General features: G+C 37.7%; 2 protein-coding genes across 2 annotated transcripts; one reads left to right on the top strand and one right to left on the bottom strand.

Annotated features, from left to right (window-relative positions):
• Positions 1-35,440: 35,440 nt before the first annotated feature.
• Positions 35,441-36,709, bottom strand: LOC110931156. The gene has a single exon (XM_022174563.1). The coding sequence runs from the start codon at positions 36,707-36,709 to the stop codon at positions 35,441-35,443; it is 1,269 nt and encodes a 422-aa protein (XP_022030255.1).
• A 17,779-nt stretch (positions 36,710-54,488) lies between these two features.
• Positions 54,489-56,977, top strand: LOC110877629 (2-oxoglutarate-dependent dioxygenase DAO). Its single transcript, XM_022125789.2, has 3 exons — positions 54,489-54,833; positions 55,053-55,374; positions 56,463-56,977. The coding sequence occupies exons 1-3, from the start codon at positions 54,511-54,513 to the stop codon at positions 56,715-56,717; spliced, it is 900 nt and encodes a 299-aa protein (XP_021981481.1). The 5' UTR covers positions 54,489-54,510; the 3' UTR covers positions 56,718-56,977.
• Positions 56,978-72,089: the final 15,112 nt, after the last annotated feature.

Genomic DNA, 72,089 nt, shown 5'->3' with positions numbered 1-72,089 from the left:
TACACTGATTTCCTAAGTCAATATGCCTTAAAGAGGTTGTGGTATCAGTAGGATACCTTCCGTAATGCCCGTAACGAGTTTAAGTTCATATTATGCCCCGTAGGGGTATTTTGGTCTTTTTAAAGATTATAAAAGAGGTTTTAGAGTTCTACAGGAAATCTGAGTTTCCCGAACAGTTTATAAAGTCTAAAATACTTTATTTATTAATTAAAATCAGTAGCAACTGGAATCTGGTCAAAAGACCTTGTAGAACTCAAGTTATGGCCGAAAAGGGCATATTCGGTATTTACCGAATCGTTGCCATAACCGCAGGTTATGAGCAGGTTAAAAATAATTAAAAATCTTTAAAAACCCCAAAATATTATTTTACAACAGTGAGTAAAAGGTTTGGTGTCAAAATCCGGGTTTAGATAGGCGTTATGCTAATTGCGCTATTTAATTACTAAAGTTTCGCAATTTGCGCTATTTAGCATAACTCATATTCTGGACCTCGGATTGACGTGAAATTTTAGGGACATGCTTAGAAATCAGTAACCAAGGTTATGATCCTTCCACATGTCTGAAATTCTCGTTTTAAATTAAAAAGGGCGTTACGGTCAACTTTTAAGCATTTAACGGAAATGTGTAAAGGACTTGGACAAACAATGAACCGGTCACAGAGGCTTATACCATCATGTAACCTGGTCCTAAGAGAGTCCTAAGGCATATCTAAATCAAACTTTAACGGGTCAGAACTGAAGTCAATGCAAAAGTCAAACTTTTGCGACTTTCGGCTCCGATCCGGGTCAAAACAATAAATGGTCGGATCAAACAAGCTTAGACTAGTTTATATACTTATTATCATGTTTTATGAGTGTTCAAATAGGTTACATATCATCTACATTACAGATTATGCAAGAAATCGCAAAATGACATTTCTGTTGACTCTTTCTAAGCACGTTTGACTCGACATTTGAACTAGTTAGAGTGGGAATTAGAGGGTGCCCTTTTAGGGGTTTAATGCGCACATGATTACCATCATATAACTATCTTTGATTTGACAAACCACTGGACCATTCGTGATTTATCGCAAAGTCAATCGTTAATTACGACGGATTGACTTTTAGGCTAAACTAAGCAAAAACTAAGCCATAAAAGGGTTGGCATACTTACAGAAGCTTGGTGCACGATTTAGAATGTTAGAAGAGTGCTTGAGAGCTCCAGGAATGATCAGAAGGTAAGTTTTGAGGTGTGTTTCACTTATGCACAATGCATTGGCTTTTGTAGTGAAAAATGAGGCTTAGGATCATCACAACTCATCCTACAAAGCATCATGGATGTCCAGCAGGTGGCCCTGGGTGCTAGGGGGCAAGTAGAGGGCGCCCATGCTTCATTTATTGCCTTTTTGATCGTTCACAACCTCAAACAATTCATCTGTCCAAAGTTTCTGCATCTGGGTGGTTCACGCGGCCCGCATGAGAGATCAGGCAGCTTGTACGCAGGCCGCCTGGATCTTCATGTCAGAACGCGTATATGCAGGAGGCTCGCGGCCCGCATCAACTTACCCAAATCCTTAACGCGGCCCGCATTAGGTCTGTTTTCAAAGATTTTTAAATCTTTTGTAATGATTAACCGAATCTTTCGTAATCATTAACCTGACCTTTCGGGTTCGAAGGGGTAACTTGCGATTTGGCCCTCGGTTAATTACAATTAAGGGCCTCGTGCCATTTACCCACACTGTTAAGTCCCCGGTTAGTTTAATTACTATCCGGAAAGCCTTAACTTTCATTGTTGACGCTTTTAACCCCTCTCATACGAATTTGATCATAACTTTCTCGTTTTAAAACGGAACTTCGCGAAATTTATATAGTATATTCTAGTGAGCGTATTTTACTGTTACAAAGCCTCGGGTTCGTCAAAGGGTCACTCAGAGGTATAATTAAACATGTTGACACAGTTAACCCCTACAGCTTGTAATTTCTCACTTTCTTCCGCGTTTCGCTCCGTACGATCCATGATTTATTCGTTTGAAGGTACGAGCATCGCTTAGGGTTACTATACAGTATATTTACCCTTTGTTGACATTTATAACCCTCGAATTTACATACTTTCAAGGTTTGTCAACTTTAGTCCTTTATTTAATATTTAATGCCACGTGTAAACTCATGACACGTGTTAACACATTATTGGACACAAAATTTCGAGGTGTTAAAGTGAACCGCGTGAACTTATCTGAACCATTGATTTCATATCCATTACATAAGGGTAAGATTGTAACTTCATTTAAATATGGAATTTTAATTATTATCTTATTTATTTCAAAATCAAGAACAATTCATCATCAGTTACAATGAATTCGCTTCTTCATCAGTTATGCTAGTATCTTATTTAATTATTATCTTATTTATTTCAAAATCAAGAACAAATCATCATCAGTTACAATGAATTCGACAACCATGACCACTATAGAATCATAATTTTTTTTATTTATCAAAGATAATCTTAACATATCTTATATTTATCAAAATTATATTTCATAATCTTTTCAACAAACATCCATATCTTCATCATTTTTATCCACAATTCACGTTCATATGGATCCATATCTTGCCGAACATCAACTTTTGGAAAACCTGTAAATCTCGCTGGACTGCAACTTTCAAAAACCTGAAGTTCTCGCCGGACATTGATTTCTGGTGAGTATGTCGTCTGTATCTTTGCCCCTAATCGCAGGACATCAACAGTCATCTTTATTGTTTCCGTCGACGTCATTCGCTGGAAATCGAAACTTAAGCCTGAATAAATTTCCTGCGAATATGAATTCTATTAATTAAATAGTTATTCATTTTGTTAGTATGTTCCAATTACATCTTGAATATTGACTGAGAACATGATTGTTTGTGTATGCAAATTAATTGATGTCTTTTGAGTACATTGAAACATATTTGACCATTATGCGTATGATGAAGGAAGCGAAACCGGTAATGATGGCGAAGGAAACGAAACCGGTACTGATGATGGCGAGGATAACGATAGTGACGGCTAGAATTTTTCTTGAAATTACAAACATTTTGAAACCAATTTGTTGAACACTTTTTTTTTGTTATGTGATTTTTATTTTAGAGTTTGATAATTGTTTTTGTGATTGTTTGATGCCTAATAGTTATTGAGTTTGTTTGATGCATAATACAACCTGTAATCACGAACACTTATATTTTTTTTCTTTAACGGTATGGCATGTATTATATTGATGGAAAAAAAGCTTCCCAAAGACATAGGCAACATTCCTGTTTATGGGAAAAATCTACATACGAAAACCGTACACTTGTGTACTTATCTGCTATTACCGTTGTACACAGGTGTACTTGGATGTTTACACCATAAGTAAACATGTGTACCTACTTTATTATGTATTAACTCTGCTCATTTTTTATATTGTGAAACGTTTAATTAAATGTATTACACAACACAGACATTACGTACATTATAAACCTGTCAAGTAGTTTGACAAACCAAAAAACCATGCTAATACACAAAAAACTTTTATTCCACTGTTTCAAAAAGTAACAAAATACCAAACCATCAAATGCTTCTAGTATGGCAATCACCATGTTTGTTGTTATTAACTACATTCCAAAAAATTCTAACCATAAAACGTTAACTATTGTCAAGCAATATAGACGTACTAAAAAACACCTATTCCATTCGCCTTTTCATGTTCGGCTGCTTCAACCAATACGCGCTTACGGTGCTTGTTGGCCTCTGAAGTAACTAGCTTTATTGCGTACTTTTTCCTCAAACGTGTCAACATCGACTTCTTCTCCTTATGGGTTAGTGGGAAGCCACTATCCCACTTATCGGCAGTTACCCCGAACCACGTCTCTATATGCCTCATGACAAACACTCCGCAATCCATGGTGTTGTTCATTGTCTTCCATTCAAACTCTAACCTTACCACGTCCACAATCTCAATTTCTGCACTCTTATGATGATTCACCATCTTCAAATACTTACAGAAAATGTCTTTCTGAAACAAAAACATCATGTAATAACCAGTTACCATGTGTTCACTAACAACTGAACTAGTTTATGTATTTAAATGATACATACCACTTTGTAAGGCGTAGTCTTTCGGAAGAAGTTGTCGTCGTTGATCAGGTGAATGGGGCTTTCGCGTGCCTCCATGTTGTCAATTACCGTTCCTCAAAGTTTAGCATTGACGCAAAGCAATTTATTACTCCATCATTGATCCACCTACTTGGTAGTAAATCTATCATTTGAAAATGGTACAACCCAATGCCGCTTTCAGTTTCAAATACCAATTTTCTGCAAAAGAAGACAATATGATTAATAACGTGTTCAGTTATTCGTATGACAATCATATTAGTACACCTGTGTAACAAACCACATACACATGAGTACACAGGTTTAATCTTGCAAAACAACTACCGAGTACACATGATATTTGAATGTAACACCTTGAAAATTTGTGTCCAATAAAGTATAAACACGTGTCATAAGCTCTGAACGTGAGAAAGAATACTTTGGAGGGACTAAAGTTGACAAACGGGGAAACTATGTGAATATAAGGGTCCAAAGTGTCAACAACGGATAAATATATTCTAAAATAGCCCTACATAATGTTTATACCTTCCAACGAATAAATCATGGATCATACGAAGCTAAACATGAAGGAAAGTGAGGAATTACAAACTACAGGGGCTAAAAGTGTCAACATGTGCAAAGTATACCTCTGAGTGACCTTTTGGCAGACCCGAAGCTTTGTAACGGTAAAATATACTCACTAGAATATGTGGTTAAAATTTCATAAAGTTTCGTTATCGTATGAGAAAGTTATGATCAAATTCGTGTTCGAGGGGTTAAAAGCGTCAACATTGAATTCTATGGCCTTATGAGTGGTTACAAGGTTGGTCAAGAACTTAACCAAGTTAGTAAAAGTCCCAAGGCCCTTAAAAATAAGGTTAAGAGGTCAAAAGTGCAAAAACAAAGCTTAAAACCACGTTACAAAGGACCAGGGACCAAAAGTGCAAAATTTGAAACTTGTTTGGCAGGTTATACAGGTCAGGCGGCCCGCGTTAGAATCCCTGGTAACCTCAGGCGGGCCGCATCAGACTCCCAGCATCAGATTTCGTGGACAGCTGCCATTTCAGGCCTGTTAACCGACTTTAAATGCTTGTTTTCTTATACCAGAGCCTCTCCAATGGTTTTTCATGCATAGGGGGGCACTTGTCTTGATCTGGAAACACTTGTAGACCTCTTTGGCATGATCTTGTTGATCAAAGTTCACTATATAAGAACAAGAGGTTGTAACCATTTTAGGCATTCATTTGCAAAAGTTCACAAGTGCACTCCTGGAGCTCTCTGGACAGCAAGCACTCTTCCTTAGGCTCTCTAATCTCAATTAGGACTCTTGTAAGTGTCCTTAACCCTTCCTAATTCGTTTTAGCTTAGTTAATTAGCTAAAAGTCAAACCGTCGTAATTAAGGTTTGACTTCGTGATTAATTAAAATGTGCTCTGTCAAATCACGAATTAAAAGTACCTTTAAGTAGGTAATTATGTGGGTAACAAACCCTTAAAAGGGTATTTCCAGATTCCCACTCTAACTATGTTAATTGTCGAGTCAAAGCTTGTTATAAAAAGTCAACAGAAACGTTATTTGCGAATTAATACATAATTAGCAATGTAGGATACATGCAACCTGTTATTAATCATTAAAATAACTTGGTAATTAATGTAAGAACATGTTCCAACATGTTCAACTCGACAATTTCCAGTTTAGGCTCGGTTTGGAACCGAAAGTCGCAAAGTTTGACTATTGCTTTGACTATCAGTTCTGACCCGTTTAAGCCAAGTTTAGGATTGCCTTAGGGCTTCTTTTGGACCTATTTGCATGTTAGTATAACTCTCTGAGATTATACTACTTGGTTCATTAGATATCCTATTCACATGCATGTTTCCGTTAATCGCTTATATGTTGACCATTATGCCCATTTGACCTTAAAATGTGATTTTTGAAAATGTAAAAAGGTAGGCACCTTAGCTCCTGATTTATAAACTTGCACCCAAAATTTGAAGTCAGATTGAGGTCTAGATTAAGAGTTATGCTCAATAGCGTAATTAAGAGCTTCTTTACTAATTAAGTGGCGTAAATTACGTATAGCCTATCAAAACCCAATTTTTTATACCAAACTTTTTACCCACTGTTATAAAATAATATTTTGGGATTTTTGGTGATTTTTATTTATTTTTAGGCTGAGCATAACTTAGTGTTCTAAGATTAATTCGGTTTACGCCGGTTTTGCCCTTTTTAGCCATAAAACGAGTTTTACAAATCCTTTTGACCCCAAACCAATTTCTACTGATTTGTTATGATAAATAAATTATTTTGAGCCTTCTGGAGTATTAAAAATATCAGCTTTTTACAGAAAACCCAGAAATGGCTCCAAATCGCCTTTTTAAGCATTTTTAACGCATAGGTGTGCTCTAGAACCTTATTAAGCTTAAGGGATTGAACCTACTGATGTAATCAGTGAATTTTTATATTTTAAACAGTAGGCAAATGTTTTGAACTCAGAATTCTAGAATTGACCTTTTAGGCACATGTGAAATTACCAAATTGCCCCTACGGTGCATAGTAAGGTTAAAGATAATAAATTTCACATAAATTTGATACCCTACTGTTATAACTTAGTAAATTAAGCATATTTACTAATTTATTCAGACCTGTAACTCAGGTTATCATTTTAACCCTTTTACACCGTATAAAATGACCAAAACACTCTTATAAAGCATAGTTTTGGTTTAAAATCATTTTGGGGCATAATGGAAGGTATCATTCTGATATCACAACATATTTTAAACATATTGACTTCAGAAACTTGTATTTGACTCTTATGGTTACTCGTTACGCACTATACGCGTTCGGATCGACTTATGTGACTAGTTTGGCCATTTTAGCCGAAACGGGTCAAACCATATCTTTTCGGTCTCAAAATCCAGAATGTGATTATATTACCCATATTAAACAAGTATGCAAGCTTGTTGGGTCAAAACCACATTCTAAAACGGTCATCGCCTTATTGTGCGTTTAAAACCGTAATCTTCCTTTATAACTAACCGGTCTAAGCTTAAGACCCGTTAAAATTCTAATAGGTTATTAAAACCTTAATTTCCAGATCTAGGAGCCCAGTAAAAGCTATGTGCATTCGATGTTTTTGAATTATACTTTGCGCAGGTAAATACATTTAACTTATTTTCCCTATACGGGCTTGGGGTACGGTATATAAAATACCGCTTGGTCGGGTAATTGACCTTAACCGGTCTGTGGTTATGTGCAGTCAAGTGACCCGTTTAAAAATGCTGTTTTGTTTGTTTAATGCCTTTGGGAGTTTAATGACCATGTCCCGGATATCCTTGGCATCATTCAAAGAATGGCCACGACCTTAGCACTCGGGTGTAGGCGTACACCCGTAGTGCAGTACAACATGTATAATCGTCGGTACGAGAGAAGTCTCGCGGCGGAATTATATTAAGTGGTGTGTCTATTAATCTTTAACCCGGCACGACCCAGGCTACCGAACGCAGAATAAACATATAATTCTTTTACAAGATTATTAAGCAAAATAATTATCCCAAGTTATAAAAAGTTTTATGCCACGGGCATTTAAATCAATTTTAAACATTTTCAAAATGAGTCAGTTAAATTGTATTTACCAGTGTAAACTGACATATTTTCCAAAAAGACTAAGTGCAGGTACTACGCGTAATACGCTGGTCACTCCTTAAGCATCCATAGAAGTCTCGCAAGCTTAGGATGCATGAAGTCTGTTGAAATGAAGTTTCCTTTTTATTGATTCTGCCTGTGGATTCTATTTCGACATTTTGTGATACTCGAATATTACAATAATTTAAGTTGAAATAAATCTAACTTTTCTTCCGCTGTGCATTATAATTTGTGTTGTTTGACTATGATGATATCAACTACGTCCCGATAATCCCCCACCGGGCCCACTGGTGACACGTGGAAATTAGGGGTGTGACATTGAACCTAACCCCAACGCTTACATTTGTGTAAATTATATACGATGTTGACTTTTCTGAAAGTCATAGAAATGCACCAGGTCACAGACATTTATAGCAATTCAATGTACACATGTGTATTTCTTGTGTGTATTTTTAAGTACACATGTGTATAACGAACATCTACATCCTACACATTCATATAAATACACAATTTTTGGCAACCAGTACACATGTGAACTATGAAATCTTACTACTACATAACTCAACAAACAGACAAGCCTAAAATCACTTAAAAACATGGCCCAAACCCCTATTTATGATTAACAAAACTTTTTACCCAACAAAACAAACAAACAAAACAGAAATCACAATATAACCACTATGTACACCGGTGTACATCACGAAGTAAACAACATACACATGTGTACTAATCGTTTATACATACAGATGAACTCACCGGACCCTGAACAAACCAACATAGCTACAATCTTTTAGAAAACAGAACAACATCAAAACAGTCAAAGACCTATTTCGAATGAACAGATTCAAAGATTCATGCCCTAATTCCAATTAACATAATGAATGTAATCTTACTCAGAATAAATAACTCCTACTAACACTAATACCAATGTACACAAGATTTGTAACTAAACAAGTGTCATAACAAAACATTCAGGCCCTAATTCTGATTGGTGTTCTTAGTTGATTAATAAAAGGAACGGAACATGCAACTACTTTTTGAAGCAATTAAAGATTAGGATTTTCAATGTGTACCTTTGATTGTTGAAGAAGAACCTTTTTTTCGGGCGATTGATCAACTTCCGGCGCCGATTACACTTTTCCCTTGTTGTTGCCGTAGAGTATAAAAAGAGAGAGAGAGAGAGAGAGAGAGAGGATGTTTGATTATAATGGGGGGTTATATGATATTATATCAATAACTAAATAATAGAAAATCACGGGATTTGATATTCAATTAGTTAAATATCTTGCAACTGTATATTAAATGAGTAAATAATCTAATTACAAATTTACCCTTTTGCTTTTAATAAAAAAATAAAAAGTAACCTATTAATTACAATTATGCCACTAACTAAAATTATCAAGATCATATTAATCAACGGTCCAGATATGTTCACGCAGTTCACGCCTGGGAAGTTGTTCACGCTGGAATCTCACCCATATATATATATATATATATATATATATATATATATATATATATATATATATATATATATAGGGGAGGGTTATCTTGAGAACACTAAATATTACGAGAACCGTGAGAACGAATGGAAAAACCAATCAAAATCATTTTTTTTAATACAAACCTTATTGTAATTAAGATTCAAAATCAAAAAAAAAAGAATTTACAACATCAAATAATTCATTTATCCTCTCAAAATTACGCTTATCAGATTTTTTACACATGTGTAAATATAACAAATTTACACATGTGTAAGTATAACAAATTTACACATGCGTAAATGGCAAACTTACACATGTGTAAGTTTTCTTTATTCACGAATTCACGTAAATTTAAAGGTGTAAATTAAATATCTAACATTATATTCGAATAATAATGATAAGTGTAACAAATAAAAATTTGAATTTGAATTGTTTTTGACCAATTTCTCGTGGTTTTTTCATTTGTTTTCATGGTTCTCACAATATTTAGCGTTCTAATTTAAACCTTCCTCTATACACACACACACACACACACACACACATATACATATATATATATATGGGAGGGTTCAAATGAGAACGCTAAATATCGCGGGAACCGTGAGAACGAATAAAAAAATCGCAAGAACTTTGTCAAAAACAGTTCAAATTCAAAATTTCTTTTTACACTTATCATTATTATTCGAATACAATGTTATAAATTTCATTTATACGTTTAAATTTACGTGAATTCGTAAATAAAGAAAATTTACACATGTGTAAGTTTGCCATTTACACATGTGTAAATCTATTATATTTACACATGTGTAAAAAATCTAAAAAGAGTGATTTTAAAAGGAGAAATGAATTATTTGATGTTGTAAATTCTTTTTTTGATGTTGTATCTTAATTACAATGAGGTTTGTATTAAAAAAAATTGGTTTTGATTGGTTTTTTCACTCGTTCTCACGGTTCTCGCAATATTTAGCGTTCTCAAGATAACCCTCCCCTATATATATATATATATATATATAGTGTGAGGTTCATTGGAGAACACTAAAAAAGTGGGGAACCGACTCAAACGAACTCCGATTAGACCCATTCCAGCGGTGTTGGAACCGGCTCGTCGAACCCTAACTAGGGTCTCTTAACCCTAAAGCCTAAATCATAACCCCTAAACCCTAAATATATTAGGGTTTGGCTTTTAGGGTTTAGCTTTTTGGTTTAGTTTTAGGGTTTTGGGTTTAGCTTTAGGGTTTACGGGTTAGCTTTAGGGTTTAGCTTTAGGTTTAGCCTTTAGGGTTTAGCTTTTAGGGTTTATAGTTTAGATTTTACGGTTTAGCTTAGGTTTTAGCCTTATTTTTTAGCTTTATGGTTTAGAGTTTAGGAGTTAGGATTTAGGGTTTAGGGTTAAGAGATCTTAGTTAGGGTTCGACGAGCCGGTTCCAATGCCGCTGGAATGAGTCCAATCGGAGTTTGTTTGAGTCGGTTCCCCGCTGTTCCCCACTTTTTTAGTATTCCCCAATGAACCTTCCCCTATATATATATATATATATATATATATATATATATATATATATATATCACCAACCTACATTTTCTATTTCATTTCCCTCTTAAAAAGGTCACAGACCTAATCAGCAAAATCTCATCTTCATCGTTCATACCCTACCATTTTATCTTCCAGAAAATCCCTAGAAATGTAAAACCAAAATGTGCATCATAATTTCTTAGCAAACTTACAATGGAAGACGCAAATCTACATCCTAATCCTCTCAGCAATTCCACACTCAAAGACAAAAATCTGGATCACAATCATCTCTCCTCTCAAATGTATCGATTCATAGATCTAAAAAAATCACACACAAAAATCAACTCTTTCTCCTCTTGTTCCAAATCTGTATCGATTCATGGAACATGTTCGTTGTGAAGGGGAAATAAGGCTTCCTTATAAGGGGCTGGATACCTTCACCATTATGACGTGTTTTTAAAACCGTGAGGGGCAGATGCTGAGAGCGTGCTGGCTACCAAAGCGGACAATATCATGGTGCGGTTACGCTGGCTGTTACAGATGGTATCAGAGCCAGGGACTGGACTGGTGTGCCAACGAGGACGCTGGGCCATATAAGGTGGGTGGACTGTGATATCCCACATCGGTTGTGAAGGGGAACTAAGGCTTTCTTATAAGGGGCTGGATACCTTCACCATTATGACGCGTTTTTAAAACCGTGAGGGGCAGACACTGAGAGCGTGCTGGCTGCCAAAGCGGACAACATCATGGTGCGGTTATGCTGGGCTGTTACATGTATGGTGAAGGCAGTCGACGATCCGATACGGTGGCTAGGGTTTTCTAAGGATGAAGGTATGGTCAAAATCGGTCCAAATCCATGTTCGTTTCAAAACCCAGATTCCAGATCCATGTTCGTTCCAAGAACAGAGATACTTGGTGAGACTTTAAATCTGATTCGGGTTTGGGCATTGAATTTATTATCAAGTTTTTAAATTTATTTTCATCACACCCTGATCCGCAGCGGAATGGTATGGGGCATGATTGATTGTCCAAAGCTTATAACAACTATTATAAAGTTATAATATTTAAAACATCATATTAATTTTATCACACATAAACATAGAATCCAAATATCTATACAATAATCCAAATCCATAAAACATAATGAAAGCCTAGTTTAATTACTAAGGCAACCCTAAGTGTCTTCATCTCGAGTTCGGCTCTCATTTGTATACCTATATCACGCGTAAAATAATAGAGTTTTGGGTCAACAAAAATGTTGGTGAATACTTGGTTTTTTATTAAAAAAAAATTTGTATTATTATTTTTAAAACATTATTTATTAACATGCAATACCCAAATGTGAAACTGCATCTTACAATATAACAAGAAACACCACATCACCTCATATTCCATAAGCAACGCAACATATCAATAATAGTAACAATAGACACATTGAGATTCAAGCGCCAAGGGTGAGTCTACGAAACAATGATGGCGATACCGAGTTCAACCCATGGCTGTGGGGAACCGGTCAGCCAGTGGATCCACAATAGAAACCTATGACACAAAACGAGTAACACATAGTTGCACGTATAGAGAAACAATAGGATATAGCAACATGTAACACATAGTAACACATCAATTTGCATGTTAATGATTTAAGTAATATAATAGAAATCAGACGCGAGATACACCCCAAAAGAGTTAATGGCAAAAAGGGGATAAAGAAATCAAATCTACTCAGGGTTTTTGTTCCTATTTAAACTTGCTAAAATACCGCACGACTTGGTAACAAAATCCTATTGTCAATTTAATTAAAATGCAAGCCAAAGACTTAAAGCCCCAATTCTTAAAATCTATGAACCCTAGAAATGGGAATTTAAAATTCGTACAGATTAAGCCCTCTATCATAGAATTTGATAGAGGGGTTTTGTAGAGCTCGAAAATCCAAAGAGGTTAGGCTTTTGAATTACCCGAATTGGTGCCCGATTGAAGGAGATATCGTTCTTAGAAGTTTGGAGCCCTAGCTTGTCACACCCCCAAATTACCACCTAGGGAGTGTCCCTGTTAGGCGTGTGACGACTAGCAATGAGCCACCAATTACATTGAATCACAAGTTTGAAATAAAGTTACATCATTTAATAATACTGAAATCTCAACATAAGTTGTTCAAAAACCATAAGTTCAGCGGAAACGTTAATGTATCATACTGTAAATACTATCCAAACAACCACAGTAAATAAATGTCTGATAACTAAGTTCATTAATGTAACCATGACCACTCTCGCCCTCCAGCCAACAAGTTCCTGTGTTCCCAGTACCTAAGGTCCTGCGAGCATGTAACACACGTATCAGACAAAGCTGGCGAGTTCACAGTTTTTAGAAAACGTTTGTTACCCGTTGTATGTAAAACAGTTCAATAACCAATGCAAGTAATATTGTTAATATCTCATTTCCGAACAATGACGGCTCCTGAAGTACACGACTGCCCTTCCCACGTACTCCTATCTAGTACTGGGCCAGACTGGGTCATTAGTTCACCTCCGTCCTCTACAGGCACGGGGTGAGGGTGCCAAACCTAAGTAGCGCTACTAACTAATACCCGATGAGGGACTTACAAAAGATGATAGGTGAGAATATTAACCAATATACTCGTTTTTACCCAAAGACTCATCCCCCCCCATGGGATACCCACTGACTGTCCCCAACCACTGGGACGCATGCTCGAATGTAGTGAACTCACCTTGGTTTGCTCGGTAGAATTATTTACTCGTTTAACAACAGTGATTTACCAAGCCCTATGATAGTTACAAATAACAGTCAGTTTGCATATCAGCACAACACGTATCATTTCACATTTAATCATCAACTAGTGTACACGAATACAATGTTAACACCTCAATATCTTTCGGTTCACACTTTCATTCGACACCTCAGTTATGTTTCGACACTATCTTTCGTTTCGTATTTATCCTTCGACACATTAGTTATCAATCGGTTAACGGTTATGTTTCGACACACAGTTATATTTCGATTCACAGTCATCCTTCGATCTATTACCTATCTTTCGACATACTTATCTTTCGATCTAACAGTTATGTTTCGAACCAAATGCTATGTTTCGAACCAAATGTCATGTTTCGAACCAAATACCATCTTTCGACTATGCCAGTTATCCTTCGACTACCACAGTTATCTTTCGGTTCCCAGAATCCTAACATACGACTTAACTGCTATCATTTGGTTACAATTCAGCAATTATTATTCGATCCATCAGTTACGAAACGGAACCCTAATGGTCATCAAGCAGTACAGTAAACATGTATCAAGATCTAATCAGTTTGACCCAGCAGTTTAGATTGTGTCGTCTAACAACAATTTTATCAAAACCAATATCCATGCTAACTAGTCACCATGATTTAACACATAATGTCTAACGATCTAATTCTCACACAACGTTCATCATATCAGAATTATTCACTAATAGTTATCGGCACAAGACATGTGGGTTCACCATCACTGTTACGATAAACGATAATCGAAATTGCAAATCAAATATAATATCACATGCATAATCGGCCGTGACCTAATCGCATACGTATTCAATCCATGAACGAGGTTGTTACTACGTTAAATCAAACAAGCAATCATAAGCGTTTCTAATTCACTAAACGAACAAGAATCTTACTAACCGAAAGACAGGATCAACAGTTTGATGCTTCAAAAGAGAAAACTTGTTCTTCTGCCGTCACACAATGAGAGGGTCTAGGGTTTGTAACTGTTCGTATCACACACGTATGTTCTAAATATAACCTTAAACTCGTGGGCCGAAGGACTGGGCCGAAAGACTGGGCCGTAAGACCCGGATCCCAGTCGAAGGATCCTATCCTTGGTCGAAAGATAGGGTCTTCGGTCGAAAGTTATGTCTTATGTTTCGTGATCCTTCGAAGGTTGGATCTTTCGGTCGAAGGATCTTTGGTTGAAAGATGTCTTAGTATAAATCGAGTATTTCAATACGTTACTCATTAACAAGTTTGCAACATATTCCCACCAGCACAATGATCTTACAAGATTCCAAGGATATGTAAATACGACAAAGGAGTTCGGGAAATAGGATAATACTAACCTCAAGAATTCGGGTTGTCACATCATCCCCAACTTGAAGGAAATTTCGTCCCGAAATTTAGCAAGTAGGTACGAGAGAGTGGAGTGACAATTCAAGATTGTTGCGGATTTTCCTCAGGTGTTACATCATCCCCAACTTGAAGGGGAATCTCGTCCCGAGATTCACTAGTTTTGCTTGACTCTGCCTTGTCCTTGGGAAAGAGGTGAGGGTACTTTAGTTTCATCTGATCCTCGCGTTCCCACGTGAACTCCGGTCCACGCCTTGAATTCCAACGGACCCTAACAATCGGAATTCGACTGTGTTTACGGACCTTGACCTCCCGATCCATGATTTCAATAGGCTCTTCAACAAACTGCAGCTTGTCATCCAACTTGAGCTCTTGAAATGGCACAACTAGTGTCTCATCAACCAGACACTTCTTTAGTTGAGAAACGTGAAACACATCGTGAACATTACCTAATTCCGCAGGTAACTCGAGTCTGTAAGCGACTTTACCGATCCGCTCAAGAATTTTGAATGGCCCAATGTAACGTGGATTAAGCTGGCCACGCTTCCCAAAGCGTACAACGCCCTTCCACGGTGAAACTTTCAACATAACCCGATCATTAACTTCGAACTCCAAGGGCTTTCTACGCTTGTTAGCATAACTTTTCTGGCGATCACGCGCTGCTGCCATACGATCCCTTATCCGAGCTATATTTTGTGAAGTTTCAAGAATGAGTTCAGGACCTGTGAGTTGACTGTCACCTACTTCTGCCCAACAGAGAGGAGAACGACATTTCCGCCCATACAATGCTTCGAACGGAGCTGCCTGAATACTTGTGTGGTAGCTGTTGTTGTAGGAGAACTCTATTAACGGCAAGTGCCTTTCCCATCCCTTCCCAAAATCGATCACACATGCCCGCAGCATGTCTTCAAGCGTCTGAATAGTGCGCTCACTCTGACCATCCGTCTGGGGGTGGTAAGCGGTGCTCATATCCAGTTTCGAACCGAACAGTTTGTGCATAGACTGCCATAATTCAGAAGTAAAACGCGGGTCTCGATCTGAGATGAAGAAGTTGGCACTCCGTGCCGAGCAACTACCTCCTTAAGATACACCGCTGCAAGCTGCGAAAACTTATCTGTTTCCTTGATTGCTAGAAAATGTGCCGATTTCGTGAGTCGATCAACAATCACCCATATAGTATCGTTTCCAGCCTGAGTCCTTGGTAATCCAGTAACGAAATCCATAGCGATCTGTTCCCACTTCCATTTGGGTATTTCTGGCTGCTGCAGTAGACCCGAAGGCTTCTGATGTTCCGCTTTAACTCTTGCACAAGTTAAGCATTTGCTCACGTACGTGGCGATGAGGGCTTTCATATTCGGCCACCAATACATAACCTTAAGATCGTGATACATCTTGTCCGATCCCGGGTGAATAGAATATCGTGACTTGTGTGCTTCATCCATCACAAGTTCTCTAAGATCACCAAACAGAGGAACCCATACTCTTCCCATGATGTAGTAGATGCCATCAGATCTCTGTTCAAGCTGCTTTTCCATACCGCGTAAACCCTCAGCTTTAATGTTCTCTTCCTTCAATGCCTCAGTCTGGGCTGTACGAATCTTATCAGGAAGGCTGGAATGGATAGTGAGCTGTAATGCGCGAACGCGTTTAGGCTTCGTTTCTTTGCGGCTAAGTGCGTCCGCCACGACGTTAGCTTTACCTGGGTGGTATTTGATGGCACACTCGTAATCATTGAACAACTCCACCCAACGACGCTGACGCATATTCAATTCTTTTTGGTCAAAGATATGCTGAAGGCTCTTGTGGTCGGTATAGATAGTGCATTTCGTACCGTATAAATAGTGCCTCCAAATCTTCAGCGCAAACACCACTGCTCCTAACTCCAAGTCATGTGTTGTATAGTTCTTCTCGTGAACCTTCAACTGTCGAGAAGCGTAAGCTATCACCTTCTCGCGTTGCATCAACACGCAACCGAGACCCTGAATCGAAGCATCACAATAAACTACAAAATCCTCAGTGCCATCCGGTAGAGATAGGATTGGTGCGCTGCATAACCTTTGTTTCAAAAGCTGGAAAGCATCCTCCTGCTTCGTCCCCCAAGAGTAAACTACCTTCTTCTGTGTTAACGAGGTGAGTGGCTGTGCAATCTTTGAGAAGTTCTGAATGAAACGACGATAATACCCTGCTAGACCGAGAAATTGCCGCACCTCCGAAGGGTTCTTTGGTGCCGTCCAATTTCTAATGGCGTCAATCTTGGCAGGATCCACATGTATGCCCACCTCATTGACTATATGCCCCAGAAAATGTACCTCCCGTATCCAAAAATCACACTTAGAAAATTTTGCGTACAACTGCTCCCTCCTCAGGAGTTCTAGGATAAGGCGTAGATGCCGTTCATGATCCTCCTTGTTCTTGGAGTAAATTAGAATGTCGTCGATAAAAACGATAACGAAGTCATCAAGGTATGGCTTGCACACGCGGTTCATGAGGTCCATGAAGACCGCTGGCGCGTTGGTTAACCCGAATGGCATAACCAAGAACTCATAGTGACCGTATCGCGTCCGAAACGCGGTTTTGGGAACGTCTTCCTCTCGGACTCGCACTTGATGATAACCAGACCTTAAGTCGATCTTAGAGTAAAAGCTCGACCCCTGTAACTGGTCAAACAGGTCGTCAATACGAGGCAAAGGATAACGGTTTTTGATCGTCATCTTGTTGAGCTCGCGATAATCTATACACATTCGTAAGGACCCATCCTTCTTCTTCACAAATAGGACTGGAGCTCCCCAGGGGGAAGAGCTAGGTCGGATGAAACCCCTATCCAACAGCTCTTGGAGTTGGTTTGATAATTCCTGCAGTTCCCCTGGCGCAAGACGATAAGGAGCACGAGCAACTGGGGCTGCCGCTGGGGCGAGGTCAATCTGGAATTCCACCTGACGATGTGGAGGTAAACCAGGGAGTTCCTCAGGAAATACGTCAGGATAGTCACGAACAACTGGAAGATCCTCAATCTTCCTTTCGTTAGACGGCGAATCAGTGACAAGAGCCAGTATAGCAGGATAGCCTTTACGCAAATACTTCTGAGCCTTCATTGCCGAAACAATACTAACTGGGGTCCCGCTGCGATGACCCTGAACTGATAGAAATTCCCCACTAGGAAGGGGAACACGTATGATCTTCTCCTTACAGAGAATCTCCGCTTGATACTTGGACAACCAGTCCATACCAACGATCACGTCGAAGCTTCCAAGAGTAATAGGAATTAAGTCAATGTCGAAGACTTGACCCAGAAGATCGATTTTACACCCAAATAGAACATGTGTAGCTTCGATTGTTTTACCATTTGCGATTTCTACTATGTGTTTCATTACGAGAAGTGTAGGACTTAACCCTAACTGAGAACTAAACTCTAAAGACACGTAACTCCAGTCGGCGCCAGAATCAAATAAAATAGAAGCAATAACACCGTTCACTGAAAACGTACCAGTAACTACGTTGCCGTCGTTCCGCGCTTCCCCAGCTCCCAGCACAAACCCGCGCCCACGCGCAACATTACCCCCGTTATTCCCCGCATTGTTGTTCCCGTTACTACCCCCTGTGTTCTGCTTCAGCTGAGGGCAGTCTCGCTTGAAGTGCCCCTCGGCTCCACACTGATAACACCCTCTCTGAGTACCCTGATTTTGTTGAGATTGTTGCCTACCCAACTGCTGTGATGGCTGCTGCTGAGCTGAAAAAGTGGCCCTACAATCCCTAGCCATATGCCCTGGTCGATTACATCGATGACAAACCCGAGCACACTGTCCCTTGTGATGATAGTTACACTTGCTGCACAAGGGTAGCTTCCCCGCATATGATCCCTGCCCTGATTTGTTACTCGAGTTCTGATTCACTGATGCTGTCTGACTGAAACTGCGGGTGCTGCCAGTATCCGTCTTCTTCTGAGGCTGTGCAGAGTTGGACCCCTTGTCCGTATCGTTCCACTTACGTTTGCTATCAGCAGCAGATGCAGTGGAAGTAGTGGCAGCTGTGGTAGTGCTAGAAATACGAGGTGGCAATGAGTCGCTCTCCACCTCCTGGTCAACGATCTTATGTGCCAATCTAACAATCTGAGTTAGGTTATTGAGGTTCGCTGCTGTAACTAAACCCTTCACCCGTGGAGGTAACCCCTTAATAAACAACTCGATTCTTCGGGACATGGGTCGGGACAAATTCGGACACAAATCAGCTAACTCATACGACCGCTTCACATACGCCTCAATTTCAGACCCCACCATTTTTAGATCATAGTACTCATTCTCTAACTTCTGTATTTCGTCTCGAGGGCAGTATTCCTCTCTCATCAGTTCTTTAAAATCATCCCACGTAGTGGCGTTCGCCGCCTCAATACCTAGCAGTTGGACCTGGGCATTCCACCAGGTCAAGGCACCATCCTCAAGCGTGCCTGCTGCAAACTTTACTCTATCCCCAACTGGGCAGTTACATATCGCAAACACTGACTCCGCCTTTTCGAACCAGCGTATAAGTCCTACAGCCCCTTCAGTGCCACTGAAGGTCTGTGGCTTGCAATCCATGAAAGTTTTAAAAGTGCAGACCGGTGGGTGAGGCTGGTTTTGTGGCGCCGGCTGACCTATTAACGAGAGAAAATAAACCAACAAGTAAGACTCAAGTTCACGATTCAAAGGAAGGAATGTCTGGTACATGTCATACCAGCCTGATAAGCTGCCAAGGCTGCAGCCACCTGGGCGTTGAGTAATTCCTCTAGCTCAGCTTGGGTCATATGGATCTCGCCACGTCCACCACCGCGGCCTCCACCACGTCCACCACGTCCACCACGACGACCTCCACCACGTCCGTTCATGATTCTATAAGTATGGGAAGAAGTAACAAATTAACAGACCATTTCAAGCGGATGTCAAGTATTGCTATAGTATTCACAGTTTTCGAGGCTCTAATACAACATTGACTAACAACGCGGGATTCCTTTTTCACACTAGTCGAGATTTACTGGGACTCACATGCACCTCACGTTGTTATTATGTGTGCACCCATAATAATAACCTGATTTGCATGCTTATCTCAGTTCCTCCCTACTCATGTTAAAAGGTTTCCCCAAATTCATGCAGTACGACCGACGACATCACAACATAGAGCATGTATGTTCAAGTAGGGTCCTACTCTTAAAACACGTAGCATAAACAGATAGCATAGTAATTCGTATTGTAATATCAAGTGTGCGTTCGGGTGTGATACTAATCATGAGCATGTGCTAACTATGCTATGCAATAGTAAACAAGAGACGAACCTTGCTGCCTGGAGCTGAGTGTCATGGTCCATGTCGTATCAGTATGTCGTATCAGTTCAGTTATAGTCTCGTTTCATAAAACATTTTTAAAACCAATTCACTATAACCAGTGGCTCTGATACCAAACTGTCACACCCCCAAATTACCACCTAGGGAGTGTCCCTGTTAGGCGTGTGACGACTAGCAATGAGCCACCAATTACATTGAATCACAAGTTTGAAATAAAGTTCCATCATTTAATAATACTGAAATCTCAACATAAGTTGTTCAAAAACCATAAGTTCAGCGGAAACGTTAATGTATCATACTGTAAATACTATCCAAACAACCACAGTAAATAAATGTCTGATAACTAAGTTCATTAATGTAACCATGACCACTCTCGCCCTCCAGCCAGCAAGTTCCTGTGTTCCCAGTACCTAAGGTCCTGCGAGCATGTAACACACGTATCAGACAAAGCTGGCGAGTTCACAGTTTTTAGAAAACGTTTGTTACCCGTTGTATGTAAAACAGTTCAATAACCAATGCAAGTAATATTGTTAATATCTCATTTCCGAACAATGACGGCTCCTGAAGTACACGACTGCCCTTCCCACGTACTCCTATCTAGTACTGGGCCAGACTGGGTCATTAGTTCACCTCCGTCCTCTACAGGCACGGGGTGAGGGTGCCAAACCTAAGTAGCGCTACTAACTAATACCCGATGAGGGACTTACAAAAGATGATAGGTGAGAATATTAACCAATATACTCGTTTTTACCCAAAGACTCATCCCCCCCCCCCCATGGGATACCCACTGACTGTCCCCAACCACTGGGACGCATGCTCGAATGTAGTGAACTCACCTTGGTTTGCTCGGTAGAATTATTTACTCGTTTAACAACAGTGATTTACCAAGCCCTATGATAGTTACAAATAACAGTCAGTTTGCATATCAGCACAACACGTATCATTTCACATTTAATCATCAACTAGTGTACACGAATACAATGTTAACACCTCAATATCTTTCGGTTCACACTTTCATTCGACACCTCAGTTATGTTTCGACACTATCTTTCGTTTCGTATTTATCCTTCGACACATTAGTTATCAATCGGTTAACGGTTATGTTTCGACACACAGTTATATTTCGATTCACAGTCATCCTTCGACCTATTACCTATCTTTCGACATACTTATCTTTCGATCTAACAGTTATGTTTCGAACCAAATGCTATGTTTCGAACCAAATGTCATGTTTCGAACCAAATACCATCTTTCGACTATGCCAGTTATCCTTCGACTACCACAGTTATCTTTCGGTTCCCAGAATCCTAACATACGACTTAACTGCTATCATTTGGTTACAATTCAGCAATTATTATTCGATCCATCAGTTACGAAACGGAACCCTAATGGTCATCAAGCAGTACAGTAAACATGTATCAAGATCTAATCAGTTTGACCCAGCAGTTTAGATTGTGCCGTCTAACAACAATTTTATCAAAACCAATATCCATGCTAACTAGTCACCATGATTTAACACATAATGTCTAACGATCTAATTCTCACACAACGTTCATCATATCAGAATTATTCACTAATAGTTATCGGCACAAGACATGTGGGTTCACCATCACTGTTACGATAAACGATAATCGAAATTGCAAATCAAATATAATATCACATGCATAATCGGTCGTGACCTAATCGCATACGTATTCAATCCATGAACGAGGTTGTTACTACGTTAAATCAAACAAGCAATCATAAGCGTTTCTAATTCACTAAACGAACAAGAATCTTACTAACCGAAAGACAGGATCAACAGTTTGATGCTTCTAAAGAGAAAACTTGTTCTTCTGCCGTCACACAATGAGAGGGTCTAGGGTTTGTAACTGTTCGTATCACACACGTATGTTCTAAATATAACCTTAAACTCGTGGGCCGAAGGACTGGGCCGAAAGACTGGGCCGTAAGACCCGGATCCCAGTCGAAGGATCCTATCCTTGGTCGAAAGATAGGGTCTTCGGTCGAAAGTTATGTCTTATGTTTCGTGATCCTTCGAAGGTTGGATCTTTCGGTCGAAGGATCTTTGGTTGAAAGATGTCTTAGTATAAATCGAGTATTTCAATACGTTACTCATTAACAAGTTTGCAACATATTCCCACCAGCACAATGATCTTACAAGATTCCAAGGATATGTAAATACGACAAAGGAGTTCGGGAAATAGGATAATACTAACCTCAAGAATTCGGGTTGTCACATAGCTTGTGTTCTAGATAAAATTTTTGAATTATAAAACGATTTGCAAGTTCTTGAGAGTTGTTAAAGTTGTGAAATGGTCCTGGTGCATGAATGGAACCAAGTTTTAAGTTTAAGAGGATCAAATGAATGGTGGATCGATTGAGTTTTTGTAACTCTTTAACGGAGTAATAGGTTTTAATTAAAAGACTTAATTCGGGTGATAAAGATCGATTGGAAGGTTGTATTTATGATTGTAACAACCCGCACTTTCGTGCGTTGTTACTAGTCGCTATACTCGTTACGCCTAGCTCCAGAGATTCAGATCATAATGTAACAATATCAGGTACATCGGTATATCGAAGTATAATCGAATAATTACGCATATTCTATCGCTATTACAATCTATTTTTCGTAAATAATAACACTCACGATGATGTTGAGTGAGGACCTATTCTGCCCTCCTCGATAGCCGTGAGGTTTCGAAACGTAAACAATCAACGCTAACAAGGACTTTCGGGTGAGTACCATGCCTCCAGCCATCGTGACGATGATGGCAATACGAGCAAGCAGTGCCCCGATAATCCTTGTGGCACATCACATCGAAGAACGCACTCGAAGGCACGCGTAACTCGATCATCGCACCAAATATTGAATATATAGATACGTATATATGACCCTTTTATGATTAATTATAATAAATAAATGAATAATGATCTAAATATATGGAAATGTGGACCAAAACTATCGCAACGCACCAAAAACGAGGATCGGGAAGCCTCCGGACGGATGGGCCAGCTGATCGGATAGGCCGGCCGAACGGCTGGGCCAGCCGATCGGACAGGCCGGCCGAACGGCTGGGCCAGCTGATCGGATAGGCCGGCCGAACGGCTGGGCCGACCGATCGAACGGGTCGTCCGATCCAGGCCAACTTGCCCTCCTTTCCTTCCTCCTTGCCTATAAATACCCCTCATTCACCTCCAACACACTAGTAATCACTGTTGCTGCTCGACCAGAAATTCCAACCCCTTTATCTCTCGATTTCTCATGATTCTTGTAGGTTTTCAACTCAAATCTTGTACTTCCTTGATTTTTATGCATTCCCCCACCTTCCTATCTTTCAAATTTCAACTTTTAACCGTGAGATCACAGATTTGGGGTGTTCTAGAGTGATTTCATCATGAAGTTCTTATGAACTTCAAGTGTTGGCCTCATTCCACCAAGAACAACTCAGATCCAAAGGATTTCCACAAGGATAAACAACATTTTCACAACGGATCTACGCATAATCATGGGTAAAAGGATTGAAGGATGGTTTTCCAACTTTCTTTCAACTCTTTTACTCTCAAAGTATTCAAAAACGGTGGAATCGGAGCTTATACCGACCTTCTACTCATTTTTAGTGTCGAGTTGGTCAAAGATCTAATTTCTAACGATGAAACAACCAATTTCGGGTTAAACAAGGAAAAACCGCCAAGAACGGCCAAATTCTGATGGAACGGGGCGATTCCCGGCCGATAGAACAAGTCGGTTTTGATGGAATTTCAGTTGTTCAACGCGTCACATCAACGTCCTGACCAAAACCGCCAAAAAACATGCAAAAATTGTCGAAAACAGCTGGACGGGCCAGCCGATCGAACAGCCCAACCGATCGGACATGCTAGCCGATCGGATAGGCTGGCCGATCGGACGGCCCAACCGATCAGACATGCTAGCCGATCGGACAGCCCATCTGAACGGGCCAGCCTTTGATCCGATTTTCGTTTAATTCCGCGTATTCCGTTATCATTTACCGTGCCATCAAACACTTATGTGATCAGTCTATAATCAGGGCATTCTCGGACATAATCCCGTCAATCCAAACCAAATACGCACGGTGAGTATACTTGACCCCCTTTTTATCGAATTTTTGGGTGTAACATACGTTCCTTATAAATCGAACTCATCAACGAATCATTTAATCAATCAATTTATCACTTGCGAATAACTGTTTGCATAGATATACGTGAAGCTAGTTACATATGTGCTAGGACTTATACTCGTGACGTCCCACCACGACTAGTATAGTACTATTGCGCCCGACGGGGTCTAGTTATGCCATCGAAGAATCGAGCATCGAGGACTTAGCTGGTAGTATCAGTTTTGTGAGTATATATGTCGTGTATTACGTTTATGCATGTGGAAATTCGCAGCACTTTTAATCTATTATACTATTACATATCAAACCTGTATACTCGCCAATACTTTTGTATTGACAATATTTTAATATATGTTGCAGGTTTAGTGGAAATCTTCATCAAATCAAGCTAGGAAGTCTAGAAACTCACCTAAAATCTAGGTTGTTGGATTTGAATTGTTCGAGAGGACAAGAAATCTGTGATGACTTATGTGATTGTATTATTTGTTAGTATGGGATAACGAATGTAATAAATATTATCGCAATATAGTTGTTATGGATCCTCTTGAGCAATCTGATTCGCCTAGTGTCGCGCTTCGATGATTCTGCCATCGGTTGGGGTGTGACAGATTGGCATCAGAGCCATAACTATAGGGAATTGGGCAAGACTCGACCTAGTCCGTGTCGATGTCTTAGAAATTGGCCTAGTCTATAGTCTAAGCATCCATAGGCTGACTCGTACGAACCCGGTAGGGTTTGTATTGCGCCTACCTGATACTTTCGATCGAAATTTCTAAATCTACAACTTTGTGTGAACCCTGCGCACTACAGCTTCACACGAAGAAGCCTTTCCTAAGGCTGAAATACTACTTAGCCTTTCCTAAGGCTGACACAATACACATGTTTTCAAAAATACTCGCATCTCACAACCGAGTGATCCAGTCGAGATCAGGTGTGAAAACCAATAACTCTCGATAGGATTGCCCACTCAGCGCATTTTCCAGCACGAGGATCTTTCGTCGAGTTAGGAGTGACATCCATACCTCGACAAAAGCCTCCATTTCGACATTCTAGTGGAGCTCTCGGATTCATTCGATGAGCACAACCACAATTGGGAACGAAACTGTTAAGTCAGGGGTGAAACCCGTACCTTAATGAACCGTTCCACTCTCTAAAATGGTTTTGAAAAAGCTCTCACCAAGGACTCGACCACCACAATGACTAGAGCCACGCGAGGATTAAGAGGACGAATGCCATGAGCTGCATCCCAGTGGAAGCATAAGTCTCCAAAGTCAACGCGCGTGCACGAACTTGTTGGGTGTGATTGGGTTACCTTGGGTAGTCGACGCCTAAAACACCCGAGGCACTCCGAGTACCTTGCAAAGCCTACGACTCGCCGGTTTTACGTTATATATGCTTATTACCCGATTGTCAATTTTCGCTCCCTGCTTTACAAAACACACAACTCCACAACCATCACAATCCAAAACAGAGACCGAATGTTCGCAACAAAACTAATGTCTAATTGCCAGCTTTCCCCTCGCATTCTCTCTCTCTCTCTCTCTCAACGCGTCCTCACGCATTCTAAACCATATCATATGTGTGTAAGTGTAAACTACAACTATCTATATCTAAGTACAACCAAATCATTGCGTGAGAATCTAGGAAGTTTCGTGTCTCCTATGTGGCTCCTATGTGAATCTATTTATATTCATGGTTGTAAAACAAGGTCTCCAAGGCCGAGTACTCCCCGAGTAGTCGCTACAAGGTAGGCTGCCGAGGCGACTTTCTTCAACTCCGACTAATTACTTGGAATCGATCAAATGCGGTCAACATCGGCCAAATTCGGATCTAGTAGGTCAACTCGGGCCGAGTTTGACTTAAAATAAAATAAAACATAATTTCTATGCCTATCATATTAAAGAATGAATATCAATTTCATGTATTTTGTTATAAATATTAGTAAATTTGTTTCATTTGACACATATTTAATTTTTGAAAACTAATTTCTTTATAATTTGGTATGTCCGAGTACTCCCCGTGTACTCTCCGCCTAGGGCGAGTACTCTCAACTCCCCGGTCGACCGACTAGGGAGCGCCTAGCGACTTTTGCAACCATGTTTATATTGCACGTTACAAGTTTCGATCGCGCTCAAGCGCATCGTAAACTCAAAATCATTATGATCGAATCTCATTCCCAAATCTCTCTCTGTATAGATGCCTTCCAACAACTCCACCTCGAGACGAACAGCTAGGAGGAGAGCCAATCGAAGCACCGATAAGAGGATTGCCTCGCTTGTGACCAAGGAAGTGGTCAAGCTCATTCCTCAAATTGTCGCTCAAGTGCACTCTCTCAGCAACTCTCGAGCCTCAAAGGACTCTAAGACGGAAGCGCCGAAATCTGCTTTTCTTTACAAGCACTTTAAAGCCTGTGATCCAATGGAATTCACGGGTGAAGGAGGTGTTCCCCAACTACTCCAGTGGTTCGATTCTATCGAAGTTACCCTTCGTCAAAGTGGGTGTCCCGATAGTTTCCGTACTACTTGCGCTACCGGAGTATTTCAATCGCGAGCACTCGACTGGTGGACCGCCGAACGCAAAAAACGGGGGATCTCCGCAGCTTACGCCCTCTCTTGGGACGAGCTGAAGGAACTCATGAAGGAAGAGTATTGTCCTCCTCACGAAGTCCAGAAGCTAGAAAATGAATTTTAGGAAATCAAGCAAACCGCAGGTGACAATGCCGGCTATACCGCAAGGTTCAAGCAGCTTAGTACGATCTGCCCAAGTCAAGTCAACACTTCAGAAAAAGCCATTCCAAAGTACATCCGCGGCTTGCCTGAGTGTGTGGGTGATTTTGTCGAAGCTGCAAGACCTGCTACCATCGAAGAAGCCTACCGTTTAGCCGCAGAGATCAACAGCAAACGAGTCCTGGACGGATTTTTCTCTAAGAAGCATGTCAAACAAGCTCATCAAGCAACCATCATCAACTCTTCTGACGATTCTTCTAGCAAATCTACCGATGAGCCTTCCGAAGACTCCCCAGACGACGTCTCCGGCGAATCATCAGACGAATCCGCCGACGACACTGTATCACCTTAGGAAGCACAACCTAGTCGCAAACGAAAGACCGTGAGCCCAGACTCTTCAACAACTGGACTGTCGCAACCCGAACCCCTTTGAGCAGTCCCAGTTCAACTGAAGCGCGCCTACAACAGAGCTCATCCCCTGTGTTTCACGTGCACGTATCATCACCCGCCAGAAGCAAATTGTCGCTATTATGGTCATCATACACAGCACTGCTGCGCAGGACCGCAGCTTTAAGGAATTTCAGCAACGACCGCAGTCTCCACAGAAGGCCTCCACAGCAACGTTATTTTGCTTCTAATATTGTTGTAATAATACGACTTATCGCCGCCAATTTCTTTTAAGTGTGAAACTTGTTTCGCCTATCGTCGCAGGCAGATTCTATTTCTCTTATACTCGCGCACCATCTAAACGCTAGCACTATGTACTATACAATGTATTTTTCCCTTACAACACTCTTAGAACGAGGTACGATAGACGTGCAAGGAACAACTAATCGCGGGTGCACACGGGATTATATTGGTCAGTGCACGGAGATCGTAGTGAAATTCTAAAGGTGCCATAATGTTTAAAAGCATGGTCAAGCGTGGTGGATACGCCGCTGGTACTTCCTATATATAAGCGTCTTGGCCATGTCAACAAAGCATGACACCAAATCACGGGACATAAGTAGTAGGGGTAACGCAAGGTGTGCTTTACCATACTACCGAAGCTTCGTGAAGAAAGTGCCATGTAGAGTTGGACGTTATTAGACCTATTATATTATTATGGTTATTTTCGACACAATACATATCGATCGCAAGGCGTGACAAAACTAAATCGCATCACTGCGAGACTTCTCGTAAGTCTACGAACGCAACGCAATTGCCACATCGATGGACTTAGGTAAGTTCACCCCAAAGAGTAATTGGGGCAACGCAAGACTGGTCGTAAGTCTATAACGCAACTCAAACGCAGTTTTGCTAGATCTATCTCGAAATCTAAATCACTCGTTATGTGGCTCCAAATCGCAATAGCATTTTGTGTTTATCTCGCAATCTCTACCGCCGGTTACCGACCATTGTGTTAACCTCTACCGCTTGGTCTGGATCGCTTATCGTGGATCGCTAGACAAGTATCGAAAATCACTCGCCGCTTTTCGCTTTAACGCATTTCGCGCCTATCTTATCACCTCGATACTCCTATCGCGTGACACTATCGCTTACCAATGTACATGTTTTCTGTGTTAAGTTAGCACGCACGACCTCGCTTCACGAGACAAAACTAATAGGGCTGAAACATGGTGATGTTTTAACCATATTAGCAGACTTTCGTGGAAAAAGGCCATGCGGGTTAATATTAGTTAATGGTTGTGGTGTATTCAACTCAATCGAATCGCATATCGCTTGCAACGCAACAATTGTCGCTTATCAATTATTAGGGTCAAATTGCTTATCGCTACTCAGATCATCGATTATCGCTTGGGAATCATCACAGTTGTGTAGTATAAGCGTACATGACATCACTCCATGAGACAAAACTAATATGGGAAACGTGGTGTTTGCCATCTTAACAACTCTCGTGGAAACATGCCATGTGGGTTTATGTGGAAGCAAATCGAAATCGCATTATTCGCAGTCAAAATCGTGTCATTTGCCATCGCTTATCAAACGTCGTCTATCCCAACGCGCCATATCAATGTTTCGTGTCATCGAACTACTCGCACTCGCTATCGACGTTTTGTTTGCATCTGACTCGCTTCTATTTGCGGCTCGGTCTAGCATCCTATCGCTTGGACCGAGGGAACGAAATTCTATCTGTGTCTTATCGGCACGCGTGACACCGCCTCACGAAACAGAGGTAATATAGGCAAAACATGGTGGATACGCCGCTGGTACTTCCTATATATAAGTGTTTTAATCATAATTAACAAACTTTCGTGGGAAAGTGCCACGTGGGGCTCGATGTAAATTATTTTTCCGTACTGTTAAAGAAAACCAATTTTTATAAAATTTTATTAAAACCGTTGGACAAGTGAAATTTCCTTACAACATGGAGGAAACATTGAATCAGTTTAGCTCCGTGCCCAATGGAAGTTTCATAAGTCCAGTTTTTTCTTAAGACTTTTGCAACGACAAAAAGAAATCTTCCCGAGAACGATGGTTCGACAATCGAGTTTCAGCTCGGACCCACATTGTAGGAAAGTTTTCTTAAAACTTATTTTGCTGCCGAATTCTTTTAAAATGTATAACCCAAAATCTTTTATTAAACTACCAAAAAGAAAACCCTTCCCAGAGCACTGGTATGGACACCGATGTAGTTGGCGCCATGAGGAGATTTTTCTTAAATATCTTCGAAGATTAATCGATTATCTGTAAGTTTAAATGTTATGGAATCGTGTCTGAGTGCGTTATCGCTTTTGGTTGTTCGAATTGTATCTTCGAAGATTAATCGATTATCTGTAAGTTTAACCGCTACTCTCATCCGCATCAACTCTTACGACCCTACTAATGGATTAATTTCGGGACGAAATTTCCTAAAGCAGGGGAGACTGTAACAACCCGCACTTTCGTGCGTTGTTACTAGTCGCTATACTCGTTACGCCTAGCACCAGAGATTCGGATCACAATGTAACAATATCAGGTACATCGCTATATCGAAGTATAATCGAATAATTACGCATATTCTATCGCTATTACAAGCTATTTTTCGTAAATAATAAACCTCACGATGATGTTGAGTGAGGACCTATTCTGCCCTCCTCGATAGCCGTGAGGTGTCAAAACGTAAACAATCAACGCTAACAAGGACTTTCGGGTGAGTACCATGCCTCCAACCATCGTGACGATGATGGCAATACGAGCAAGTAATGCCCCGATAATCCTTGTGGCACATCACATCGAAGAACGCACTCGAAGGCACGCGTAACTCGATCATCGCACCAAATATTGAATATATAGATATGTATATATGACCCTTTTATGATTAATTATAATAAATAAATGAATAATGATCTAAATATCTGGAAATGTGGACCAAAACTATCGCAACGTACCAAAAACGAGGATCGGGAAGCCTCCGGACGGATGGGCCAGCCGAACGGCTGGGCCAGCCGATCGGACAGGCCGGCCGAACGGCTGGGCCAGCCGATCGGACAGGCCGGCCGAACGGCTAGGCCGACCGATCGGACAAGCCGTCCGATCCGGACAGGCGGGCCGATCGAACGGGCCGTCCGATCCAGGCCAACTTGCCCTCCTTTCCTTCCTCCTTGCCTATAAATACCCCTCATTCACTTCCAACACACTAGTAATCCCTGTTGCTGCTCGACCAGAAGTTCCAACCCCTTTATCTCTCGATTTCTCGCGATTCTTGTAAGTTTTCAACTCAAATCTTGTACTTCCTTGATCTTTATGCATTCCCCCACCTTCCTATCTTTCAATTTTTAACCGTGAGATCAACGGATTTGGGGTGTTCTAGAGTGATGTCATCATGAAGTTCTTATGAACTTCAAGTGTTAGCCTCATTCCACCAAGAACAACTCAGATCCAAAGGATTTCCACAAGGATAAACAACATTTTCACAATGGATCTACGCATAATCATGGGTAAAAGGATTGAAGGATGGTTTTCCAACTTCCTTTCAACTCTTTTACTCTCAAAGTATTTAAAAACGATGGAATCGGAGCTTATACCAACCTTCTACTCATTTTTAGTGTCGAGTTGGTCAAAGATCTGATTTCTAACGATGAAACAACCAATTTCGGGTTAAACAAGGAAAAACCGCCAAGAACGGCCCAATTCTGATGGAACGGGGTGATTCCTGGCCGCTAGAACAAGTCGGTTTTGATGGAATTTCAGTTGTTCAACGCGTCACATTAACGTCCTGAGCAAAACCGCCGAAAAAACATGCAAAAATTGTCGAAAACAGCTGGACGGGCCAGCCGATCGAACAGCCCAACCGATCGGACAGGCTAGCCGATCGGACAGGCTGGCCGATCGGACGGCCCAACCGATCGGACAGGCTAGCCGATCGGACAGCCCATCCGAACGGGCCAGCCTTTGATCCGATTTTCGTTTAATTCCGCGTATTCCGTCGTCATTTACCGCGCCATCAAACACTTATGTGATCAGTCTATAATCCGGGCATTCTCGGACATAATCCCATCAATCCAAACCAAATACGCACGGTGAGTATACTTGACCCCCTTTTTATCGAATTTTTGGGTGTAACATACGCTCCTTATAAATCGAACTCATCAACGAATCATTTAATCAATCAATTTATCACTTGCGAATAACTGTTTGCATAGATATACGTGATGCTAGTTACATATGTGATAGGACTTATACTCGTGACGTCCCACCACGACTAGTATAGTACTATTGCGCCCGACGGGGTCTAGTTATGCCATCGAAGAATCGAGCATCGAGGACTTAGCTGGTAGTATCAGTTTTGTGAGTATATATGTCGTGTATTACGTTTATGCATGTGGAAATTCGCAGCACTTTTAATCTATTATACTATTACATATCAAACCTGTATACTCGCCAATACTTTTGTATTGACAATATTTTAACGTATGTTGCAGGTTTAGTTGAAATCTTCATCAAATCAAGCTAGGAAGTCTAGAAACTCACCTAAAATCTAGGTTGTCGGATTTGAATTGTTCGAGAGGACAAGAAATCTGTGATGACTTATGTGATTGTATTATTTGTTAGTATGGGATAACGAATGTAATAAATATTATCGCAATATAGTTGTTATGGATCCTCTTGAGCAATCTGATTCGCCTAGTGTCGCGCCTCGATGATTCCGCCATCGGTTGGGGTGTGACAATGATTCTCCATATTCCCGAACCTTATAGCACCAAAGGGAAACTGAACCAACTCGAAATCCATTCGAAATTGCTGAATTGGATGCGTGGATCTCGGGTGGTCGCGCAAGGAGGAAATCCATCCGAAATTTCCCCTTTATATTTTTTTGTTATTATAACACAACTATTATGTATATAAATCAAATACCCTCCTCTCTAGTCATAACATGGCTTTAACCCAGCCGGTCTTTGATTAACTTGTTTTGATATCCTAATTAACCTAAATAATTGATACCGTTCACATTTTAACGAGATTAACAGTATTTAATCTATATATTAATATTTTTAATTCTTTTAATTTAATTATTTATTTCAATTTATAATTATACCCTTATACAATTAGCACTATATATTAATATTTTTAATTCTTGTAATTTAATTGTTTATTTCAATTTATAATTATACCCTTATACAATTAGCAACTTGGGTTATATCTCATTTGTTTAAAAGTGATGTGTGTAAAATGCAACATATAAAATACATTAATTGAGGCATAAAACTAACCCTTTTTTAGTACTAATGTTGGAAAAAATGCGCTTTTGTCTTACTTTTGTATTTTCAGGATTAAATGAGCATAAATGAACAAAAGGAAAAAAAATATGCAGCAAAATCTAACCTAAATACAAGAAAAGGAATAAATGTGGCATGCCCGACCCCTCGACAGCATTTTCCCAAGCAAAAACAAAGAAACAGAAGGCTGACCACGGCCCCGTGCCCAGCAGACACGGGGGAGTGGCCAAGTGTCTGCAGAAAAGAGAAAGTTGTAGAAGCTTCTATTCCCAGCACAGGGGCGTGCCCAGCTCCACACGGGCCGTGGTCAATGCTAAGATACGCAAAATCTTGCAAATCTTGATAGTACAGATATGCTTCTGCACACGGGGCTGTGCCCAGCGGACACGGGGGCGTGTGGAGCTAATGCAGACAAATTGCAATTAATGAAGAAAGAGAAGAGAATGGTGTAGGATCAAATCGAGCCAAAAATCTGATTTTGTATAACAATAAAGATGAACACACTCAAAATGAACTTGAAAAACCCACTAGATTGATTTGCAATGATGATGATACAATTAGCCCCCAAATCTCTCTAGAATGTGTGTTGCCAAAACCCTAATCATCACTTTCTATTTATAGCCTAAACACACTTAGGCTATTTACATTTAAGTCCCTAGGGTTAATAACTTGCCAAAACTAGTAATAAACATGAAAACTAATTAAAAGAGCTAATAAATATATTTTGTCTAAACAAAATATATTTAATTATCCAAAGCAATAAAACTGTCATATCTCGAACTTCCACGCGCCATATCATTCTTCGATCTTCTCGTGTCGACTTGCCCGTTGACTTTGACTTGTTGGAGTTGACTTTGTTGACTTGATTCGTTGATAACATTAGACTACACATTTTAGACCCAACAATCTCCCCCTTAGGCTAATGTTATCAAGCTCTTGTATCATCTATAGAACCGTCAACTTCATGCGTGTTGTGATCTTCAATTTGGCAAGCTTCAGTCTCAATTTTAGACCCAACAATCTCCCCCTAGACTGATGCTTTCCAAATTTTCTTCACTGAAGATCTTCTTTTGACACTTTGCTCTGTAAAAACTTTAAACTGAGAAGCTCCCCCTTTTTGCATGCATCATCTTTGACAATCAGGAACAACTTTTTCCAACTCTCTTTTGGCTTGAGTAATTCAGAAGATGTAGGAGGAGGATTCCTAACTCGGTATCTTCTGCAATCTTCAGGAAACAGGTGCTTTGGTCTGGTATCTTGCTCAATTGATGATCGGCCATCATTGCAGCAAATAGGCGGAGTAACCTGTTCACACATACAAACACAACTCCACATTTTCTTTTAGACTGATTCAAAGTACAGACAAAACCGTATTCATCTGTAGTGTGCAATGGAAAGAGTATCTCAAGCGGTTTGAGACACGGTTGATGTGAAATGGAAGACTTAGAAAAACAACTGTACACAAATCAAAATATTTTTGGATTTTAGATTTTTTTTTTTCAACCTTTGAGATATAGAGCTGATTAAATACGAGATCATACCAACTTGAAAAGTCTAGCCACACTTCAACTTTCTTTAGGAAAGCTACGACTCAAGCACGATTGCTGGTATTTTTGTCCTCTTAAATCCATGCATCCTTCTTTCAACATGCTTTCGGTGAGCTTGTTTATCATGTTTTGGTAATATTGACAAGAATTCTATGGCCCCCACACAAGCTATTAGGAATAGAATCATTACGCCCTCGTGAGTCCCACATCAGGACATACCCCCGCGATCAAGGTATGCACAAAGATTCTTCATAACAGGTGAGTATATTGGTTTCATTCTCTTCAACGATAGAACGGAGATCAGGTCTGTACTTTCATACAACAGAGATCCCAAGAGCTATCGAGGGCTAAGACAGATAGTTCGGTGAACAGGTCAGTACCACCGTACAGCAGAGTTACCAAACTAATCTATCTAAGGGTTTTGGCCAAAAATGGCGCTTATTATGGGTTTTGGCCAAAAATGGCGCTTATTCGAAGGGATTTGGCCTTTTTTTTAAGGCACTTATTATGAAAAGGATATTATAGCGTCTAGGTCAGCATGTATCTGGATGCAGCAGAAGAACAACTATGATATCCTCCGAATGAAACACCAATATAAAGACCCGAAATCTCAGACTTTGGCAATCTGTCAACACAAGATTTAAGACCATTAAGCCATATGCCGCAACGTGTTACCCACTGAGATGCGTAATGCCTGAGAAAAGCCAGAATTCTTGTGTAGACATTATGTTTTACTCCCTAACAGCAGTTTACTCGTTGGTGTTGCTGAATCTACCGACATATCGTTAACTTGGAGCCGTATCCTCCATCAGATCCTATTCATGCGAAGACATGATCAGGTTAGTTCCTATCATTTCTCATATAAGATCATGATTATCTTGCAATAATCAAATCTCATGGTCTAGGAAGTAATTTAATGCTCCCTTTTAAAATTTTATTTATGTATAACAATTTACTGAAAAGCTAAAACTTATAAAACATGTATTTACAAAATAAAGTCTTCCACATCAGGCACACAAAAGCATATGTCAACAAGAAAATGAGTGTGTTACAGTGCAGTTAAGTGTGCAACCAGGTTAGATACCATAACCAAACCTGTGATTTTCCCAACTTGTATCTAGAACAACCACTTATAATAACCGGTGTTACTAACAGTCCTCCTTGGATGTTCCTACACTCATAAGCAATTCAGTTAGAGAGTGGAACCCAAGCCATCGTAGTCTTGGGTTCTCCCCTTTCATCAAAATAATAAACCTCCCGATATGCCAAATATTTTCCCTCATTGATTTCTTTTACAACCACTTGTTTGACTCGCCAAACTTGTGTTGGTTTAAAAATTTTGTTTGTAAAAGATTTAAAGTTTGAAACAATCTTATGTTTAAGACCCGGAGGGAAAGATTGAGGTTTTGATGTGTTGGTCCTTTTCATCTTTGAATCATGTGAAACCGGCTTCACATGTGGAGACCTGGATGAAAATTTTTTCATCTGATCTTTCAAAGATGTGTGATTTTTACCTTTTAATCCAGAGAAGCAATACTGGTTGCCTTTACCGTCTGGATCGTGTCGCTCTGGGCAATGTTTGAGCACATGACCTTCTTTTCCACACCTAAAACAAGCCTTGAATGGCTTTTGAGACTTTGCAGTTCCGTGTGATGCAACTAGGGGCGGGGATTGCTTTGAGCTTGACTCAGCATGTTCACAAACGTGATGTTTGACAACTTCAGATGATCTTTTGATCTTTGTCTCCCCAAGATTCTCATTTTTCTTTGATTCATCATCTAAACTCGTGCAATCATCAATGTGGAAGTCTTTTTCCAAAGGATCTTGATTTTCAAGACTTGTAGAGTCATTTGGGGTCGTTGGTTCTTGAACACTTAATGGTTCAAGGTTTTCAACCTTTTTATCAGCATCTTTTACTGAAGTTTCTGAGTCATTTGAGCTTTCCCATTCTTGATATGAGTGAAAATCCGAATCACGATCCTCACTTGAACTTCCTTCGCCACCTTCTGAAGTTGTGGTGCTTGAGTCTTCACTGCTGCTTTCTTCATTTGGCTCCTTATCAGACTCTGACATACCTGTATGAGATGGAACAAATTCTGGAATTTCCTCGGTAAGGAATTTTCCGAATCTGTTTTGTTTCAATTCTGGAACAAACACAGGAGGTTCACACACAACTTGTTCATCACAAAAAGCAGATTTTAAGTCAGCACATTTTAAAGTTTTGTTTGATTTCTCACAGTTCCAGGCAAAACAGTTAACAGTAGTATAACTGTCGCCTGAATACCCTATTCCTATTTTCGTGCCACCACAATCCTCATCGCACACATCCTCCTCACGCTCAATCGCCTCTTCACTGCTTTCAGAAACGTTAGAAATTTTATCATTTTCACAATTGATATTTTGAGCAATCAAATCATTTTTATCAATTAAATCGTTGTCAGGATGAGGAGTTGGCATAGGCACATAGTTTTTGCTATGTGGTGGAAAGAAGAGTTTTCTTTCATTTCCTTGCCTATCCTTATACCCGATCCCATCTTTTACATACGTCGGTCGTTGGCAGTTTTTGATGTCAGTAAATGCCTTTTGACTGACATTCCATTTGTCTATTATAATTTTTAATTTATTCTTTTCGTTCAAAGCTTTTTCTAATCTATCTGTGAGATCGTTAATGATAAAATCTTTTCTAAACACAAATTCTTTTAGAGTTTGCATTTCAGCTAAAGTTGAATTCAACTTTCTCTGATATGCGGCCTCGTTCTGTTTAAGCTCTTTGTTAAATTTTAAAGCTTTGTCCTTTTGTCTCTCAAATTCTAGATTTAGAGACTTATAATGTGCCACGACATCAACGCATGCAGATGTGCATAACTTTACTTTAAAGCTATGTGGAATGTTGTTTACCAAGTCCTTTTCTTCCTTCTCCTTGCTAGATTCTGCATGCTGGGCTTCAAAAGGCGTCTTCTCTTCGTTCTTTCTACCTGCTTCACTGAATCCTGCATCCACCTTCTCAATCTGCTTCACCTTATCATCCTCCTCAGTAACTTTCTTCCCATTATCAGTTGTTGACTTTGCAATTTCCACCATTTCTTTTTCACTTAAAGATGTTTTTGCAGGACTTGCTGGAAGATTATTTAGAATTCTGGCTGAAACAAATGATGAACTTCCTACACTGATTGAGGAAGGGAAACTCATGTTGGTAGGTGTTGTTGGGCTTGCTTTTGGAGTGACACCAATCTGATTCACCTCCATTTCAAGAGATTTCAAAGCGTCCACGACATCTGTCAGCGTTGTAGGATACCTTATAAAGTCATCTTTAATCTTCATGCACCGGATACTCCATTCTTTTGGTAGTGAATCTAGCAACCTTTTGATTTTAGCACGGTTGGTAACGGGAATTCCAGCTTTCTTCATCTTTGTCAGCAAATTCATGAACCTTGTAATATGATCAGACAAAGTTTCACCACGAACACTTCTAAAGTTATCGTACTCCTTCTGAGTTTCATCCATGTTTTTTTTTTTTTTATAAAGCTCGAAAAAATATTTGTCTCAACTTAAAACCCCGGTTCAAGTTACTTCAAAAATTAAACCCGTATCAACTCCAAATGTTAGTAGTACTTGGTACAAATGAACTTGAAACGCCTGGCCCGATGAAATTCTGTGAACACAAGTTTATTTAAAAAGGCCCAAAAATAAACTATATGAAAACCCGACCCAAAACTGATCAAAATTCGAGGCCCACAAATAAAACTTTTAAGACCCGACACAATTCGTATCAATTCTCTAGGCCCTCAAATAAAATCTTAAACCCCGGCCCAATACTGATTAGAGAGGAGAGATAGCCATCTTGCAAATAAATTTTTGGTTCAAATTCAGTTTGACTTAACAAACTATCAGGTGTCTAGTATCATAGAAAATGGATATAATCATGTGCTAATAAAGATGACTATTCAATCCTTTAAAAATGTTATTTCTAAGATCTGATTACCTTTTTTTTTTTTTTTAAACTCACGCTATTCTCAAAAAAAGTAATCCTAAAATTTGTTTGACATTTTTTTTAATTTAAAATTCCGGACGTCAGACTATATTATGAATTCTATTAAACATAATTTTTAGTTCCCCAACATTATTATAGCAAGCAAACCCTAAAACTTGAAACACAACAACCACTTCTTTTTTTTTTTTTTTTTTGTCTTTCCTCTCTCTCTGTTTCACGAAGAACAACAAAATTATCAGATTTTCAATCCCTCTTTTATCAAACCCTCACACACATTCTCCTAAACTTAGATCACAAATATTAGATACAGATAATAATGGCTGGTAAAGGTGAAGGTCCGACGATTGGAATCGATGTAGGTACTACCTATTTGTGTTGACCGGAACGGAGATGGTGGAAGAAAGTGAGGGAGTTGACGGAGTCCGTAGACGGCGGTCGGTGGCGACGGTGGTTACGTCGGCTGAGGCGGTGGTTACGATGGTGGTTAAAAGGCAGTGTACGGTGGTTTCGGGTATGTGCGGTGGCGCGTGAGAGTAACGTCACCGCCGTTGATGGAATATGAGTCGTTGGTTAAGAGTACCGAGACGGTTATTGCAGCGAGTAGGAGGGTGTGGAAGATGTTTTAGCTCCGGTGACGGTGTAACAGCGGGGGTGAACGACGGCGGACGGATGTAGTGGTGGGTTGAACGGCAGCGAATGACCGGTGAACGGAGACGGAGAGTGTGGAGAGGAGACGGCGGATGTTTGCTGGTGGGTTTGGGTGTACGGTGGAGCTCGGTTGAAGATGTTGATGATAACAGATTAAAATTGTGAAAAAAAATTTGATTAACTCTTTGTTTTAATTGTTTAACAGTTAAAAATTGTTGAAGGTGCAGTTGATGTTAGATGTAAAATGTAGTTGATGTTCAACTGTTTGATGAAGCTGATGTCTGTTGACGCTGGCCGGAAATAGTGGTGGTTTTGGTTGAAGTCAGTTCACCGGATACGTGGCGGCGCCGGAATAACTTGCCGGAACCCTAAATTATGGCTGGAAGTTTGCAGGAGAAAGAAGATGTTGTCCCGGCAACAGTGGAGGTCGGAAATAGATCGTCGGAAAGGCGGCGCCGGAGAATATTGCCAGAAACCCTAATCTGTTAAAAGAGATTCAATTTTTTTTTTTTAATATACTTCTGTTTCTACTCTTTCTTAAAAAAAAAACAAATACGCTGACTTTAACTAAACTGCCGGAATAACGACGTCGGAAACGTGACTTACCGGCGTATTTAACAAATACGCCGGAGAACTTGAACTCGCGTTCAAGATTTAATTTCGCCGGAAAACACAAATTCGCCGGAAAACACAAATTCGCCGGAAAACACAAATTCGCCGGAACTTTCAATATTCAAAATAAAATCGCTGTATTCATAGTAAAAACGCCGTATTCATCAGAAAAACAACCTTCTGATCCGAAAAAATAGTTCTGACTGATATGAAAACCTTTCTAAAACATTTTACTCATAAAAGTATCAATTATCAACCAACAAACAAACCGTTTCAAACCTTTTAAAGACAAGATTTTGAAGAAATAGTGAATAAAATCAAAAACCCTAAAAACTTCAAAACTTTTTCAAATAAAAATCAGATTTTTATGATGAATTTGAAGATTGTTGAATCCCAAATTCGAGTACCAAGCTCTGATACCAAATTGTAGGATCAAATCGAGCCAAAAATCTGATTTTGTATAACAATAAAGATGAACACACTCAAAATGAACTTGAAAAAACCACTAGATTGATTTGCAATGATGATGATACAATTAGCCCCCAAATCTCTCTAGAATGTGTGTTGCCAAAACCCTAATCATCACTTTCTATTTATAGCCTAAACACACTTAGGCTATTTACATTTAAGTCCCTAGGGTTAATAACTTGCCAAAACTAGTAATAAACATGAAAACTAATTAAAAGAGCTAATAAATATATTTTGTCTAAACAAAATATATTTAATTATCCAAAGCAATAAAACTGTCATATCTCGAACTTCCACGCGCCATATCATTCTTCGATCTTCTCGTGTCGACTTGCCCGTTGACTTTGACTTGTTGGAGTTGACTTTGTTGACTTGATTCGTTGATAACATTAGACTACACATTTTAGACCCAACAAATGGACGCGGGGCCGTGTCCGGGCGTCTGTACAGGCTATAAATAGAAGGGCTTGGTTCACTTCAAAGGCATCCCTTGGCAAACCACCTCTCTCCCACTTCACCCACACTCCACCACCACTACAACCCACATCCACCACCATCATCCATCATCCATCTTAGAGTGTGTGTAGTAGTTTCGGGATCCAAGATTGATAGTAAGAGTTCTTGACAATCAAAGGCCATGTTTGCCTAAGTCTCTTACATCACTTGGTGAAGACAAGCATTTAGTGTAATACTTTTGATTTTTAATCTTTTCGCACTTTTTATTCGGTTTTGTATTAATGACTTTAATAACTAGTTTCTTATGTTGAAGGTGAAACTTTCTTATCATTTATCCGTGGTGTCTTGCCATTATTTTACTGTATATATAAAATAAAAGATTTTCACCATTCATATCTCTACAGTCTATATAGAGATATGTTGGCTACCTGGTCGGGGGTTAAGGGAATGGTTTGGTAAGGTTCTTGCCTTGTTCAGTGTATAGATCCTGCAACGACCTGGGTCAAGCTTACTAGGACCTCCTTCAATACCCATTGGTATTGGATGGAGGGGGTGCGAATGGCTTGATCCCCTCATATGTAAACTACTATTAATACATTAACCCGACTACTTGGGATTGTATCCCTGCTGACTCAAACCACTTAGCCGAGGGTAACGTCACCTTCAAAAGAGGGGCCTACCACATTACGCATTAATAACTTAATTAATTATCTTCCAATATTCCGACCCTTTGGGATTGTATCCTTGCTGACTCAAACCACTGGGTTGAGGGTAACGTCACCTTCAAAAGAGGGGCCTACTACTATAACTAAGATAATCTCTTAAAAAATGCAAAAGTGCGGAAATCATCAAAGGTTACCCTAAAGGCGAGCCGGATCCAAGTGATTCATCTTGTCTATCTGTTTTTATTTTATTTTATTTTTCAGCATTTTTAGTTTTTATTTTTATGTTTAAAACCTTTTCTAAAATTTTAATTTGATTAAACGTTGAGGATAAACCGGTACTAAAAGCTATTGTGTCCTTGGACGACCTCGGTATCTTACCAACGCTATACTACGCTCATGATGGGTGCACTTGCCCATATGTGTGTTTAGTGTTATTAGAATATCGTGTTTTATAAATTTAAAACTTGACTGAAGTGTTAAAAAGGGTTTAAAATATTAATAAAAATATATCACGCTACACACGCATCAAAAAGTCACACCCTTTAGTTCATTTTACTCACACCTTTTCATTTTGTTCATTCTACCTACAAAATTTTATTCATTATATTACTAGAGGGAAAGTTCATTTGAGAAGAAATTTAATGTGAGAAAAAAAAGGTATAATGGTAAAACATTAAATAGTTTATAACTCCTCCCATTAATTATGTTATCTCTCGTTAATAAAGCAAAAAACATTTTATCCTACACATTTCAAAATTTATCCTACATATATCTTACACTTATCGAAATTTACGCTACGCATATCTAAACTTATCATATACATTTAAGAATTTATCCTACACATACTAAAATTTATCCTACACAAGTCAAAAATTGTCCTTCACTATAAATTATTTTATCTTGAAAGAGTATATTTAAAAGTGAGTTACAAGTTCAGCTAATTAATTACAATTATAAATTTACCTATATGCTCATATTAATAACATTAAATACACATAATAAATGAAGTAAAATGAAGCATTTCTATTGGTTTAAAACTTATTCTTTTTTATTCTTGCGTTTCATGAAACGACATCGCATCATTTCATCTTATCTGAACACATCGTTTTATTACACCATTTTATTCAAAGTTACTTTCGGTATAAACTTACTTCCGGCATTTTATATTTTATACCAGAACTGTTGTATCAATTCACTTCATTAATAAAGTAGCGTTTCAATTCAATGCATTGTGCCAAAAGTCAAACATTGCGGTCCCTTCTTTTATAGCAGTGTTTGATAAGATTGAAGTTATTTTATTAATACTATTTAAATAATAACAAGGCATGACAAATCAAGCAATTTATGCTTTTTATTTGTGAACCACCGTAACTTTCATGCAACCACATATTCACATCCAATTTAAATATTATAATTTTTCATATTTCATATTACATAACTAGGGTATATATGGAAGGAGTTGGCTACAAAGTCCATCTTTCTACAAAGTATAATAAGTTATAAAACATCATAATGTCAACCATAAAACACATTCAAAACCCACAAATAACAAAGTTTAGACTATTAAACGCCATATTTTGTGGGTTTTGTGTTGTGTTTTGGATGATAAGGCTTTGATTATCGAATGACTAACATTACTGTGTTTTATGTTGATTATCATGTTGTGTTTTATATTCATAGTTCTACGTTAGCGTGTTTGAAGTTTTTATGGACTGCTAAGGTTTGAATATTGTGTTTTAGTGATCTTCACTCTGTTATTTGTGGGTTTTAAGTAGGGGTGTTCATCGGGTTTTTTCTTCGGGTTTTGGATTTTTCGGGTCGGGTTGTTTGGGTTTTTCTCTGGGAAAAATTGACCCGATAACCAACCCATTTTAAAGTTCGGGTTAGTCGGGTTCGGGTCGGGTTATTCGGTTTTAGGATTTAGGGGCTGTTTGTTTACCTCTTAATGAGGCTCTTAATGGTTCAGACTGTTTGTTTAATGAGCAGATGTCTGAATGATTTAGACATTTGCCTCTGAGTGGTTAAGATTTATACAGAGTCTGAATGGTTAAGACCTGTAATCTGAATTGGTCAGACATTTGTCTCTGAACGGTTAAGCATTATACAGGCTCTTAATGGTTCAGACCTCTTACTGGTTCAGCACTTAATGGTTCAGACCTCTTACTGGTTCAGCACTTAACCATTCAGATGTTGCCAAACAACCCCTTAGATGTAAAATGAAAATAAATGTTTTTTTTTTTTACAAAATATCATCAAAATCATATTGTTACTTGAAAAATATAATAAAAGTTCAAAAATTAGTTGACAATATGCTATTATAATATTTAAAAGTCCCAAAACTCAGTGTTCCGTCTATTAAAGACTCCAAATCTAAACACTTTTATAAGAAAAAAACAATACATGTTCGGGTTTTTTTCGGGTTTCGGGTTTTTCGGGTCGGGTTGTTCGGGTTTTTGGCCTGGAAAAAGTGACCCGATAACCGAACCATTTAAATTTCGGGTTAGTCGGGTTCAGGTTTCTCGGGTTCGGGTTTTTCGGGTATTCGCTAATTCGGGTGGCTTTAAATTCGGGTCGGGTTTCGGGTTTTGGATAAAAATGAACAACCCTAGTTTTAAGTGTGTTTTATGGCTGAAAGTGTAGTGTTTTATGACTTTGTACACTTTGTAGGAAAAATAGACTTTGTAGCCAAACCCCACCCTACATAACTATATCCTATTATATAATTCTAATCATCATCTATATACGTATATACTAACCGCCTCAACCAAAACCAAATCAGTAAACCTTTCATCCATCAAATTTCGTTATCAAAAAATAAAAATTCATTCGAAGCCATCAGTCGTGTTGATATCAAAAGTAACATATATAAAATCCCTTCCATGTTTGTCCTTTCCCCTTTTTGAATCACAATTAGGTTTATAATTCCTATTTTGGTCCAATTTTGATGCTTAATTGTGTAACTTGTAAGTCTACTCTGTGTTGTGTAATATGCGTATGCGATTATGAATGTTAAAATGATTTGTTGTTTGTTTAAGGAATTGATGTTTACTATTTGCATGTGTAATACTTGTAGTTAATTATTTATGTTTAAACAATTTGTTGTGTGTTTAAGAAATAAGTCACTGATTTTATTATGTTGGTTATGCAATTTCAACAAATAGACGATTTGTTGGACTATTCCTGAAAATATATGATTTGTTGGGTTATTCCTATATACCACTCTTGATGGTTTATTCCTAAATGCCACTCTTAATGCCACTGTATCCCAGAACCTTCTCTTTTTTTTTTTTTTTTAAATATGAATGATAAAATTTAGCATTAAACAATGACTATTACATTTAGAATGCTATATCATAGATTTGAGTTATTTGTGACATTGTAATTGAAAGAAATCTCTCCTAAAGGATCAGATTCAATTGGCACTCATGTGAATTAATTTTATGTGTATGACTTAAAAAACAATCTTTACCTTATGCAAATTATTGTTTAAATTTGAAAGTGAATATCCGTGATACGGTTCCAACTTGTACATATGTGAATGTATACTTGAATTTCTTGACAATCGTTTATTAAGAAACTTTGAGGATTGATTCATTTCTCTATCTTCATTGTAATTGTTTCGTACCAAACAGTAGGCTTTGCGCTACACCGTGATTCTGACTCCGAAATCTTGAACGTATTTTTGTACCAAACATTAGTCTTTGCAAGAATCCGTTATCGTGGTTCCAATATATATACTTGAATTTCTTGACATTCTTTTCTTTAAGAAACTTTGTGTATTGATTCGTTTGTATACTTGATCGTATAGGCTTCACGCGAAACCGTGATTCTGGTTCTGAAATCCGATCGTATTTGTTTCCTAACAAATAGTAGCCTTTACGCGCATTATACCTTATGTTTAGGCATGCTGTTGCTATACCATAAGTATACAACAAGAATAGTCGAATGGTTTAATATGCGCTTACGTTTAGACTATCACTTGACTAGGTATTGGTCATACCAAACCATTATATATTTACGTAAGCCATTGTTAAAAAAAGACATATTTATGTAAAGCAATTTCAAGGAAAAATAACCAGTTAGACTGGAGGGTATGGAGAGCCTCATCCCCAAGGGGATGGGCCGCCACGTCACCGCCACGTAGGAAAGGCTTCAAGGGGATGGACCTAGGGGGTGGGGGATGAGCCCCTTTATGTATATATATGTATGTATGTATAGGTTATTGTGAGAGAAGAGAGAAGAAGGTGGCCCGTCCTCTCCGTCTGTGGGGAGCCGAACTTGCCGTGCCGGAACCAGGGGGCGGTGTGGGGGACCGGCGCCGGGCCTCAGCCGGCCCCCATACCGCTTAGTCTTAGGAAGGAAAAATAATCAGTAAGGATCTGCATAGAGCAATTTGTCTTATTAATGGCTTAAAACCAGTTTGATTGAAACCTGCCATTTTCAGCATGGATGAAACGGGTCGACCCAGAATGACTGCACACACATGTTGCCCTTCTTTCTTTTTAAAAATTATAAATAATTGATGCTTTAATGTTGCCTTTCTTTTTAGACATTCATATGGGAATACTTTTTTACAAACAATCAGATCAAATGAGAAATATTTTAATGGCGTGAATGTATCATTGCTACATTTTGTTATGTACGTATTGAGTTGATTTCCTTTTTGAAAAGAATGTTTTCATAATCAACATTCCGTCGCAACGCGCGTGTTAACGCGCAGCTCGCTATCTACAAAAACAAACAAGCATTATAAGAAATCCGCATTTTTATTCAAGCACGTCATATCCGGTTTATAATACATGTCGGGTTTGGGGATCTGTTTTTTACGGATGTTACACTTTTATAGTTTGGTTGTTATCAACTGAAAGCAAAAGTTTTTCTGAATTAGTTGACAATTTTTTTTTTTGGTTTTTTTAAGTTTTTCTGAATTGTTATCTGTTGACAATAATTTTCGTTAACCGACCTGTATCACAAACCCGAATCAGATTTAAAGTCTCACCCTGAATCAAAATCACAAAATCTATTTGTTGACCAAATTTAAAGTCCATGGACTCCTTTAAGGCCTAAATGGTCTTTTTTACATAGTATGGTTCTACATAATCTGATGTTTAACTTTATAAACGGTTTTTGTTCAATAGAAGTTTGTTGTTAAAAGTTTTGTAATGGATCATTAGTCGGGTTGTTTGTTAATTGAGTCGGATATTTGTTTGTTTACATTAGGTTTTTTGGGTTTGTGTAGGGGTTTCTCATTTACCCCAACTATTGACCAGCATAAATAGATAAATACTGTTGTGTCATAAGATATATTTATGGGTGCTTTCGATTCTTGTGTGAACATTCCTGCAGTCGAGTGAAGGGTTTTGGTTGATTTACATTGGGGTTTTTTTTAGGGTTACATAAGTTGCACGTCGACATTGACCATTTTCTTCTCGAAGATGATTAAGGCTTGGTATGTTTTGGAAAAGGAGCCTCCTGGAAGTAGTAAGAAAACAAAATTCATAGTGTTTTACAAGGGTTTTGTCATGTTTACATAGGGCTTTGTTAGTTTTACATAGGCTTTTTTTGTTGGTTTACATTGGGTTTTTTAGTTTGTACGTCGGAGTTAGCCCTTTTTTCTGCATGAGATGATGAAGATCAAGATCTGAGATTGAAGACGTTTTATTATACATATGTAGTGTATTTTTTTGTATAAAAACATGTGTTTTGCAGTTATGTACAAATGACGTTTTGTTTTTTATGTAGAGTTCTTTTAGTTATTATTGGAGAGAGAAAATTGAGTACTTTGATGTTGATGTTTTGTTTTTCTTTTTTGGTGCAAAGTTTTTTTAGTTAGACCACATGTAGTGGGGCGGTATTTAGGCGTGAGTTGCCCCGAAAACGCTAGGAACCACTACAGTGGGCGTTGTTTTCCGGTTTTTGCTTTTGGCGTGTTTTATAAAACGCCTTTGATTTGTAAACTTGACCAATGAGAAGTGAGGACCATTGATTATTTGTTTAATTTAAAAAAATTAATATGGGTAATAATTGTAGGGGAATTATACCACTACTCCTGTTTTAAGATAATGCCTCATAATGCCCAAAAGCTAACTGGACCATTACATGGCGCAAAACGCCCAAGGTTGGAGGCATTATCTTCCCCTCCCACTACACATGATCTTAATATTGGAGTGAGAAAATTGAGTACTTTGATGTTGATATTTCTTGTTGTTTTAGGTACAGAAGTCAAATGACGAAAATACACTTTAAGTACACTTGCACCATTATTTTACTATAAAAATCACTAAAAGTAAAAAACAAAAAAAAATACTAGATTTGATCTCAGCCACTCATTCCATTTGATCTAAAGGCAAGAATTATTTCTTTAGTGTTTACAACTAAACAAGGTTTCTATTTTAATCATTCCTTATGTATATATATACAAACACACGCGCGTCCTGTCTGTCTCTCCGCCCTCTCTCTATATATATAGAGGTCGGTTATTGTACAAATTGCCTTAACGTACGATGCGTACGAAATGCAATATCGCTTGTATGTTAAGGCAAAATGAACAATACATTTTCACTATATATATAGGGCCATGATTTAGGGAAAACGGTGAAAAGTGTGAGAACGGTTATGCATCGTCAGATCAAAACAATCTATGGACTAGATTGACGCGATGGCATTAACGTAAATAACATCAGTTTTATTAGTAGAACGTGCTTCATTAAGGGTAAAAGGGTAAAAACGTCCTTTCATACGTAAAACGCCATGTAATTGCAAAACGCCAATTTTGTTACTGACTCATTTTTTCTGTGTTTAGTTAAGGTTTTGTCCAACAAAAACGCCATAAAATATAAAACGCCATAAAAATATAAACGCCAAGCCTGAAAGATGGGATGTGTTACAGACTTAACAGATAAAGTTGGGCAAAACCTGATACTTTGTTAATTGCATTTATTGTTATAATAATATCCCGCCTAAACTACGCGCCAAAAACATCCTACAAAGAGAAACGTCTCAGCACATTCCATTGATCACACCAAAAACACACAAACAAAACAAAAATGGTTCCTAAAAACCACTCACTCTAAAATGCCAAAAAGTTAGTAAAACCAACGATGGCAAACATCATTTCTTGGATACTCAGTAGTAGTAGTGTTCTGCATGAAGTTTCACTAAATGGTTTGTCAGGTGAGGGCAGTAAGATTTTGCTGAATGAGATGGACAAATTTCAAGAAAAAGAGACTGATGACATCGATATGTAATTTTGTCTTTTTTGTTCTTGAAGAAGGTTTGGATGAGGAGAAGAGACCGATACAAGGGTAAATGCCATTTTGGACTCCATGATGATAATGAAGATTATGAGCAAATATCATCCGCCCACACGACATCAATCTATGTCTCCAACATCTACAAAGACACTTTAACACACAAACAAGAAAAAAAACCACGCCAAACCCAAAACGCCATTTATTTGTGATAGTTCTTGTAGTTTTAAAAGAAGAAACAGACTGATGACGGTGAAGATTTGGATCATAAATTGCTTCTATTTGTTTTATTTAATCTTCTTTTTCTGTTGTTTGTTATGTAATTTTCAGCTAAGAACAACAATACATTAATGCTCTATAAAAATATAATAAAACGCCAAACGGGAAAACGCTTGTGAAACGTCATCATGCCATAAAACGTCCAAACTACCAAACTATAATAAAATTACTTTGGACAAGTACTATTATAATAAATCCAAAAAAAAGTATAAAACAATGTGCAAGGAAATAAAACAAAGTGTCATCTTTATCTAAACGCCGTTGGAAAACAAAACGCCATAATTACAGTCGTAAAGATGGGACGTGTTACAGCCATAAACAGATGAATCTGAAACAAAACACAGTAACTGCAAATAGTAAAATGAAGCGACGGAAACATAATTACTAACATTTATTATATTAAAAGCCAAATACATGGGGAATTGAATTTATTTATCTTTTCAAGACGCCAAAATTACCTGTCACTGCGCGGGAAAAAAAAGTCATTATAAAAGTAGAACATGAGAACACAACTTAACACGCCAAACATTGTCTAAAACGCCACATATTGTCCAAAACGCCAAAAACTTAAAAAATATGGCTAAGGTTATTGCATGGAGGTTTGAAAGGTCAGAGAGACGTTTCATCCTAAAGTTCTCTGATAGGAGAAGGGTGAAGGTCAGGACAATCAAAGCCATACTTGGTATGGATGAAGGGGTTCAAAGGGATATTTTGGCCCTTGGGGTTCCAATGGCCAACGATTGGGAAAGAACTTGAACGGTAATAAGAAAATTGCAGAGAAAATTTCCGTCAGAAGATGATGATGATGATATTGACGATACTCCTCTACCAACAGTTAGCAGTTGGGTGGTGCATGAAGAAGCAGGAACGATTGAAGTGACTTATCGACACGGCGTGCAATATTCATTGCCGATGGAGGAAATGTTGAAGACAGAGAGGCTATATCTCCTTGAACAACTCTGTGATTTAGCACCTTTGAACGATGCAAGATCCAGGGTTGCAATGATATTCAAGAATAGGATGCAGCAAAGAAGAGACGAGGTGATAGCATTATACACCAATCTAAAATATGATGATGATGAATCTGAAGAAAGTGAGGAACAAAGCGACAGCTACAACTTAGATGTAATCCCATACACAGAAGACTATTAATTTATTTTGATTTCGTAATATTGTAATCTTATGAAATATTAATGAATGGTAATGAATTATTAAAAACGCCACAAACGCCAAAAATTTGACATGGGAAACGCCATAACGCCAAAAAAATTATCTATATGACACAAAAACAATAAATTCAACGAGACAGATCCAAAACACAATAAAACGCCAATTAGTTAACGAATCTAATTAACGCCAAAATAATCTTAGATGCCAAAAATGAAGCAGCATGTGACACGAAATTGGAAAAAAAAAAAAGAAGATTAAAAAGACAAAAAAGCCCCTCAAACCCTGATTATATCCCGCGTCACGTGTTCAATCAGGATGCGTTCTCAGTGTTCTCACACTTTATGGCGTTTTCTCCTGATCCCGTTTCTCTCTCTCTCTCTCTCTCTCTCTCTCTCTATATATATATATATATATATATATATATATATATATATGGGAATCATAAAAAAATCTAATTGAGTAAAAAAACTTAGAAAACCCTATTTAACATTTTTTCTAAAAACAGGGAATGTAACATACATCTTTTTGAATATTTTTATAAAAAAACAAAAAAGAGCCGAGTAGTTTTTTTTAAATAATTGTTCAAAATTTGAATATTAGATTTTTTGAACATATGTATTTTGTTACATGAAATTTTGAACATTTTTTTAAAACTACTTGGCGATTATAAACTTGTAAACTTGACCAATGAGAAGTGAGGACCATTGATTATTTGTTTTAATTTAAAAAAATTAATAATGGGTAATAATTGCAGTGGCATTATACCACTACACCCGTTTTAAGATAATGTCTCATAATGCCCAAAAGCTGACTGGACCATCACATAGTGTAAAACGCCCAAGAATGGGGGGTATTATCTTCCCCTCCCACTACACATGATCTTATTATTGGAGTGAGAAAATTGAGTACTTTAATGTTGATGTTTCTTGATTTTTTAGGTACAGAAGCCAAATGACGAAAATACACTTTAAGTACACTTGCACCATTATTTTACTATAAAAACCACTAAAAGTAATAATAAAAAAAAAATATACTAGATTTGACCTCAGCCACTCATTCCATTTTATCTAAAGGCCAGAATTAGTTCTTTAGTTCTCACAACTAAACAAAGTTTCTATTTTAATCATTCCTTACGTGTATATATATACACCCACGCGCGCGCGTCCACGATTTCTCTCTATATATAGAGGCCAGTTATTGTACAAATTGGCTTAACGTACGATGCGTACGAGATGCAATATCAATATGCGATTTTTTTGAACATGCGACTTTGGATTTTTTTAACAACATGAGAAATTTTTTTTACTATGCGATTTTTTTTATAATGCGATTTTTTTTAACATGCAATTTTTTTGGTTTTCTCCCCTTGCGAGATTTCCTTTCTGGTTTATAACGTGCGAACTTGAGATTGCGTACGCTTGTACGTCACTTTCACTAATTATTTATATATATATATATATATGGGAATCATAAAACAAAAATCTTATTGAGTTAAAAGAAACCTAGAAAACCCTATTTAACAATTTTTTTCTAAAAACAAGGAATGTAACATACATCTTTTTGAATATTTTTATAAAAAAATGCCAAGTAGTTTTTTTTAAATTGCTCAAAATTTGAATATTAGATTTTTTGAACATATGTATTTTGTAACATGAAGTTTTGAACATTTTTTTTAAACTACTTGGCCTTTTTTTGTTTTACAAAAATTAATGTCCAAAAATATGTATGTTACATTTCTTGTTTTTTGAAAATAAAATAAAAGTTAGTGTCCAAAAATATGTATATTACATTTCTTGTTTTTTTTGAAAATAAAACTAAAAATGTTACATACGGTTTCTACAAAGGTTTCGCAGGTTTTTTTTTAACTTAAGTTGGTTTTCTCCCTATACTTTACCTATATATATATATATATAGGTAGAGGATCCTGTAAGTGTGAGAAGTGTATTATAACACTATATATAATACTATATAACACCATACAAACACCGTATAACAATATGTAACACCATATAATACCATATAACACTATGTAACACTATATATCATTATATAACAAATATAACACTATAGGTTGTCTCATAGCATGTCTATGATAGATGTGTAGTGTTATATTTGTTATATAATGATATATAGTGTTACATATTGTTATATGGTATTATATGGTGTTACATATTGTTATACGGTGTTTATATGGTGTTATATAGTATTATATATAGTGTTATAATACACTTCTCACACTTTAGGCCCTTTTTACACTATCCTTACCCTATATATATATATATATATGGTAAGATTATTGTAAAAAAAGGTTAAAAGTGTGAGAAAGATAAGAAATATTGTGGAGATGACATGTATCCTAAATATAAATTAATTCAAAAGGGTAAACAAGTAATTTTATCATTAATTCAATTAATTAAAACTTCATATAACCGCCACCTTAATTGTAGGAACTGGATTTTTTTTAAAAGATCTCTATAAACATCATTCAGCAAGTATATATAAAAAGGTTAAAAGTGTGAGAAAGATGAGAAATATTGTGGAGATGACATGTATCCTAAATATAAATTAATTCAAAAGGGTAAACAAGTAATTTTATCATTAATTCAATTAATTAAAACTTCATATAACCGCCACCTTAATTGTAGGAACTGGATTTTTTTTAAAAGATCTCTATAAACATCATTCAGCAAGTATATAACACCATTCAGCAAGTATATAACACCATTCAGTAAGTATATAACACAATTCAGCAAATATATAACACCATTTAGGAAGTATATAACACCATTCAGGAAGTATATATAACACCATTCAGTAAGTATATATCATTCAGTAAGTATATAACACCATTCATGGACTAAACATCTGATCGAAACATATTTTTTTCTCTATATAAGTATAGCAATATGGTACTAATATTAAAGATAAAAAAACACTCGTAGTTATGATGTAATTTTTTTTTAAAAAAAAGAGTTACGTATAAAGAGTTATTGACGTTTGAAAAAGACGGGGGAAGTTACATGTGCATTAATGTTAGTTTCTTAATTTAAAAATTTTAAATTTACCTATATACCCTTAATCTAGAAAATTAATATGTTTAATAATAAACATTATTTACAATTTTGTCATTATGATCTCAGCCATTAGATCAAAGATCTAATAATGTAGATTCTTTCTTACCTTTCTCACAAAAAAACACTTTTTTTACAGGAACCTCTACCTATATATATATAGGGTAGGGATAGTGTACATTAATCCAAAAGTGTGAGAAGTGTATTATAACACTATATATAACACTATATAACACCATATAAACACCGTATAACACGATGTAACACCATATAACACTATGTAACACTATACATCTATCATAGACATGCTATCAGACAAAATATAGTGTTATATTTGTTATATAATGTTATATAGTGTTACATAGTATTATATGGTGTTATACGGTGTTACATAGTGTTATACGATGTTTATATGGTGTTATATAATGTTATATATAGTGTTATAATACACTTCTCACACTTCTGAATTAATGTACAGGATCCTCTACCTATATATATATATGAGGATCATGAGAAAACTACATATAAATGAGAAAACTAGAAAACTAACTAAAAAAAAGCTAAAAAACATAACAATTTTTTTTTACAATTTTTTATAAAAAAATCGCTAGTTTTTATATATAAAAAAAATTAAAAAAAAATTTGTTGTACTGCACATGTGCATTATATGTGTACTACACATGTGCACTATATCCGTAATAGTGTACATGTGCAATACAACAAAAAACTTTTTTTATTATTTTTTTTTTTGAAAATTTTTTTCCAGGCATAAAAACCTGCGATTTTTTATAAAAATTTAAAAAAAAATTGGGTATGTTTTTTTGGCTTTTTTAGTTAGTTTTTTGGTTTTCTCATTTAAACTAGTTTTCTTATGATCCATCCCCTATATATATATATATATATATATATATATATATATATATATATATATATATATATATATATATGGGTGGGAATTGGCTACAAAGTCCATTTTTCCTACAAAGTGTACAAAGTCATAAAATATCATAATGTCAACCATAAAACACACTCAAAATCCACAAATAACATAGTGGAGATTACTAAAACACCATATTTGTGTGTTTTGTGTTGTGTTTTGAATGATAAGGCTTTGATTATCGAATGACTAATATTAGTGTGTTTTATTTTTATTATCATATTGTGTTTTATATTCATAGTTGTACGATGGTGTGTTTGAAGTTTTTAAGGAATGTTAGGGTTTGGATATTGTGTTTTAGTGATCTTCACTATGATATTTGTGGGTTTTGTGTGTGTTTTATGGCTTAAATTGTGATGTTTTAAGACTTCCTACACTTTGTAGGAAAATGGACTTTGTAGCGGAACCCCACCAATATATATATATATATATATATATATATATATATATATATATATATATATATATATATATATATATATATATACATAATATATTTCTAATTTAATGCATGGCATGTGTGAAAGAAGGAAGAGATATATATTGCCATATTTGGAAAATTATTGATAGGACCACTAATCTTGAATGTGTGGCATCAACTCTATTAATTGTAGTTGTCGGCGCAATATTGTTTTACTTCAGATCTACCTTTATATGTTGTCACAACACATAGCATTTGCTCCATAAGATAAATAACATCGACTAAAACTAATGGCGAGAGTGAGAGTTCCAGTAATAGACATGCAAAAGGTTGAGGGATCGAGTGAAGAAATAGTGAAGGCATTTGAGGAATGGGGTTGCTTTAGGATGGTCAACCATGGTGTCCCGTCGCAGCTCATGGCAGATATGAAGGCCTTGACGGCCTCGCTCTTTGATCTTCCGGAGGAAATCCAAGACGAGATGGCTAATACTAAGCATGGCATGGGGTACATCAAACGTGGCGTGATAAATCCATTTTACGAGAGTCTCAGTATCAGTAACATTTTATCTATAGACAACTTATGTGACAACCTTGTTGTTTCCACTCACCAAAGGTATGCATTTTTTTATAAACTAGCAAGCACTTCTAGATGGTTTCTAGAATTCGTTGTTAAAGGAGATAGTTCGCTCGAACGCGTTCGCTATCCACTCCAATGAACTATGTAATTATATAACAAATTCTAGAAACCATCTACTGCGTGTTTAGCAGTTTTCTAAACCACCCTAAAAAACTCTAATACATACATGTTACATGAAAATTTGATCGCATGTAGGGAGATTATATACAAATATACACAAGCTATTCATGATCTAGCCCGACTTCTTGGGCACAAACTGATGAAAGGACACGGTTTGGTCGGGGATTTGTTCGATGACGGATGGTGCTGCGAATTAAGAATGATCAAATATCATTTTTGTCAGGAAAGTGTAGGGTTATCAGGCACCGATTTGCACTCTGACCATACGTTTCTTACTATTTTACTGGACGATGAAAACTTGAATGGCCTTCAGGTGGTTGACAAATACTCCGGCGAGTTTGTTACGATTGATCACGTTCCTGACACACTGGTTGTCAATGTCGGCGACATCGGCAAGGTAATAACCATAGTTTGTGTTTGTCTCAAAACCAATCCATTCTATATTAACGATACAATGTGTTTACTATGAAGGTTATGTTTCATAAGATGCATACTTTCAGTATTTCCAATCTAGCTAACTTATTTTTTGTTTACAAATTAATGTAACTACAAACCTACTGGTAAACTCGATTTGTCTTTGGCCTTAAGTGAAAGTGTCCAAACAAGAAACAACCATCTTTAACATGTATTATTATTACTATTACTATTACTGCTGCTGCTACTACTACACACGTACCACACGTTAGGTCATATACAAAATGATTTTTGCGTGCGAAGCGAACAAAGAATCTAAAATGCAACACATGTATTTTGAGGTGACTGAATTTACATTTGTTAAACTAAAAGTACTTTTAGAAACTCTTGTAATTGTTTGAAGCACCTTTATATTCACATAGTTCCTTAATACACTCGATAACTTGAATATGTTATTAGTGAGATCACTTTCTCAAATCCCTTTGTACATGACGACTCTAGGATTTTTTTCTAAATATACGAGTAATTATAAAAAAAGCTATGCGAAAATACAAATATTTATTATTTTAAATATATAACATATATTTTTGTAAAACTTCAGTACACTCTCTTTTATCTCTGGTGCTATATTTAGCCACCGCTAGGTAGTAGCATTTATACGTTACTCATAATTCTATATATAAAATTAGAAACACAGATCTATATATATAATCTTTCATCAAAATCATATTATATTATAATATATTCATGTGTCTCTTTAAAGTTGTTACGTTTAGCCGCGACAATGATAGTTATTAGCGGCCACTTGGTGACAAGTCGCCGCTAAATCGGTATTTTCATGTAGTGTTTATATAAATATCAGATGCATAATATGTATTGTACCGTGGTCTGTGTAAAATTGTATAAAATACATGTCAATATCAGTTAAATAGGTATCGAATTATATATATATATATATATATATATATATATATATATATATATATATATATATATAATATAATTTTCATTGTTCGTGTATCTCATTTCATTTTGATTGAAACTACTAAGAAGAGTTGTGAATCATTGTAGATTTGGAGCAATGGGAGATATTGCAATGTGCTTCACAAAGTACGTTGTTTGGAACCAAAAGTATGTTATTCGATTGCCTTTTTTATGTTTGGACCAACCGATACAAAGGTGGAAGCACCATCAAAATTGGTTGACACGGATCACCCTCGTCTTTATGTTCCCTTTGATTATAAGGAATACAAGCAAGTTCGAACAACAAAGCGAGCAATCACCGGTGGTGCCGTTGACCTATTCAGCATCAACTCCACTCCATAAATTAAATTATCTGTATGTTTTAGTGTGTTTGTTGTTTTTTTTTTTTTTTGAACGGTAAATTTCTTTACTCCTGTCGTCTATGGGACTCAAACCCAAGACCTCCCCCTCCCAGTGTGTTTGTTGTTGATGTGGTGATTTAGCGACTTTTCATTTGAAGCATTATACTATCTTTATCGTTAGTTGCTTTGTATTCTTAAAAGTGATATTATCCTTTATCGTTGGTTTCTTTGTATTCTTCTAAAAAGTGTGTGTTTTTTTGTTTGTTGTGTAACAAGTGTGTTTTTGCATCATTTTCTTCAAAAACCTGTTAATTTGACTAAAGATAAAGAAATTCTTGATTTAATTATATATTTTCTAAATAAAATAGTTAAATATATGAAAGTTATTTGATATTAAAAATATTGATGGAACTAAATTTAAGAAAAGAAGGTTAAATTTGAGTTTAATTCCTTTTCGCTATTTTAATATTTTTGACTTTCTATTATTTATGATATGGCCATCCCTTATAATGAGATTAACAATTAGAAAGAATGAGATATTAGAGAGAATTTTTTGTATCCCGTACTCATAATCTTGTTTACATTATATAGTTGCAAGAATACAATACTGAAAGCTATATAAAAATGGTACTAAAACTTAGTCAAAGTAACTGATTTGGGATTAATGTGGCATGTCGATCAGTTCTGTATAAATATAATGGAAAACATGAATAAGATACCTGTTACAGTAGACAGGCCAGCAGAGAATCCAGTCAGAGATGCAGCCATTGAGTTTGACATTCTTGTCAGGATAATCTGGTTCTTCCTAGGGTGTAAAGTGATGATGGTGATGAATCGAAACAAAGGGAGGTTTCGGCTTAGGGAGAGAGAGATCAATTATGATGTTATGTTATTAGGTAGTGTGTCTAACCTTTTAACCTCTCTAATAATCTCCTTATATATACACCTAAGAGGAAACCTAATTAGTTAATAAGGGTAATATGGTCCATCAACAATTATCAACTAATTATTAATAGGTTATTAATATATTTTGATCTATATAATATAAATGATTATAATGGCTACAAGATTAAATACTACAATAATATATTTAATCTTACATTCTCACACTTAGCCGAGTAATCATTTATCATGAGTATTAGATGAGCCTGGCCAGGAGTTAACACTCATTTTAGCTTTACACCAAGAACTGTAGCAGAGAAATACAACCGTTGAATCATTATGCGACTCAGGACCACCATTAGTCATACTACAGCCTCAATTTAAAACCTAGTAGTTATGATCAAAATACGCATAAGCTCTTTAGCGTTTGATTTGTATTTATATTTGTCTATATGTCATTACACCGGCAAAACATATGTTAGAGACATACAAAATCAAACTGAGGAAATTTCATTAATTAAAACATAAGCTAGTACAATATGCCATTAAATAAGGTCTTTTGTAAGTCCCATATTCGATACATGTTCTTCGAAAACTTTAGGTGGGAGACCTTTAGTCATTGGATCCGCAAGCATATCTGTAGTACTAATATACTCAATACAAAGATTATTTTCCTCAACTCGTTCACGTACGAACAAATACTTTGTATCGAGATATAAACCAGCTCCAGTCAAACTGTTACCGTTCGAGAAACTAACGACAACTGAGTTATCGCAGTAAAGCTTCAATGGTCTAGAAATGGAATTAACGATTTTGAGTCCAGTGATCAGATTCCTAAGCAACATTCCATGACAGGTTGCGTTATAAACAATGATGTATTCTGCCATCATTGTGGAAGTTGTGGTCAACTGTTATTTATGACTCTTCCATGAGATAGGTCCGCCAGCTAACATAAAGATATAGCCCGAAATGGATTTCCTGTCATCTTTGCATTTGGCAAAGTCAGAATCAGAATAACCTACCACTTCTAAGTGATCACTTCTTCTATAAGTCAGTTTATAGGCTTTCGTCCCTTGCAGATATCGAAGTATTTTCTTAGCTGTTTTCTAGTGATCTAGGCTAGGATTAGTCTAATAACGGCCTAGCATTCCAGCAATATAAGCGATATCTGGGCGAGTACAGACTTGAGCATACATCAGGCTCCCGACTAGTGACGCGTAAGGTATCTGGCTCATTTGCTCCTTTTCAACCTCTGTTGTCGGACACTGGAATGAACCAAAAACATCTCCCTTAACTACTGGGGTGACTCAGGGTTTGCACTTTTGCATGTTGTAACGTGTAAGGACACGATCTATGTAAGTCTTTTGAGACAATCCTAAGATCCCCTTGTGTCTATCTCGACGAATTTCGATGCCAATGACGTAAGAAGCATCTCCGAGATCCTTCATGTCAAAGTTATGCGAGAGTAACCGCTTCGACTCATGCAACATGTCTAAACTATTACTTGCCAATAGAATATCATCTACGTCAAGGACAAGTATAGTAAAGTTGCTCCCACTCATCTTGAGTTATGTGCATTGATCCACTTGATTCTTTATAAAACCTTTTTCTTCATGACTTCATCAAACTTGAGATACCATTGACGTGATGCTTGTTTTAACCCGTAAATGGATTCCTTCAACTTACAGACTAGATGCTCCTGACCTTCAGGTTTAAAGCCTTTAGGTTGTTTCATGTAAACATCTTCGTCCAAGTCTCCGTTAAGGAAAGCAGTTTTAACGTCCATCTGATGTAGCTCTAAATCAAAAAGAACTACTAGGGCCATAACGATCCTTAATGAATCTTTACGAGAGACAGGTGAAAACGTCTCTTGATATCAATTCCCTTTTTTTTGAGTGTAGCTCTTTGCAACCAATCTCGCTTTGTAGCATTCAACATTCCCATTCGGATCCAATTTTGTTTTGAACACCCATTTACATCCTACGGGTTTGACACCATTGGGTAATTCTACCAAATCCCAAACGTCATTTTTCTTCATGGATTCAAGCTCATCAATCATTGGTTTATTCCATTCAGAAGAAGACTGATCACTGCTAAATATATATTTCAAATCCTAAAATAATAAAACTAATACACATAATATACAAGTAATCACACACAATGTGACATCTAAATATATATTTTCCTAAATACATATTTAGTCACTTTTATTTATAAAAACAACCTCCAACATTTGTAATTTTTGTAACAAAAATTATGGCAAATTTTATATGAAAAATCATGGTTAAAATATACTTGTTAACACTTGTTTAAAAATATTTTTCTAAGTGTTTAATTTCTAGAAAAAATTTGCCATAATTTCCCCTTAAAAATGAAGGTTTCCATGCTTTCAAAGCATATCATTTTCTTTTAAAAATCATCACAATTCATCAACAAAGCAAACAATACTTACCAAGTGCCAAAATCAATGATTTTTAATATGAACTTGAAAATTTATAAAAATTTGTAGTAACTTGGTATGGTGTTTAGTAAGCTTAGTTACCCCTTTAAAGTGTGGTTATTTGTTTAAAAACATCATTCTTGAAGATTTTAGATTTTTACAACTTGTAACTTGATTTTCTAAAAATATTTCCTCTTGAATTTTTCTTGTTAATAATATGTTTCTACACTTGATTAACCACTAAAAATGTGATTAGTTTCCTTAAAAACAATGGTTATGTAAAGCTTGTAATTTAACTTAGTTTCTTGAGAAAATCATTTTTGAAATCACACATTTATAAGACTTATATTATACTTTGATCATCATCATTCAAGAAAAACACTTCATACTTCAAGTTCATGCTTACATAAAGTATGATCATCTTGGTCTTTCACAAGATCATCCACTCATCTTGCTAGATCATGTCTTTAATCACAATCTAGCAAGTTTCATATGATGTTTTAACATCATAAACACAAACAATCAAGAAGCATATAAACACTTAAACAACATAGATCATTATGATTTTTAGTCTTATGTTATAGATTATGTTCTTGATCTTTAATGTTCTTCATGATTAGTTACTTATATCATCTTTTAACCAACATAACACGGTGTAAAATGGGATTAGAAGGATCTTACTACTAGCACAAGGCTAGGGAAGAACACAAGATGAAGATGACGCTAATCTTGGTGGTTAATAGCACTTGAAAGAGGTCCTTCAATCCCCAAAGGCTCCAAGCTCCTTAAACAAGCTTCTTACACCTTAAGATCACTAGGGAATGGACGAAGATGAAGTGAAAAGTGGTGGTGGTGGTGCTCTTGTTCTCGGCCGAAGGTGGGAGAGGAAGAGAGGAGAATGAAGTGTTGGTGATGTTGTGAAGATAATGAGAATGATGATCTAAGGGTTAATTTTATAAACTTCCATCAATACTAAACCTTGTCACACCCCAACCGATGGCGGAATCATCGGGGCGCGACACTAGGCGAATCAGATTGCTCAAGAGAATCCATAACAACTAAATTGCGACAGCATTTAATGCGTTCATTATCCCATACTAATAAACAATCATAATCACATAAGCTGCCACGAATTTCATGTCCTCTCAAACAATTCATATCCGACAACCTAGATTTTAGGTGAGTTTCTAGACTTCCTAGCTTGATTTGATGTAGACTGCGACTAAACCTGCAACATACGTTAAAACAACGTCAATACAAAAGTATTGGCGAGTATACAAGTTTTGATAGAGTAGCGTAAATAGTTAAAAGTGCTGCGAATTACCAAATACATAAACGAGATACCTCAACATACATGCATACAAGATAGATACTACCAGCTAAGTCTCTCGAGCTGCGATGGTGAATGCGAATGCTATTCATCCTAACTAGACCCCGTCGGGTTCTATAGTACTATACTAGTTAAGGCGGGACCTTGCGAGTATAAGTCCTAACACATATGTAACTAGCATCACGTGTAAATATGCATAACAGTCATTCGCAAGTGTCAAATAATTTAATTGTATAGTTTGTTTTGATAAGTTTGATTTGATAGGAACGCATGTTACACCCAAAATGCGACAAAAAAGGGTTCGAGTATACTCACCATCGGTGTTCAGCAAGTAAACACAACTTGGTTGGATTGAAGGGAGCGCGTCAGAGATTAGCCTGATTACAGATTGATAGTGTAAGCGTCGAACAGTGCGTTAAACGGTGGCGAATGTATCAAGTATCGGATGGTAATCCGATCGGATGGCAATCCGATCGGATGGCCACTCGATCGAGTGACAATCCGTTCGGATGGTCATCCGATTGGATGGCCATTCGATTGGATTGTCACCTCGTTTGGTAAGGATGTGTTTGTGTATGATGGTTGGCCTTTTGAAGTTTTCGTTGTAGCATTTTGAAAACAGAGAGGTATCTCTACCCTTCAGGTCGGTCGATCGAACGGCGGCTCGATCGGGTGACGATCCGATTACTAGGACACGTAGTGAGAACAAGTTCACAACAGTTTGTCACTCAATCGGATAGTGTAGGATCGTATCGCGACCCGAATGAGTCGATCAGAGGCGTTTTTGTCAATTACAGGTGCGGAAAACAAGTAATCAACGTAGGAATAGCTTGCAATTCACTTTAAACTCTTTCTTTATTGATTTGACAGCAATTACATTCAGTACTCGATCCGGCAGCACTTCGGTACGAGATTTTGCAAAACGTTACAACTGAGATCGCTCCTAAGGTATATATAGAGTTCTGGAACCGCTTATTGGACAGGCCCAATAAGCGGTCCAAGTAATTACTCGAGCGGTCCAGACAAGTTGATATTCGAGCGGTTCAGCCCAGCTGCCGTTCGAGCGGACCAGCATATGTCCGTTCGAGCGACCCTAAAACCTAATGGGCCATAAAAGCAACCCTAACAATCCAAATCTATACAATTCCACATTTTCTCGTATTTCGTGCCCAGATCTAACAATCTAAGACTATGACTCGATACAAGACGTAATCAGCAGATGCAGTGCACCAACAGACAGCAATCCGATCGGGTGACAATCCGTTGGTCACTGTTCGTGCATTGAACATGTTGAAAATTGTTTAAGTGTTGGAGTTCCAAACATCACATGGTCGGATGGTCGTTCGATCGGATGGCAATCTGATCGGACGGCAATCCGTTCGACGTTCAAAACTTGAAAAGTTGAAATAATAGTGTAAGTGGGAAACCAAGTGTAAGCCGATTGGATGGCTGTCCGATCGGGTGGCAATCCGATCGGGTGGCAATCTGATCGGACAGCAATCCGTCCCAACGTACTGATCGTCTTTTGCACCTGATTGTTTTGAAAGTTTTGTAGTTTTGATCGAGACGGTGTGACATCGTGCTAAACAACAGAATCCTCATCACGACCCAAGTGATCCGATCGAACAAGAATCACCCCAGGCCGATCGATCAACTGTTCCAGACGGTCGTTCATGTTTAATCCAAAATCAGTAGTCTCTTAGATAGAAATCAGATCTTGAACCAACACTTCACTAAGAATGAGTAGAAGATCAGAACGAGCTCCGATTCTATCGGTTTTGAGTGCATTGAGTGTAAAAGAGTTGAAAGAAAGTTAGAAAACCATCTTTCAATCCTTTTAACCATGAATATGTGTAAATCTATGCGAAAACATTGTTGATTCTTGTGGAAATCCTTCAGATCTGAGTTGTTCTTGGTGGAATAAGGCCAAGACTTGAAGTTCATAAGAACTCCATGATGACATCATCCTAGAACACCTCGAATCCATTGATTTCACGGTTAAAAGTTAAGATTCAAAAGAGAAATTGATGAAGAAGTGCGTGTAGATCATAGAAGTACAAGATTTGAGGTAGAAACTTACGAGAATCGGGAGGAATCGAGAGAAAATAGCCCCAAAATGTGTTGGCCGAGTGAGAGCTGTCACATCACTTGAACAGTGATGTGACAAGGGCTATTTATAGGTGGAGAGGAGTGAAAGTGATGGAGTGCCGTGGATCGGGTGGCAATCCGATCGGATGGTTGTACAATTGGGTGGCAATCCGATCGAATGGCAATCCGATCGTTTGGCCATTCGATCGATCAACCACCCGATCGATGGTCTCCGGCGAATTGCGTTTCGATGTTTCGTTTTGTTCGTTAAGCTTTGCGATAGTTTGGTTACACATTTTCATACCCACAATTATATATCTATTATAATTAGTCACAAAGGGTCCTATAAATATTCACATTTCAAACTCTGCGTTGCAATAATCGACTTGTGCGTTTCGAATATGCGTTGCATTGCGACACATCAAGGCTATCGAGGAGGTAGAATAGGTCCTCACTCAATGTCATCGTGAGTGTTAGTACGTGTGATGTGATGTGTTATAGCGATAAAGTATGCTAAATATGCGAAAATACTGCGAAGTAACGATGTAAGCGATATAGCCACATTATGATCTGAATCTCTGGTGCTAGGCGTAACGAGTATAACGAGTAGTAACAATGCACGAATGTGCAAGTTGTTACAGTCTCCCCTGCTTTAGGAAATTTCGTCCCGAAATTAATCCATAAGAAGGGTTGCGAGGATCGATGCGAGTGGGAGTAGCGATTAAAAGCGTCAAAATAAGCGAGCGATTGATTGAAATTCCGCGAGCGAGAGCGTTGCGATGACTGGCAATGGCAGCGAGTAAGGCAATTCGTACACAAAAGATGGCAATACACAAAAAGCCATCCAAAAGTGTTTTCAATTCTCGAAAAGTTGATTAATTCGGAAAGGTTTGAAGAAACTTGTTTATGAAGAATCTTCTCACAGTGCGGCGTTAAACTGTTTCGATGTTCACACCAATGCTATGAGTGGGGTTTTATTAGGTTACTGAAAAATTCTAGGGTGTTTAAAACTCGTTTTCCTAAATTTTCTCGTCACGCGGTAGTAACTTGAGTTGATTGTCACACCATCGTTACAAGATGATCTCGCTTTGTACAAAGGTTTTGATCAAATGTTAGAAAAGTTTGTAAGAAAAGCTTTGTTTACACAAGGGTTTTTAATACTATTAAAATTTTAAAAATTTAAAGTCGGCCCCGCATGGCACTTTTCCACGAAAGTTCGACAATATGGCTAAAACACTTATATGTAGGATGTACCAGCGGCGTATCCACCATGTTTTAGCCATATGGCTCCCGTCCCGTGAAGCGGTGTCATGCATGTCGACATAGTTCTAATAGATTTCATTTCGCTCGGTCCAAGCGAAAGGTAGCTGGACCAAGTATAATAGAGAGATTGAGCAAACTGAGCGATGAAGGCATTTTCGAACTCAGTTTGGTGATACGAGCGAGTGCGATAAGCGGTACGCGATAATTGGTAGCACAAAACAGACATATTAAGCAAAGACGGCGGCGATAAGCGAAAAGCGATAAGCGATGAGCGACGAGCGATAGCAACAACCGTCGAGCGATAGGCGACGATCGATGCGTTGCAAGGGATGGGAATATGCGATTTGATTAGATTAAACGACACCACAAATTTTAACTAACATTAAGCCCCACATGGCCGTTTTCCATGAAAGTCTGCTAATACGGCTAAAACACTTATATATAGGAAGTACCAGCGGCGTATCCACCATGTTTTATCCCTATCCATTTCATTTCGTGAAGCGAGGTCATGTGTGCTAACATAACACAGATAACATAGATAACGGTAAGCGATAGCGATAGCAATAAACGTTAAGCGATACACGATGAGCGATGGAGCAATACACAAGCGATAGAGCGATACACAAGCGATGGAGCGATACGCACGATAAGCGATAGCGCGATACACATAATAAGCGATTGAGCGAACACACAATAAGCGATTGAGATTGCGAGTTAGATTCAAGCGATAATGCTATTGCGAGCGTGTTGACTTACGAAAAGTCTAGCGGTTGCACGCTTTGAGTTGCGATTGAGATTGTTACGCCTTGCGATGTAGTTTAGTGCGCCGAAAATAGATTTAATAGTATACTTGGTCTAATAACGTTCGACTTGTATGGCACTTTCTTCACAAGACATCGGTTGGCATGGCGAAGCACTTATATATAGAAAGTACCAGCGGCGTATCCACCATGCTTCCACCACACGCCTCTGTCCCGTGAATAGGTGTCATTGTTGGGATTGAACCCTATAGAGGAACAGATGATGTAAAGCCAAAACTGGTTCAAAACAGTGGATTCATCATAAGCAGCGGTTTACTCTAAACTTTCCCCTTGACAGTGGCTCCAACATCGGATGCAACTCAAAGTACTGATATTCTACAACAAATGTTGACCCACAACAATTGCTGATTCCTAAAGACTGCTGGAAACAAAGCACTGATGTCCAATCTACTGATGTCTCAAAATACTGCTGAAGTCCAAAGCCCTGTTGAAGACAAGCACTGTTGAACCAAAGGCCTGATCAACCAAAGGTGAACCACTGCCCAACCACAACAGCGGCTTAGTATCAACAGCAGATTCAACAGCAGCAGTTTAACTTGTATCTTGTAATCAGTTGTTTAGTAAGCAAGGTTTGTACCAGTCAGTAGTTAGCAAAAGCAGTAGTTGTATAGATCAGTAGATAGAGTTTGTTAAGTTGTTAGATGTCACTTTCATGGTGACGTCAGCTGAGATGCTTCAGTGGTTTGGTTTGGTTTGCCTATAAATGGAGCAGTACCCTGTACTGTTACATTTGATTGACTGAGTGGATTCTTCTTCAGTCCAATCCTTTCATCTTGTACAACCAACCTTGGGGTATCAGGCTGAGGGGGAGCTTAGTATTGTAAGCATGCTTGTAATCTTTTGATTTTTCATAGTAATCATTCGACTCAAAGTAAAACAAGTGTTTAACATACTATTCTCTTCTTTGTTTGTGTTTACAAAGTTTGTATCCATTTCCGCTGCACTTACATCATTACATATGTTCTGAATGTTCATTTTATGCAAACAAACACAATCATGACGGCCCCAGATCCTAACAATTGGTATCAGAGCTTGGACAGTCAAATTCGATCTAACAATCAATTTGACGTAACAGTTCAGCTCAAAATTCATTGATACTAAGGTTGATTGTATTTTAGTTGAAAAACAGAGCAACGAGAAATCATGTTCAAAATGATGGATCAGATACTCTGTAAAACAACCAAGATGTCATATGACACACAAACTTCACATAACAAGTGATATCATGCATAGAACACCTATAGTGCTCAGATCTGAAAATATGTCTGATAACTATGGTATAATCTCTTTATTTTACAAAACTGATTTCAATTGTTGTTATGAAGGTTGTGATGTCTTTATCATGACTGCTGCTAAGGTGTTTTACCTCATGTCAACGAGAATCTATGTTCAGATGATAACATTAGTGTTTTTGTTAGCATCAAAAGAGGGAAATTAAAACTTTAGCTATTTAGATCTTATGTATTGAAAAATATGTTGAAAATCCTCTAAAAGGACCAAAAATCTACTATGTTAAGAATGCATTAAGAAAATCAGCAGTCAAAATATCCAGATCATGAGTAATGTGAAATTTGACATAAGCAAGTGCAAAAATGTCCAAATCTCTCAAAACATTGCTGAAAATGATTTTGGATTGAGTATTCTTTCCTTGAAAACCTTCCAGTAAAAGTTTCAATACTTTTCTATGGAAAGGGCAAAAAGGGAAAGAAGAAAAAAAACTCAAAAGTGTGTTTATCTCGAAAACTTTTTGAAATAAAAGGGAAAAGAGTATAAATCTAAAACACTTAAGAGTCCACAGGTTTATCCTTCAAAAGGAAAACCAAAAATAGATTTGCATTTTTGGTCAGACATATTTCATCAATCAACCATGCTCAATCACTGTTTCAGGGAAGTTCACGTAACAAAAGTATCTCCAGATAATTTTCAATAAAGAGGAATAGGCCAAATTTCTCAGAAATTATTCACATGGTAATAAGGTTCACAAAGAACTTTCAAAACCTTTGTGAACAGGCTCCTCATGGTAACAATCAACTGACAAGGAAATGGTACCAAACAGTGGTTACAGGACTTTGGTTCAAACCACTGACCATTGTCCTAAGCTTGAGAATGAAGTGATCTTGACCTTATTCGAAGTTATTTTAACTCTTGAGACACACCAGATCTAATTACTTTTATTATCAGAAAACTTTTACTCTTTTTTTTTTGTAAAGTTTTCTCAAAATAAAACAGGATATATTATTCTTTATTTTTTTAATGATATATTTTGTACTTTTACTTGTTTTTTATAGCAAAAGTTCAAACACCTGTCAGGATGTAGAACCCTTATTTTTTAGTAATACTATCCTTGAAAATAGATCAAAAGGAAATGGTGCAAGTGTCAAGGTCATGTTAAACTCAAGTTTGTTTCAATCACTGATCAAAGATTGTTCGCTAACAGACCTTAAAATACTTGGATGCTCATGTCGTAATTCAAATATTATGACACAAAATGAGTATGCCATAGTAAAAAGGTATCCATCATCTGGGGTACTAAACCACTGTCAAGAATCTATAGAAGTGTTCAAAACTTGAAATAGATAAGTGGTAAAACCTGAATGCAAGGGCCAGAAAATTTACTACATTAAAAATCCCTGCAAACCCTGTTGATATGATTAATTCTGATAATTTAGCATCTAAAATGTGTTTGTCAAGAATTTGATTCTGCAGGTAACTCACAATCACCTTAAACAGATGTTGAACATGATACTAAAATCATTTCCATCATCAGAGCAGCAGATGTACAAAACAACTGTTAAAGCTCATCCACTGATGCACAAACAGTGTTTGACCAAAATTGCTTTCTAATTCTCTTCCACTACTTCACCATATCACTGTTGATAAATATTCATCAAAAATGGATAAAGAATTATTAGTGCGCCAAAACCCTCCATCAAATCCTTTCACATCCATTTCAAGCCACTGCTGGATCATCAAAGTCACCAACAGTGGTTAGCTCAGATGACTCACATCTGCAGCCTCACCTTTTGAACACCAATGCCATTTTTAAAATTCAACCATTTCACCATTTTCTTGGCAACATCAATGAAAAGGATTCTTTAAAAAAGGCTATCCTAAAACATGTGTCTTCTTATTGACTCTCTACCACTCCATCAACAAGTCAAAGTGCCTTAAAGCATTGAAAGACAGAAAGTTGGGTAGTTGTCTCCTAAAGAAGAGCTTCAGCAGTTCAGTGACAACAAGCTTGAAAAACTTGTGCCACAGCCAAAGGATGAGAATCCTTTCTGCAAAAAGTGGGTCCTCAAAGAACATTGCATATGCTAGCAGCATGATTGTCAAAATTTATCGTACTTAAACAAGTACAGACACCGAGAGTGTGAAAAGATTACATCAAGGGGGATATCAATTCCTAGGCAATAAGCTTAGTGTTTTGACTGTACACATACAGCGGATGTTTCCACAACACTAATTGAAGAATGTTATGATGCTGCTGCTGTTGCTGAAAAGTCAAACTGTTTGTAACTTCAAAATATGTTATTAAATTTTGGTATAGTTGCTCAAAAGATTGTTTTATGCAGGGCAGTCAAGTAGCTGAGATATATCATCGAAAGTTCAATATCTCATTGATTCACCATCTTTCATCATCAGACATCACTTTGTGAGGGATTGCTATAAAAGGTTTGATTTCATCGTTAACATGTCCATCCTAAAGATCAGTTGGTAGATGTACAAACTTATGAATAAGACTCATCTACTGTTAAAAACTTGATCTCTATGATTGGAATGCTAAACATGGATTAAAACAAGCTTTCTTGTGATTCCATGGGTAAATAGCATAAAAATGTTTAAAAAAAACCAAAAATGACCTTAAAAATAGTTTAAAATTGAATTTTTCCATAAATCCTCAAAGTCTGTTTCCAAAACACAAGCAGAGGTGCCTGAGCAGAATTTAGCAGCAACCACTGCTCCTCAGGTACCTGCTGCTGAGCCCACTGCTCAAGGTGATCACAGCAGCAAAACAACTGTTGTGAAACCTACACCTAAATCCACCAAAACAAAAGAAAATTCAAAAACCCCCCAAACCTACAATAAAGGCAACTCTGGAAGATGAGATCCCAGAGTAACTGCCAGTGACAGCAGAAAAGTCATTATAAACCACTGCTGCTACTTCCTCACAGCAGATGGTAGAAAGGTCTCAACCCATGCCTCAAACTCCTCCTGCTTCTTCTCAAAAAGAACAGGTTGTAAGAACAGGGACACCAAATTATGATGCTCTGGAATCACTTGATTTCATCATCCACAGTCCACTGCCCGGGGCAAATTCACTTTCAACTCCCATCATCATTTCACAAATACCACCATCAATAATGACCTTGTTGCATGCGTTGGATATAGCTCAGACATAAATCAGTTCCTCTCAACCACCTATCACTGAGAGCATACTCCAACAAGTGACTGAGTCTGATGCTTATACCTCTGCTATCCCAGCAACAACTGAGGAGGTTACACCCCTTGAGTTACAAGTAACTCTTGGTGGTAATTCAAGTGAAGCAGCTACTACAAGTGCTGAATCCACTGGTTTGCATTTGGACAGTAGTTTCATCAATAAGACTTCCTTGAAGGCAATTTCTTCACTGGGAACTCGTGTGTATCCAGTCTTCACTGGTTCACTAAAAGGTGTTTCTCATTATGAAGAAAGAAGTCCCCAGTACCAAGAAAAAGGGGCATCAGTGGTTAATGTTTGGAGTACACTCCCTACCTCAACCACTGATAAAACCACTACTAGTGGGAAATCAGATGATCCTATTAAATTGGGTGATGGTTTAAGGTACCTAGAATTGACGGATAGAATTGAGAAACTGGATACCTCTGTTGCAGAAAACAAAGAAATGTTGCATCAGTTGTTGAAAGTCCAAAAGGTGCAACCCACTGCTGTTCCAACTCAAGCACCTGCTCCACCACAAGCACCTGCTGCAAATGAGTTATGGAATTTATTTCAACCCCTGCACTATCTTCGAAAAAGTTGATGATGCCAAAAAGGGGGAGAAGATGACTCTGAGGAAAGTCTTTCAGTAACTTCTGCTGAAACATCTGTCAAAGAAAAGGAAAAGGGAGGTGATGAAACCCTCAAAATTCAAGCAGATGATGAAGATACACAAATGAGGATCGTTCAAAGTCAATTCAGCTGGTCTCAAAACCACTGCTGATATTAAATTTGTAAGGGATGAGAGCAGAGCTTTGGTCGAGAAAAAGATAGTTCTACAAAAAGAAAAAGAAGAGGTTGGTACTTCATTAAAGAAGAGTCCTGTAAGAAAAACAAGGCAATCAACCACCACAGCTTCTAAAACTAAGCCAGTTACTACTTCAACCACAACTTCTGTTCCCACAAAATCACTTACACCTCCACCATTAACAACATCTGTCACCCAAACAACTGCCACCAATACCACATCAACACACACCACAACCACTGTCATCCCCACTAAATCAACCACTACCACATCTAAAACATCACTATCACCACAAACACCACTTGCTGCCATCCTTTATCAAAAGGGGAAACAAAGCATATGGATGCTGAAATACCAAAAGAAGACCAAGCTTCAGAGAATATATCATAAAGATGGTTCTTCAGACACTTAGAGCAGAACTACAAGAAACATCAAAATCTCAAGTCACTGCTCAAAGTTGTCATTACTAGGCCTCAATCTCCAAACTCATCATTCAAATAAACCTCTCCCAAGAAACCCACTGGACTCAAAAATACTAAAGAGGATGTCTGATCAAAAGACCCACGTATTGACTTTGCTCAGGTCCAATGGTGAGGTGAAGCATATATCAAGGGAAACAACACTTGGCCTGGGTGTTGAAGATTTGTAAGATCTCCTTGAGCTTACACTGTGCAGGGATGAGGATGACACAGATTCCATCATCTTTGAATTACAAGTCAGGGAATTATTGATGAGAAATAAAGATCCTGAATAATGAAGTGTTTTGGCATCATCTGTTCCAGGGGGAGATTGTTGGGATTGAACCCTACAGAGGAACAGATGATGTAAAGCCAAAACTGGTTCAAAACAGTGGATTCATCATAAGCAGCGGTTTACTCTAAACTTTCCCCTTGACAGTGGCTCCAACATCTGATGCAACTCAAAGTACTGATATTCTACAACAAATGTTGACCCACAACAATTGCTGATTCCTAAAGACTGTTGGAAACAAAGCACTGATGTCCAATCTACTGATGTCTCAAAATACTGCTGAAGTCCAAAACCCTGTTGAAGACAAGCACTGTTGAACCAAAGGCCTGATCAACCAAAGGTGAACCACTGCCCAACCACAACAGCGGCTTAGTATCAACAGCAGATTCAACAGCAGCAGTTTAACTTGTATCTTGTAATCAGTTGTTTAGTAAGCAAGGTTTGTACCAGTCAGTAGTTAGCAAAAGCAGTTGTTGTATAGATCAGTAGATAGAGTTTGTTAAGTTGTTAGATGTCACTTTCATGGTGACGTCAGCTGAGATGCTTCAGTGGTTTGGTTTGCCTATAAATG

Source organism: Helianthus annuus, chromosome 3 (assembly GCF_002127325.2).
Source record: "Helianthus annuus cultivar XRQ/B chromosome 3, HanXRQr2.0-SUNRISE, whole genome shotgun sequence".
NCBI classification, from domain to species: domain Eukaryota; kingdom Viridiplantae; phylum Streptophyta; class Magnoliopsida; order Asterales; family Asteraceae; genus Helianthus; species Helianthus annuus.
Note: the sequence above shows the minus strand (reverse complement) of the source record. Positions and strands in the feature narration are given on the sequence as shown.

Coding starts and splice junctions, on each gene's coding strand:
- LOC110931156 (XM_022174563.1), bottom strand. CDS start 36,709: ATGCCAACTCCTCATCCTGACAACGATTTAATTGATAAAAATGATTTG.
- LOC110877629 (XM_022125789.2), top strand. CDS start 54,511: ATGGCGAGAGTGAGAGTTCCAGTAATAGACATGCAAAAGGTTGAGGGA. Junction 54,834..55,052: donor GTTGTTTCCACTCACCAAAG/GTATGCATTTTT, acceptor GATCGCATGTAG/GGAGATTATATACAAATATA. Junction 55,375..56,462: donor ATGTCGGCGACATCGGCAAG/GTAATAACCATA, acceptor GAATCATTGTAG/ATTTGGAGCAATGGGAGATA.